The sequence below is a fragment of the Chenopodium album genome, chromosome 11 (assembly GCF_948465745.1).
Source record: "Chenopodium album chromosome 11, dcCheAlbu1.1, whole genome shotgun sequence".
In the NCBI taxonomy this organism is placed as follows: Eukaryota; Viridiplantae; Streptophyta; class Magnoliopsida; order Caryophyllales; family Amaranthaceae; genus Chenopodium; species Chenopodium album.
In genome coordinates this window covers 54,926,309-54,997,548 of record NC_137844.1, presented here as the reverse complement: position 1 = coordinate 54,997,548, position 71,240 = coordinate 54,926,309, and the positions used below count along the sequence as shown (strand labels likewise).

Genomic DNA, 71,240 nt, shown 5'->3' with positions numbered 1-71,240 from the left:
GAGGGAAACGTGACTATGTGAGTTGAAGCTTATCCTATGCCCAAAGTGTTGGAAGTTTTGTGGGCCTGATAGGTACAACCCAAAGATGGGCCAGATGGCAATTTCTATGACACAGACCACAATTGAGGGTACTAGAGGCATCTTATGATTGAGGTGGAAAATGTCACTTTGGTCTTTGGCATCTTTAAGATGGTAAATTGTTACCAAGTTTTCCCTATGTTTCAAATTACACTTTGTATACTCTTGTAGTCTTGTTCTCGAATTAGTTTTTACACTTTTCTTGTTCGTATATATACATTAAAGTTGATAAATTAGGTGTGTATGTAGAGTTTAATTCAGCCTATATCAAGTGGAATTTAGGCTTGTGTGACTTTAAATTTTGTTGGGTGGTTCGTTATCTACAATATTTATATGCACCCTTCTCATAAAAACTCAAATGTACGTGTTTAGGCGAAAAATGTGACTTAAGTACGTTGGGAACATTAATTTTTATCATGAGTATTGGGAACATTTTTTTTTTTTTTTTTTGATGTTTGGAGAGCCGCAAAAAGGTGAAAATAGATCCCAAAATCTCCTGAAATCGGAGGGAATGCTCTAGCCACTTTAGCTATCCTTTATGGAACATTGAGTAGCATATTAACACAATTCAAGGGTTAAGTTCTTTATCACGAATAATTGTGCATGCATGTTTCACGATTTGTATTTTCTAAGACAATTTCCAATCAATAATGTCCCCTGTTTAACCAGTGCATGTCATATCAATAATGTCCCCTGTTTAACCAGTGCATGTCATACCAATTAACCACAATTATACATCAACAAAAGACAGATAACAAATTCCAATCAAAAATCATGCAGTAAATTCCAATCAAAAATCATGCACCAAAATTGCGACAAAAATAGGCAGAAATAACAAGACACATGTATAATAGGTAAATTAAAAAAATAATTATACGATCAAATGACAAATTAAAGATGACATTACCTGCGATAATATCGGCCCCACCACTAATATACTTGGAAATACTATGCACAACCACGTCCGCACCAAGCCTAGCGGGAGATATCACAACCGGCGCAAAAGTATTATCCACCACCACAATCAACCCTTTTTCGTGTGCAATCCTACACACCTCAGGTATATCCGCCACCGTCAGAGTCGGGTTCGATACCGACTCGAAATAAACCACTTTAGTCTTTCCCTCCACGATCGCCGCCTTAATGGCGGCATGATCACATATATCAACAAACGTAGTATTAATCCCGCTTGTACGCGGGAGAAAATGCGTTAACAAAGCGTGAGTACCACCATATAGTGTTTGAGACGCTACGATATGGCCGCCAGCGCCTACGAGCTGGAGGAGGACGGAGGAGATAGCAGATATGCCGCTAGCCGTGCAATAAGCGGCCTCCGTCCCCTCCAAGGCGGCCATAAGGCGTCCGAGGTTAAGGACAGTTGGGTTAAAATGACGACTATATATGAAATAGTCACGGTCAGGTCCTAATTCACCGGAAAATAACCGCCTCATGGTTTCTGGCTCCATAACCGTGAAGGTTGCGGATGCCTCTATTGACATATTTACCCCTCCGTGTTCTCCGAACTCGTGGCGTGCGCTTGCTAGCGCAGCCACGGGATCTTCCTTATTGGCCGCGATTGCGGCCTTCTTGGTTATGATCATAGAGTTGTATCCGTAATCTTCATTGTCGCTTGAACGTTTTTTGTTACTATGATTTAAGATTGATGTGTTGTTAATTGAAGTGGTTGGGGGAACTCCGGTTGCCATTGAGTTGTTAAAAATTCAAGGGTGTGTTTTTTTTGGGTTGTTTTGTGTTTGTGTTTGTGTTTGTGTTTGCAAATGTAATGAAGTTTGAGTGTTTATATATATAGAGGAGTACAAGATATCAAATGGGAATTATATTGAAATTGGGTTAGGAAAGTTATTGATGTGTTACCATACTTACGTCAGTCATTAGAAAGAAATTTTATCTCTTGTACTTTAATTCCAAGCTAATGACTAAATTTAAACACGTTATTTGGTTGGGATAAATATGAATATAATAATGATGATCGTTTTTTCTATGCATAATTTAGACTACCATACCATAGTAATCTATGAAAGGGATTGTAATAGTGATTGTTATTGTGTCCAAATACATTAGGTACTTAGACGTGAATTGTTATTTTTTTTCCCTTACACGATTTTATCTCTTTGCAATTTGCCCATTTAACCATTTTTACTTCCTTGAAAAGAGGAAAAAATATACTTGTGCATTTTATAGGACTAGCTAACCCATTCAATTCATTGTTGGTGCCCCATTGTACTTTTATTTTAATCAATGCGAATACATCTAATTACAGAGAATTAATTACTCTACTTTTTTGTACCGTAAAATTCTTCCTACTCTTCGTAACAAAATCGAAGGAAAGGGAAAGAAAGTGAGATCTTTGGGTTTGCTAGAAGAGAAGAGAGTGTGCATTAAAATTTTACTCTGTAATTTATTTTTAATTTTTTACCGAACTAAGAAACTTTTTACCTTATTGATGAAATCTAAAAAAATAATTAATTACTCCGTATTACAATATCATTACATCAGATCATGAGAATAATATAATATTCCCTCCGTTTCAATTTGTTAGTCTCATATACTATTTTGGACGTTTCAAAAACATATAAAAAAAAAATAAAAATAAATAAAAATAAATAAAAATAAATAAAAATTAATTGAATGTATTCCACTTTTAACTTAGTGTTTATTTCCTATTTTATACATATTAAATTCTGATTGGTTAAATTAATTGATTGTGAATTGATGACATGACTATAAGTAAAGAAAGTACTCCCTTGATTGATTTATGCAATTATGGCTAATGCTTTCCTAAAAAAAATAAAAAAAAAATTAAATAAGACAAAACTATTTATGAATTATTTTTTACTTTAATGTTAGATTCCAAATATTCTCCTTTTCTTATTTTAAGCGATTGATTTCATGTGAGACTATCATATTGAAACGTAAGGAGTATGTGATATTAGAATGTAGGAGATTACTATAATACAGAGTATCACATATGATATTATTCTCATGTTATTATTTTGATATTAGGATTTAGGATATTATTATAAGGAAATAAATTTAAGATAAATAAAGACTACTGTGAGATTTTTACCAAGACAAGAAGTAAGAGTTTGAAATCTATTTATGTGGGTAATATTAGGAAAGTCCCTAAAGATAATAGGTGCAACCAATATAATATCTAGACGTACTATTTCATAAAAGAATTTCCTATATTGAAAAGAAATATCGATCGCACAATTCTAATAATCAACTTTCGGTATTGGTAAAACATTTTAAAAAGCAATCCAAGATTCAATTTTGTTCATAATCATATGTAAAGCATTAACTGATTATATTATAACTTTTTTTGTTTTTCTTTGACAGAATTGATTAAACTTTTACATATAAGTGAGTGGTCAAAACATAGTGATTTTCCTATTTTAGTGGATGCAATGACGCAAAAGTTATATTAATAATAGACATAATTATCCAATGATCAACCTTGTGCAGTTGCTTAGGATAAGGTATATGCCACGTGGTCTAGTGTTGGAGTTTTGGAAGTAATTGTTGATAATTGATAGATGGATGATCCGACTAGATGATATAGAAAGGTAAATCGTAATCGATCAATTGTAGCATGCATATCATATATAGTTGGAGCCCAATATAAGGACTAATATTACAAGTCAAGGTAGATTTGGATCTTTGGTTTACATATGGCTTTGTAATGTTCAATTCTCTTCAATTATTTCTGAAAATGACCTAAATTTTGATGATCCTTTTAAAAATGACCAGTGTGGACTTGAACTGCTTTATAACTACTATCGGTTTAGTAGTTTTTTTCTATTATCGTGTTTTTGGAAAGTCTTATACTTGCATATATAATTGCATGTATCTACTAATTTTATTGCAGAAAGTTTAAAGTTTAAACTTTTGATTAAATTGGTTTTTTAACCTAGCATCGGAGTCAACGTGACACAAAATCACGAGTTTAAATCTCATCCACCTTTACTTTCAAGTGGAATATTTCGCGTTTGGTATGAAAGGGGGTCATTTCTTGTCTAATTTTCACCTTACAATCCAAGCTAATTTTTGGCCCATTTGCTCACTAAGTTTAAGTACATGGATGGAAAAAATAACATTAAATCAACAATTCTACCATGCATATACAAGTTATGGTCGATTTTACATAGAAAGTTGCCTGCTCAAATTACCTTGGTTGAGGTTACCAAATTATGAAGGTTTCTCTAATATATCAACCTATCAACTAGTTTAAGTAACTGGTATATGTCTGTGTTTATGCATGTGCACGTGAAATAAAAAAATGCTAAGTGGACGGTGGAGAATTGATGATTTGTGGGAGCTCCATACTTTGATATTGAATGCTCACTTTTGTCTATTACTCCCCTCTCTCTCTCTCTCTTTATTTTTACCCCCGTTGTCATTTTCTAGAGTGTTGTTTGATTTACATACAAAATTATGGAAATTGAAAGTTTTTAAGAATTGCAAAATAAGTAAGTTGTTCGGTTGAATAAAATTTAGTGAAATGGAGGAAGTAGACTTAGGAATTTCCAGTTCCCACAATATGTAGGAATTTACTTACCTAGCCCCCCCCCCCCCCTCCGGTAAGTTGAAATTTCTATGAGAATTAACTTCTCTCATTACCAACCAAACAATTTTAAAAAATTCTCATGAATTTTATTATGGAATTTAATTCCCATATATTAGAAGTTCATGGGAATTTTCACTTCCTAAGTTAACCAAACAACCCCTAGATCAAACTTTATAAACTTTGACTATAAATTACCGATAATCTATAAGAGATAATATAGTCATGAGTGATCTTGTTATATTCGCCTCATTGCATTTATTAATGTATCACGCTTTTATAATTTTTACATGTATGAAAATGAAGATATGAGCATTCTAAGACGCATCTTGAAGACCGTAAAAAGTTAAATGGAGCAAAAAAAAAGGGGGGGGGGGGGGGACAGAGGGAGTACTCTATAGTATTGAGTAGTAATACTACACTACTCATCATTCGAGTTAAAGACCATTACAAAGAGGAATAACCAGGAACGTTAGAACGTATATATATTATCTACAAATAAATTTTGTTAGGCTTTGTTTACTTCACCTTATTTTTACTTATTTCAGAAAAAATAAGTTCAGATCAGATCATCGTTTTATGTGCAATTTTTTATCGCTAAATATCTTTAATTTTGTAATAAAAAAAATCTAAAAATCACATATTAATAAAATACACATTATTACGAATCTAACCAGACCCCACTTGATATATTTATTCTGTATAGATTATCGTATATTTAAGGTCAAAGTTTGGCCAAATCTGACATTCAGATCATATCAGATCAGACCAGATCAGATCAGACCAGAGCAAATCAAATCAGATAAGCAAATATAAGACGTACTAAACAAGGCCTTAGTTAATACTTATGATCAATAGAACAAATTTTGCCAAGGAAAAAATATTCGCTTAGATATGCTCTCTCAACTCTCAAGTATCTACATCTCGAAAAAGTTATCCATTTAAATTTTTTGTTTTCTTCATTCTTCAAGAAGTATCAACTTTAACATACCCGCATCCGTTAAATGTTATGTGCAAGTTTGGGGTATTATTTGTGAGATATAAAGTATTTTCAAGTTGCACATAACATTTAACGGAGATAGTATACAGCAACTTATAAAAATTCTTCATTTTAATTTACTCTATATACATTCATGGTTATTAACGAGTTGAATGAACTAACATATATAAGGGATGTATAATTTGGAGTGTCGTAATGAAGTTGTATTATACATTTCTAGATAGACAATATGTAACAAATTAGAGCTAAGCCACACGTATGTAAAGTGTTCTTGTTAGTTCATGACGAAATACAACTCAAACATTATTCCAATTGAGTGGGAACTAGGGAATTTGTTATAGTCCCTTTCCTACATCACTAGACAAAATGAGATAGTACTTGCACTTATCAAATTCAATACAATGTACACATTTGTTTCATTGATTTTGCATGCTAAAGATTCAATCATCCATGAAAGTAGGGACGACTTTCATAACATATCTAGTAATAGACTTATAGTGACTAGTGATGAAGATCTTATCGCATAAAAAATACATATAATACACATGCATTTAGGCGATTGGTTTTGTTGTGGGCTCTAGTGTATAATTAAGGCACACGACAAACTCAAATGGAGTGATTATTAGGTCCTATCTTAGTCTTATACTTTGTATTTATTACTTGATAAGATTGTTATAAGAATTAGCCGATAAGTGGGTGGCTAATGCTATATTTACATTTTAAATTATCATTGGAAGAACTATAAGTTATAACAAATTAACAATGGCCATCATCATTCCACAAATTTTAAGGGGGCTAAAAGTACGATTTAAAACTTTTAATTGGTAGTGCTTGTTTTGATATGGCGTGTAGCTAGATTGTATTTGTTGAGCTGACATAAAATATATATAATTAAAAATATTTATAATAGTATATGAAGAATTAGGATATTTTAGAGTCCAAATTCTAAATAAGAAGAATAAAAACGATAATTTAATTTTTTAAGGTAAGATGACCCTCATTAGACTTTAATCTTCACAATTCTTTTGGTTCAGTTATGTTTTATTGGTGAGATATTTAAAAGTAGGGGGATAAAGTAAGAGAATCTCTACCTCCAAATGAAAATATTCTCGCTTAGCAGTAGTTGAACTCTATGCTTTTAGGAAATATCAAGTGAGTTGACACTTTATTGATAATTATATTGTATTTTGTGATAGCGTCGACAAATCAAAACTTGTTACTAATTTACTATGTAATTAAGAACTTAATTTTAAAAGGAGGAAGAATAGTATAACGGTGTTTAAAGATAAGCTAGCCAGTTAGGATCGTTAGGGGATTTATCATAAGTCCTTGTCATCGATGATAAAGAGGAATTCGGCCCATTCTCTCTATTTCTCCCTACTTCCTATGAACTGCATCCAAACCAGATTTTTGTTTTTTCTTCTTTGCACAATGCACACAAAGAACACAACTACGCACGTGACTTAGTTCTTCCCAAAAGAACATATAATAAAAATTAATAATAATAAAATTCCTTTTAAAGGTGAGTTTGGTTCTTTATTTTTTAATTAAGAAATGCATATATTTTTAAGTAAATAATTATGGAAGAATAGGGTACTTGCAACTATTTCATACGTAGCACTTAAAAATATATGTGTCAAAAATATATGCATATATTTTCAGTTAAGAAGTTTTTACTTTAAAATTTATCATAATAATAATAACAAAGTCATGAAAGACCGGCCAAATACTTTATAACTCCAATTGTTCAAAATATATATATTACACCTTGATAGTTTGATGATTAACCTTATGCAATTCATGAAACTCTGTCTTTTAGGCGAAAATTTGTGCATTCCCACATGTCGATATTTGTGTCAATATCATCATAATGTCATATACAAGTAATACCAATCTCTAAAAAAAAAAATGTACAAGTAATATTAAAAGAAATTAACAAAATGCCCCCTTTCACCATGATTACCTTTCAAAATATATTATATGCTTTGTATATAGAGTTCTATTAAGATTAATAGCTATACATGTACTCTTTTGTAATTTGTACGGACCTCCAAAAACAATATTGAGTAGCAATTTGTATTATGTTTCACATAAATGGTATTGCAATATGACGTTGTCGTAGAAGTCTCAAACACAGAGATATACAAGAGATTGTTATATACATCTGGTGCATCATACTTCCATGAGTATTTTGTTCTCATTTTGATGACTGTTTTTCAATTATTCATCAAATGAAGAGTAAAACTAATTTTGGATTAGTTGGATGTACGGTAACCTGAATGTATATAACAAATTTTTTAGACACACATACTGACATACATAAAAATAAAAAAAAAATTAAAAAAAAGATGAAACAATTCAATCTTAAAGTTAAAACATAACTAAAAAAGAATGAAGAGCGAGAGCGGAAGGCGAGAGAACAAGCTTTCGAAAGAAGAAGAGGAGCTGGTTCACAGATCCAATAAAAAAGTCAAACGGACACCGGAGAATTCCCCACTGCCACATCTCAATCCAAATCAGTTCGATCAGGATGTGGAGATGGCCTCTTATGTTGCTGAAACGATGGAAATGGTTCTGAATTCGAAACCTAGGGGGTCATACAGCAGTATGACTAAGGGATTTGGACACTTGCAGGAATTGCAACCTATAGAGCAAGAAGTAGAAGACGAGGATATCGTCTCGGATGATGATGTGCCATTGGATTGTGATTCAGATGATGAGGCGTGCCCTAATTTCTTATTAACAAAGGAGGAGAAACTTCGCCTAAGGAAACCATGGCAGAATGCTTTGATAATCAAGTTATTTGATAAGAAGCTTAGCTATGAAGTACTTGTAAAGAGGCTTCGTGTAAAGTGGTGCCTTAAAGGGGATATCTCTCTAGCTGATGTAGGGTTTGCCTTATGTTGTTCGTTTCACGAACATGGAGGATTATAGGTTCGTCCTAACTCAGGGACCATGGATTATTGGGGACAGTTATCTAACTATTCGTAACTGGGTACCTAATTTTGTTGCGGATGAAGCCCTAATCAAATTCTTGACTGCGCGGGTTAGAATTCCACAGTTATCAGTGGAGTACTTTAATAAGGCATTTTTGCATAAAATAGGATCCAAAATTAGGAGAGTCATTAGTATTGATTGAAATACTGAGACTATGAGCCGAGGTCAGTATGTTCGTTTCAGCATTGAGGTGGATTTGTCAAAACCATTACTATCGAAATTTCGACTTAATGGTAGGGTATGGAGAATCCAGTATGAAGGACTGAAACTAATATGTTTTAACTGTGGGAAACTGGGTCATAAGGATGTTGATTGCGACATGGAAATTGTTCCGGATGATGCTGGTGGGAGAATTTGGCAGAAAAAAGTGCGTAAAGATCAGCAACAGGCCATGGCTAGGGCAAGACCAGAGGAACAAGATCAATTTGGAAGTTGGATACTGGTTCAAAGAAATATTCGTAAAAGTAATCCAAAAAAGAAGAAGGTTAATCCTAAGGTTCAGGAACAAGATAAGTCCAGGGAGAACAAAAGTGATGGGCCAAAACAGAAGACTGGAGCCTAAGCCTCAACCAAAGGGAATGTTGGCCATCAACAGGGATCATTAAGTCAAGCTAATAAGGGTCCTCGAGCCAATGGGTCAAGATTCGATGTGCTAAACTCTAAACAGGAGCCAAGTGGACATGACATGGCTATTGAACCAAATAGAACTATAAATAAGGAAAAGATTGGGGAAGATGTTGTTTCTTCTAATAGCAAGGATCTGTTAAGGGATGCCATAAATTTGGGGGTAGATGAAAATATGGTGGACAAGACTTATCGTGTGGATGATGAATCTCTGAATGAGATGGATATTGATGGAAATAATCTTGCGACGCTAGATTTGGGATTATCTTTGAAGGCAAATTTGGTGAATATTCCAGCTGGAAAATAGAGGAATAATGTTAATTTGGGCAAAGGAAATATTTATCCTAAGGAGAATATTGGAAATAAAGAAAATTTGGATCCTCTGAGCAATCGAAGTGGGAAACAAGGAAAAATTGACTCTTTCGAATATTCTCATAATATCCCTCAACAAAATATCTCGCAATTATACTATGTTACGTCTAGGACTCCTACTGCTTTACGAAACTTGAATGACATTGAAGGATCAGAGAGTAGTAGTGGAAACCATGGCAAACCACTTGATACCAATCACGTTGGAAACCCGAATCCCACCGACTTACTCAACGTTCGACTACCAGACAGAAGGACCGATATTGACTGTAGTCCATCCGAGTGCGAACAGAGCCCTACTGGAAGTGGGCACATATCTGCCACCGGAGCACAACCCACCGGAGCACAACCCACCGGAGATGATGACTACCATAGACATCCCAATCCGGACGAAGGGTCCTATGAGAGCGCTGATGGAAGCGTTCATGGGACTTTTGCCTAATATTCCCGAAAGGGTTTATGACTGTTACCCTATTTTTCCAGAGTTTATTATGTCGATAAAAATCATGACATGGAATGTTCAGGGAGCGGGGAACAAATTAGCTGCAATTCGCAAGCTAATTAGGATTAGCGATCTAACTATTTTAGCCTTGGTCAAAACTCACTTGAGTAGCGAGCAAGCCCAGAAGATTTGTGATAGAATTGGCTTTTCTGGTCAAACTAGAGTGGAAGCATAAAGATTCAGTGGGGGTATTTGGTTGTTTTGGAGAGAGGAATAAGTCTCTGTAACTGTGCTATATGAAAGTACCCAACATGTAACTGTCGAAATTGACAAACGAGGAGAAGATCCTTGGTTTTTCTCGGCTATTTATGCCAGTCCTGACTGAGTAATCGTAAAGAGTTGTGGAGACAGTTGGAGATCATTAAGAGGTCGATTCATGGACCCTGGCTTTTGGCTGGGAATTTTAATGATACATCATCAATGTTTGAAAGAAGTGGAGTTGGAGGATCGGAGATGCAGAAGCGATGTAGAGAATTCAGTGATTGGATTGATCACAACAATCTAATCGATCTTGGCTGCTCCCTACGCATACATGGAGTAGGGGTCTATCTCTTACCACTTTTAAATTGGCTTGATTGGACAGGGGTTTGGTGAATGAAGAGTGGAGACTTAGATTTGATGAAGGTGCGGTGCGTAATTTACCAAAAATTACTTCCGATCACTGCCCGATACTCATAAGCACGAATGGGTTTGCTCCCCTTCCTATAGCTGCTAAACCGTTTAGGTTCCAAGCCATTTGGCTTCATCATGATAAATTAAATGAGTTTGTCACTTCCAATTGGTCAAACGAAGAATGTTTGCAAACTTTTCTGCCAAAATTTGCTACTAAATTGAATATGTGGAACAAGAATATTTTCCACAATATATTTAGGAAGAAGGCTGAACTTTTTGCGCGCCTAGAAGGCATCCAAAGGTCGCTCGCAGCAGGGGGTCCTCGATACCTTATAAAGCTTGAGGAGAAATTGAAAGCTGAGATGACTTGAGTGTTAGATGAAGAAGAGACCTAGTGGTTTCAAAAATCAAGAGCCGACGCTATTTGTGATGATGACAGAAACACCAAGTATTTTCATTTGTCCACTATAATTCGACGCAAAAAGAATAGAATTGAAATGCTTAAAGACTGGAATGGCGAGTGGGTGACAGAAGCTACTCAAGTCAAGCAACTTGTTCTAAACTACTAGAAAGGTCTTTTCACGGAGGATGGAAATAATGTGTTTGGGGCTGACCTCCTGCTAAATTATTTTCCAACCATTGACATCTTGGATTGGGAAACACTAACTAGACCGTTTACGACTTGTGAAATACAGCACGCTTTAAAGAGCATGGACCCGTACAAGGCGCCTGGCCCTGACGGGTTCCAGCCCTTATTTTATCAGCAATAATGGGAGGTAGTCAGCCTGAGAGTGATTGATTTGTGTATGAATATCTTAGAGGGCCGTTGTTTCCCTGAAGGTATTAATGATGTGTTCCTAGTGTTGATCCCCAAGATGGAGGTGCCGCAGCAAGCCAATCATTTCAGACCTATAGGCTTATGCAATATAACATACAAAATAATGACCAAGGTCATAGTGAATAGGTTGAAACCTCTTCTTCCTAATCTTATTTCTCCAACTCAATGTAGCTTTGTGCCGAAACGATAAATTACGGATAATATTATTATTGTCCAAGAAATGTTACATACGATGAGGAGAAAACAAGGCAAGGTGGGTTACATGGCGGTGAAGATTTATTTTGAGAAGGCATATGATAGATTGCGATGGTCGTTCATTAGGGACTCTTTGTTGGAGCTTCGCTTGCCGCAGAATATAGTTGATCTAATTATGATGTGCATCAACTCGGCCAAGTTGAGTATCGTTTGGAATGGTGAACCAATGGAAAAATTTTCTCCATCCCGAGGAATACGTCAAGGAGATCCTTTATCTTCTTCCATATATGTCATATGCATGGAACGGTTGGCGCATCTCATTGATAAAGAAGTCTCTATGAGCATGTAGAAACCAGTCAAAGCAAGTCGAGGTGGTCCTTCTATCACAAATCTTGTCTTTTGCAGATGACTTGATTCTTTTTTGTGAAGCAAGTGTAGATCAAGAAAATTTGATGCAAAGTTGCTTAAATAAATTTTGTGAGGCCTCGGGGAGTAAGGTCAGCATTGATAAATCAAGAATTTACTTCTCACCAAACACTTGCGAAGATGTTCAGGATGCGATTTGCAATTCATTGGGAATGGAAAAAACTGAGGATTTAGGAACTTATCTTGGAGTTCCTACAATCAATGGAAGAGTTACTAAAGCCCAGTATTAATTCCTGATTGATAAAAAATTGGGCAAGTGGAAGACTAAGACCCTCTCTTTGGCTGGTAGGGCTACCTTAGCACAAAGCTCTATTGCGTCGATCCCCTACTACACCATGCAATCTGCAAGGATTCCCAAGAGTGTGTGTGATGAAGTGGATAAAAAGACGCGCAAATTCATTTGGGGTAGCACAGACAAGAAATGGAAAATTCACTTGGTGGGGTGGGATAAAATTGCAAGGCAAAAAGATGAAGGTGGATTGGGATTTAGATCCATGCTACAAGCCAACGCTGCTTTCCTATCGAAGCTAGGATGGAGGGTTTTAACTGAACCCAACACACTTTGGGCAAGAGTATTACGCCACAAGTTTTGTGATGGTCGATGCGACATAGATATGTTTAAACCAAAAGCAGATTCTTCGAATGCATGGAAAGGTATTGTTGAGAAAATTGATGTGCTAAAAAAAGGAGTCTCGATGGCAGTGGGAAATGGGTGTGCTACCTCGTTTTGGCACAACAACTAGGTGAATGCGAGACCTCTAATGTCGATGACTATGCTCGATCCACCTATAGATACTCATGATGCAAAGGTTAGTGACATGTGGGATGACCATCGAGGATGGAAATTTGAACTTTTTGCTGACTATTTACCCCCCGAAGTTCTTAAATAAATCCATGCATATGAATTGGTGGAGGATGAAGAGTCGGTTGATAGTGTCTTTTGGAATGGATCGCCATCTGGAGGTTACTCTATGAAGTCTGCCGTGAAGATAATTCGTGGAGTAGATGAGAGTGTGAATGATGATAAGGCTACCTGGAAAGCGATATGGCAACTTCAAGCCCCACAAAGAATCCGGTTTTTCTTCTGGTTGGCTATTCAAGAGCGATTGATGACAAATGCCACGAGATTCTTAAGACACCTAACCACTGACTCTAGGTGTTTACTTTGTGGTGCCGTGGAAGACAACATTGAGCATATTATTTGGATTTGCCCAATAGCTACAATAGTGTGGAAAAAATTGGCTGGTGATCTCCTTGAAAGATAATAGTTGATTCCTTTCAAAGAGTGGCTATTACAGAATTTATGCCATGGAAATGGAGATTATGCCGAGGGATGGGCCTTGATTTTTGTGGTTACATGTTGGTGGTTATGGCGTTGGAGGAACGAGAGATATTTTTCTACAGCGGTGAAAATTCCAATTGACCAAGCTAGCTTTATTCTAGCCAGGTTATGAGATATCCGAAGGGCATATGATAGGCATGAGAAGAAAGCTGCGGGAAAAAGGAAGAGGGAGGAGGTGTTTGTGCGATGGGAAGCTCCTCCTTGTGGCTGGGTATGTCTTCACAAAGATGGAGCTTCCAAGGGTAACCCCAGACCTGCTGGAGGGGGTGGCGTTATTCGAGGCAGTGGAGGACAAATTCATGAAGTTTTTGCTATAAATTGTGGAAAGTGTACTTGTACAAGGGCTGAATTATTAGCAGTGCTTCGTGGATTGGCTATTGCATGGAATGGAGGACATAGGCAGGTTTATGTTCGAGTGGACTCTGAGGTTGTTGTTCGATTGTTGAGTGAGGATACTCCACTCAACTCCCCCTATATTCATATTATCCGCAAATGTAAGTCCCTTATGGCTAGAGAGGGATGGACCATTGTGCTCAAACACTGTTATTGAGAAGCGAATAAGGTGGCCGATTGGTTGGCAAACTTTGGTGTGACTCTAGAGCAGAAGATGATCTTATTCGAGGCGATCCTGGTGGATCTTCGTGCTGTTTTATTGGAGGATTTGCGTAGGGTGGCGACTCCTCATAGGATGCCGAGTTGAAGTGCGTGCTGTTAGCTAGTAGTTTTTGTAGTTTTGCTTCTCTTGTTTCTTTTATTTTTTTTGGTTGTTTTTCTCTTCTGGTATGGGGCTTGTCCCTCGGCTTCAAAAAAAAAAAAAAAAAAAAAAAAAAAAAAAAAAAAGTTAAAACATATACTAGTAGATAATTATCAATAAAATAATTAAATTGTAATATGAAACAATTGTTGACTTTCTCAAATAAAATAATTTTTCAACTATAAAACTCCGTACCATTTTAATTGAAAAAAAAAACAATAAATTATTTTCTAAAGCATTTGGCCAATTACCCTCGTTTATAATACTACGTGTACAATTCTTTGTTTAATGTTTATGACTCTGTAATTGTTTACTTCACATGAAATCTAACAACCAACATGAACTTTTAATTTCTTTACGTCATATTCATTGCTTATAACAATTTATGTTTAGTAGTATTATAAACGAGGGTAATTGGCCAAATGAGTTTTGTTTAATTTAGTAGTATCCTATGTATATAAGTTAATAAAATTTCATATAGGATACAACCATATAGATGGGACATTTCACATTTTCAAACAAATGCACTTAGGGCATGTTCGCTTCAGCTTAATTTCAATTCAGTTCAACTCAGCTCAGTTCAGTAAATGTGAACAGGCTCTTAATACAGTAATTAATTTTGTAATTCTTTTTTTTTTTTTTTTTTTTTTTTTTTTTTTTTTTTTTTTTCTTGTTCTTGTAATCATATGTAGTTATGTACTAGTACCAGACCTACCAGTACCACTAATCGTCGATATGTCCTTAATTTATTTTCAATATGATTCTCTGTAAATGTGAATTTATTTTTAATGTCCTTTTCCCCTAATACAAGTTGTCCAATAATTTACTCCCCTCTACTCTTTGAATCTTTTTCACTAGTATTAGTCGTCTACAAATTTAATATAAATTTAAACATTAGGCTTTTATTAAAGGGGTAGCATTAAAAATGCAAGAGTTGAATCCTAACATTTTCTGATTATAAACACAGTAGTCTTGCTTTGTGTGATAATTATATCTAGGGCGTGTATGACATCTAAATATTAGTGAATACTCCGCATTACGAAATGATTATTTGACTTTTGACTTTACATCAATTACATGTACACACAATACTAAACAAGCTACTTAATTTATAAGAAGAATGTACACACTTCGCAATCTAAACATGCTCATCAATTACATGTACACACAATACTAAACAAGCTACTTAATTACATGTTATTTTATGTTTTAATTTTGAAGGGTTGACCATATAATTGTGTGTATAGCAAATAATAATTAGGGTTGACCATATAATTTGAATTAGCTACGTGATAAGGTTAAGGATCTGTTCACTTCAACTTAATTTCAGTTCAGTTCAGCTCCAATCAGTTCAGTTCAGTTCAGTTTAGCTTCTAATTTCCTTCTCTCATAAAATATTCATTTCAGCTCTATTCAGTTCAATTCAGCTCCAATCAGTTCAGTGAATGTGAACAGACCCTAAGTAAGAAATATTTCATCAAATCATAGAAAAACAAATGCAAGCATGTGATACAAGTTTTTGGTTTTATTTATTAAATTGTGATACTAAGCAGAAGATGATCGATATGATTAACATAAAATATTATACGTACTTCGTATGTACCCTTCAAAATTAAAACATAAAATAACATGTTGGCTTTTTGTAGTATATAGTATAAGGAATGGTTGACCTTGTCTGGTAATTAGCAATTAAGATGTGTATGGTTTTATTAATTAAGTTCTTAACTTTTACTAGTCCAAACTCGATCCCCAAGTCATTGCAAGTAACTTGAAATAATTTTTTTAATATTTCAATTACATATTAAATTAATATATGTACTTTCAGAATAAAATTACTTAGTAAACCAATAAATTTGATTTAATTTGTATATAAATTAACTTTAGAAAAAATTTTAAACTACTAATTGAACATTGTGTTCCAAAGGCATCATATAGTTCCATTACATATAATATCTTTTTACTGTAATTTTTAAGTTACCCATTTATTAAAGTTTTAAATATGATCGAAGTAGCTTTTATAAACACTTGATGTGGGTAAATGAGAAAAACAAATTAAGAAATTTTGCTATCACAATTGTTACTCAAAAACAAATTAAGTATTTGGTTTTTTTTTTTTTTTTTCTAAATTGGTAAGGGGAACACTCACCTTGAGAGAGGGAATAAGGGAAATCCTCCCAAGGTAAGTTTGATGAGAATCGAACCCATTTCTCTCACCTGAAAATCTGGAATTCAAGAGACTTGGCCAACTGAGCCAAGCCTCCTTCTCATCAACTTTGGAAATTTAATGTTTACCAAACTCTCAAATGAGCTTTTTTCATAATGGTCAAACCTCTAAGCCTAATAAGGTAAAAGTTATCCAAAAAGCTATTTTCCAAACTATTTTCCATACCTGTCCACGATCCATCAAAATGAAGGAACAAACAATTGCTTGTTTTAATTGGCATTGGCCAAGTGCATTGCAGAATTGCAAAATTGTATCCATATTTCAATCTGTCTATCTCTACTTGTAAAGTCTAGTTTGGAAGGATGATCAAAACCAATTACAAGCAATGTTTCTCAATTCTCATCATAACATGCAGCACAATAACATGGTGGCCTATTTAAATGAAATGGTCGCATCATCATTTTAATCTTCAAGACCTCAATAGTCATATTGTACGTGATACATACTTCAATACATTTCAGGAAAAAAAAAGAAAAAAAAAAAAAAAAATCTTAGTCATATTGTGATACAAACTTCAATACATTTCAGGGGGGAAAAAAAATCTAACATTTGGTGATTGCAAATTTGCAACTAAGCAAAGAATACTCTATCATTGCTGGATTTTTATCAGCCAATAAATCATGCCTCAAGCTTCCTAAGAGGAAGTCTAGAGAAGGAATCAAACTACGAACAAGAATCAAACTACGAACAGAATCTTTGGTACACTGAATTTTACAAAAGAAAAAAAAAAAAAAAAAAATTTGCAATTTATTACTAATTTTCAGTTTACATCTCTTCTTGCTTTAATAGCCTTACATAGTTACATGGCTGAATTTTACAAAAGAAAAAAATAAAAAGTTTGCAACATCTAAGTAGATAGATTAACTGTTAACCAAGGTTAGAATTAGTAAGCTGCTAAGCTTAAAGAGTTGGTTTTGACAACCGAAAATAACAAAAAGATAAGAAACCACCAAAAAACACGAAAATAGCTGAAGTCATAACCAAGATCAAACCAAATTGGTTAAATCTATTAGTCTTTTTAGCAGGAGGATTAAGTGTGCACGTAGTGTTGAACATCTTCATGCATTCTTCTTTACTGTTATAGCTGCAATCGAATTCTAGAAAACACCAGCAAGTTCTTCCAGTACGGCATGACCGGCATACATACTTTGGATTCAACCATACTTCTCCACAAAACCTCGGCGGTTGATCACCACCGTTGCTGTCATTTACAGCCGAATTTGCCGGTCCACCTAATACAAGAACAATTAAGCTTTAAAAAACTTACTAGAATTACAGAAATTTAATGAAAACAAAAGGGCATATAATTTGTTAAAGAGGACTTACAATTTGCCAAGATCATTAGAATGATGACGGTAGACATAAGGGTGATTGATGCCATTTTATGTTACTCTGTTTTGAAACTGAAATTAGAAGGATAAAAGTGGAGGATCAGAGCTGAAAGAGTGATAGTGAAGAAGATAATGGAATTAATTTACTCTGTATAAATAAATCAATCAGGAAGAGAATCTAATTATTTTTGGTAAAAGCAATTGCAAAACTTAGCTTAACCCATTTTTTCCATTTTTATCAAAGTTTTGGAAACATTCTCTTAAATGGAGGGAAATTTTGGGCAATTTATACTTTCTGATGTACTGTTCTGTTCTTTACAGCTCATTATTCATACAATGAGCCCAATTTATACTTTCAAAAAAATATACATATATAAGAGAGAAAAAGAAATTACAGAAAGCAGGAATGATTTGCCAAATTGGTAATAAAAAATAAATAAATTACTAAAATAGTGTTCACTTGAAAAATTACAGAAAGCAGTGGCTAGGAAAGTATTAGCAATTTAGCATGCTTTTAATTGTGTGTGCATTTGTTCACCTATATACAGTACAGCACAATCAGAGAGTAACCAATTTTAATGAAATGGTTACATCATCATTTTAATTTTCATTACCTTCCCAAACTAAACAGAATAATCATATTGTAATGCAAACTTCAATACATTTCCAAAATAATCTAACACTTGGGTCATTTGCAATTAAGCAAGGAAGGATTACACAATGGTTGCTGGAATCGTATCAGCCAATAAATCATGCCTCGAGCTTCCTAAAAGGAAGTCTAGTGAAGGAATCAAACTATCTACAGAATCTTTGGTACATCAGAAAGAATTGAGCAATTTGATTTTACAGAAGCTATGTATTGCAAAATGCTAACAATCTACACAGAAACAGCAATCATTTAATCGCCAGCTATACCTCGGCTGCTACCAAACCACCCTCAGTACACATTGGTGCCTCATTCATTTGGCTAGGTGACGATGAGATTTCGGACAATCTCCTATCAAGATGTTGCAAAAAGTCTATCACACATGGATCCGTCCATGGTGCTCCAAATGGAGCTTCATTACCAGCAACCCACCCCAAATGACCACCATTCGGTGTAACAATCAACAAACAGTTCTGATTTTCCTGATAAAGGAAAACAAAGTTAGATAAAGGACAGTTTGATCACCATTGTACATACAAACATCCACCTTTCAGAGCTAAATAGTCACATGCTCTAGAAAAAAGCAAACAGCAAACTCATTTCCCGCGCAGATCAGACCACCAGATCAGTGAAATCAACAATATTAGCTCAATATTATGCTCAATACTGGATTATATCAAGGGGCTGCAAAAAATAATAAGTAGCAAATAGCAAATTTCATAATCTTAGCCGTCAATTCACATCCCACTATCCCAGCACAATAGCACATAGTAGATCTGCTACTAGGTAGTATGAATATACTTGTATTTCATAGAAAGCAAAGAGACCACACCCAGCTATCCCAACTTTTTTTTTTTTTTTTTTTTTTTTTGTGAAAAGAACCCAGCTATCCCAACTAACTGTATGGAACATTCAAAAACTAATAAAGTACGTAGTATGAATTTCATGGCAACTCTTAAGATGCAGTATATAACCATTACACAAGGATCCAAAATTAACACCCAAAATATAAGCAATCAAAGACAAGCAATTCATCAACTCTCAGTATAGGAGATGAGAATATGTGCAAAAACACACCAACCTGTATAGTTTTTTTTTTTTTTTCAAAAAAAAGGAGTAAAATAATTAACAAAATCAGCAAAATAACACAAACCTCGATGTCTTTGCGAGGAATACCCCTGGCTGGAGCAATGGGATCATTTGCAGCCTGCAAAACATGCAAATTATGAAAGTTCATATTGTTTATTGACTCCTGTAAGTAGTAATCCACTAATCTATGCAGTCCTAATCTCAATTTCCACACTCAGGCTTCATATTCTTGACATAGAATATATACAGTATACAGACATAGAATATATACAGCATACGCCTTGTATCTCCCTCATCACTAATTCAAGTACTTTCCACTCTTCTTTATTGTAACATACTGTACTTGCAATTGCAGCAAAGCTGCAAAGGCTATATTTACATTCAGTTTTTTTATACCCATTATTGTCGGCTTGTTTAAGTGCTTGTAAGAATGAGGCCCTACACTTTTCTGTCATTCTCATACACAGATGCATACATGTCAACAAAACACTACCTGAATACATAACAACGGTGTACAGACATCCTTAATTGAATCTGCACTGCTTGAATGCAAGTAGTAGTCATCAGCTGACTTGAACCCAAAAGATACTGCAAGATATTAGATAGGGCAATCAAATTAGAGATGAATAACGAATTGCATTAAGAAAATTTTTCTTCTACAGATGAGAATCATACTGACCTCGAGTCAGCCCTTCATCAAACTCCCTTACAGTCTTTGCATTTGCAACCATTGGAATGTTATACTCTCCACCAATGTCTTCAAAAAGAGCTGCATGCCTGAGAAGCAAGCAAACTGGTCTTATAAAAGATAATTCTGAAAAAAAAAAAAAAAAAAAAAAAAAAAAAAAAAAAAAAAAAAAAAAAAAAAACTAACAAAAGTTGCTCAACATCATCGAACATCTCAAATAGTATAAGTAACAATTATTCTCGGGAGAAGAGAGTATATATATAACAATAAAGAGACAGCTAAAAGTCGCAGGTTGTCATTACTTCTTGAATATTCTTCTAAGGCTATTTGCTAATGCTTTGTCGTAAATATTATTAAAGCCTTTGTGGAAGTCCTCATCCGCAATTGGTAGATTGAAAGGGTTACACAGGCTCACAGCTCCAGCAAGGGTGCATTTATGAGATTCCTACAAAAGGATAAACACAGTAATTAGAGAGAACTGAGAATATTTAAAACAAATAAACAGTATTGCTGAAAAACACAGAATGGTAAGCAGCAATCTTCAGGAGCCTTTGCAAATGAACATGAGCTCCAGTCAAAACCGATTCACAACAAACACACATAATACTCATTTAAAAACTTACAGTTGATAGAGAAAAGTAAAGAATGTAAAAGAGATACACCTATTATTCTCATCAGCATGGAAAATTGACAACTTTTGATAACAGATCAGCATGACTAATAAGGTCAGTTTTGCCAAGGGTTGGTCTGAATCTTTCTATTGTATGTTTACACTACTATATAAGAGAAACATTTTCAAGTAGAATCTAGTATAAACAATCTCAATGCATATTTCCCATATATTTCATGTTCATAAATTTTATTAATACCCAAATAGAGATATATAATAGTAAGTAAATGGAAATAAGAAGTTTAATGTTGATGTGGTTTGAATCTTTTTAGTTTGGTGTATCTAATTCTAACAAGATTAATTCATAAGTTTCTAAAATAAGGTGAAGAAAATATGGTCTTCCTCCATTCAATACTACAAAAGAAGGGGGGAGGGGGAGAAAGATAAGAGAGGCCTGCTAGCGAAATCCAATAATGTTGCAATTACTGTGAAATTTCCTTAAAAGACAGGTGTTGAAGCTATTACTGTATACAATTGAGAAACTATCTGCCAGTCCTACATATTGATGAATTTGACTAATCTAGGTTATGACTACAATTTCCTTAACCTCACCAAGGAACTACATTTTATGTTAGATGCCATTGTACGCATCATCTTGAGGACATACATGTCTGAAAGTGTAAAGAAATGAAGTAAAACAATGCACAAATAACATAATAACACTTATTGAAGGAGCTAATAGAGTAACTAATCATGTCAGCGATCTAAAAGCATATAATGAAATCGAACATACCTGACCCAAGTAACGCACAAGTATATTAGCTCCAAGAGACCAGCCGACAGCATATAACTTGGCTTCCGGATATCTACCACTGACGTGTGCAATCACTTCAGTAAGATCCCCAGTGAATGATGCTGAATAAAACTGCCCATATCAACACTTATATCCTTTCAAAGTCTACAGTATCAATCTTTTTCTTTCTCTCTCTATAGTTCCTTCTGTTTTTGGAAAGGGGGAGAGGAAATTGAACATGATGAGTAGGAAGAAATTACCTGAGGAGTAGTAACGGGGCTATTACCACAACCACGGCTGTTAAAGACAACCACTCGCCAACCCAGCTTCCTGGCCCTAATCAACATGTGTCTGACATAAGTATCATCACTTCCTCCTGTAAGACCTGGCTGCACAATATGTTCATTATTCATTAATCTCTATTACCATGCTTCATCATTCTCAACACTCTTCTCCAACCTACTTAAGCAATAGTCCTTGACACGGCGTTCCATTAATGGGTATAAAAGTTGTTTGAAAAAAGAAATCAAACAGTTGGAACAAGAGTGGGATCAAACAGTTTCACTCAATTTATCAGTAAGATCACTTCCTTTGCCAGTTTACACATTTTCATTAATATCTTTTATTAATGCTCTCCTTCAATTTTTGTCAGCTAGAAATTTCTACTACACCTTGCTTGTTACACTTACACATTATGAACTTATGATCCCCTTATGATGAAAGATATTCTCATCAGATGCACATCAAAGTCAGAAACCAGCAACCAGAATTCTAGTAATTATGTAGCAGAGTCTGTTTTGGTTGTACACTATAGCTTACATTCTGTATAAGCAAGTACTTTTAATGTTTCCATATGACAATTACTAATGACTTATGTCCGGAAAAGGTTGTCATGTGCTAGAAAATTAAGTACTCCGTACTAAGGTTGAGTATTGATAATTTAAAAGTAAACTGATTCATAAATATGCGACTTTCAGTAACATTGTGTCATATCCTAATGGGTTGGAACAATGCGACAATTAACTCATATACGTGCATTAGTTTTCCTTCTTTATGTGCAAGAAACACCGTAGTTCTTACTTACCCTTCTCATTTGGTCAGTTTGCTGACTTTGCTCTCATTCTCTCAACCAATGTAAGAGCAATCTACATACAGAGAAAAATAGAAATTCCTAGCTAACAAAGAGGTCATTAATTAAGGAGTAAGAAACACTCTTTTAGATGTTTTCACCCACTTAGCAAAGATGGCATTTGAAATTTGGGCACATAAACTTCCATTTTCAACACAATTCATTATTCTAGAAAATCACATTTGAAAGTAACTAAGACCAAATTTGAAATTCCACCTTAGTTCCAAGACCCAACTACCTTATTAATTTATCATACAGTCGGGTGTACTACATATGTCCTGTAAATTACATTACTAAACTCAATTTTTTAATTTCTACGACAATTGGTACACACGGGTGTATAATATAAAACTGGACAACCTCCAATTTCCCTTAAACTTATATCAAATACTACGTAATTTACTAGTAATAGAATTAACTAATTAGACTAAATTAAATCAAATTAAAGATTAGAATTATAAATTAAAAGTTGGAAATCAACTTACTAGCAAAATGAGAATAGGAGAGAGAGGAGGAAGCTTATTATGATCACCGGCAACCCAATCAAGAGCAACAGCACCATCATCTTTAGTCCTTAAACACTCACGCCGGAACTTAACATCCGGTAACGACCGGTAAAACGCTGCAAAAATAGTCTCCACGTGTCGGTTTGACCCGATTAACGGAAACGGGTTATAAGGGTGCTCCAGATTCTTCTTCAAAGCGGGTAAATACTTGTCACGACCTCCTCCGATGACTTCGAGAGATGGGTGGACTTGAACTGTTTGTGGGGCCCCATTTTCTGACATTTGGGTTGAAGATGACACGTCAGATTGAGTGACGTGGAGGCGGAGGTAACGGTGGGTTGTGGTGGTGGTGAAGGTGGAAGGAAAGTGTCGGAAACGGAAGAGTGAATGAGCGTCTAGACGGGCCATGGACACGGGTGGTTGGTTTTGTGGGGAGTAGTTAAAGTATAATGTAGTCAAAGTATCAAACTAATTTTAAAAATAATTGACGAATAAGCGGGCTTGGTTTGTCCACGTCATGCATTGGTTCGTTTTTTCTACTACCTCCAAATACTAGTTACAACTTTGGGTGTTATTTGTGAAATATAAAATATTCTAAAATTGTAATTAATGTTTAATAGAGGTAGTAATTATTATTTTACAAAATATCATTTTCATGACATATTTCAAAATTTTGTAAATTTATAATCAAATATCAATCTCTTTGATTATTTTGAAGATGAAAATGAACTTCATATCTAACAAAACTTCACATAATCATGGTTTTTTGTACTGACCCCGTTTTTGTACACTTGCTCCACTTTTTTTATTTCCGATTGTTTTTAAATACTTACTCTATTTCCTTATTTGAAAACCTTTAACAATATTTAATTTCTTTCTATCAACTAGTAGACCCAACATCAATCATATTTATTAATTTTATATTCTCTCTTATCCAATTCTCTCAGTTACCTTTACTTTTTATAATTTTTTATTCTTTCACCTACCCCAATACCTCTATATTTTATTAGTTTTTTCAATTTTTTTTAAAACTCCGTACATGAAAAAATGGAACAAGTATTAAAAAAAACGAAGGGAGTGAGTCACAAGAAAATACTACGGACTACAAATGACTAAATGAGAATAGGATCAAAATTAAAACGTGTTGATTGATATGAAAGGTATGCTAAGCTTTAATAAAGGAGCGGCAAGGTGACAATGCTAACTCTCTTTTGAGGAAAGGTGACAATGCTAACTAGTTGGTGATGGAGACTATAAAATTGATTTTGGGCATGTTCAGATTTACTGAACTAAACTGAATTGATTGGAGCTGAACTGAAGTGAAGTGAAGTGAAATGAACTGAATTGAATTGTTTATGAGAGAAGGAAATTAGGAACTAAATTGAACTAATATGATTGGAGCTTAACTGAACTGAAATTATAACAGACCCTTTGTCTATCAAATTAATATATTTTCTTTTTTTTAAAAAAAAATAGTGAAACGCTTTGACTTTTTGCATTATTTACTTAATTTACTTTGACTAATGTTGATGATTGGCTATAAGATAAAATATACTTTATAATCGTTTTGTGAGTACAAATTAGAATTGTCTCAATTAATAGTTATTAATATTCAATTATTATAATAATAATAAATAAATAAATAAATAAATAATCGTCTCAATAATGCTCCATTGGTATTGCTATTTTGGGAAGCATTGGGTACATACTCTTATCCCATTATGGCATTATCTAGCCATCAAGTCCCACCGGCCAACCCATATATTTCCCCACTTGAATAGCCAACTTAATTAATGTTTTTTATTCTTTGCAACACCCCTATCAAATGTGCTTGGTTGGTAATTGGTACTCCGTACTCCGCTGTTCAATTCAAAGTCTTTGCTTAATGACTAAATCTTCTCTTGGTGCAACATATTAAGGAAAATATAATTTGTAATTGGCATGACATACAAGTATATACTTATATTGGTGAAGAACATGATTTCTATCATAATGTAGAGATTGGAACAACAAAAATAAGATAATTAATGACATACAAGTATAATTTATACTCGATCCTCGGCTTCCATTAAAGTTCAAATAGTCATTTTATTTTTGAAAAAATAAAGGCTTCATTCAACCTTCAATTTTCAAGAACTCAATACCATATTACATACATAAAACATAGAAAATGATAGTCGTAACATAAATTAACTAAAAACGGGAGATAAAATTCGAGCATATAGTCGAATTTTATCGAAACAAATAAAGGAAACCAATCACTTGTTGTTCTGATCAGATTTCTTATTCTCCAAGTACTTAACCTTCTCTTCAGGATCCATAAAAGCAGTAATAGGAAAAGACTTGCCAATACCAACAGCAGTCTTGAAGTGAATCTTACCGGAACAAGGATCATCAACACTCATCTCAGTTATAGTAATCCACATTAACAATTGCTTACTCTTAACCCCTGTCATCTTCTTCATCTTTCCTTTCTCTACATACGACGTTACTTCCGTAGCGTAGCTAGTTAGTGTCTTGCTCTCTTCGAAGTAATGTTCGGAGGGAGCCTTTTGCTTCATCCACACGAACCCGGTTTCGCGTACTCTTCCACACTCTACAAGATCCTTTAAGGGCATTACACCCTTAGGGAACCCCATCTCTTGTAGGAGCTCATGGGATTGCTTTTGGCACTCTTCTGCACCGTACACGATCTCGGCCCCGGCTCGCTCGTCTTTCACTTGTAGGGTAGTGCTTGCCATTTTTGGGTATGTATGTGTGTTTTTGAGGGATGGAAGAAGGATGATGTGTGGAAGAAGAGAAGAGGGAGGAGGGGTATATATTTCTACTAATATTGCATCAAGGTGAGATATTTAGTTGGGTAGGGGGAGGTTGAACAAATTAAAATGTGTCGACTCATTAAATTAAATGGTAGCTCACCTAATATTCAAATTTTTAGACGTAAATTCAAGTTACATGTCTAGATTAATTAGCTTGATTTGCTTCCCAAAGGGAGTATATTTTCTCCGTTAATACTATCTCCGTCCCATAATACTTGACATAGTTATTGTATTCGTCCATTTCAAAATATTTGGCATACACGTTACTACATATAAAATGGGACCATTAATAAAAAATATTTTTCTATACTCTCTTTGGGACCACAAAACTCCAAAACCCAATTAAATCCTATATTTGCCCTCTCCTCCCTACCCTACCTCCCATACTTTTTGTTTTCTTACAATATAAAAATATAAAATACAATTCTTTATATAATAAATAAATGTTTTAAATGGACCTACTTGCAATTTTCTTAAAGTACGTGTTCACTTCAACGTTCCAATTATGGGACGGAGGGAGTAATCTCTATATTTTAAAATGTTTGTCTCAATTGGTATTTACACGGTTGTCAATGCAATATTGTAATTAAAATATCACGAATACAAATGGGATAAACAGAAGAAAATTAAGGGTCTGTTCACTTCAGCTTAATTTCAGTTCAGTTTAATTCAGTTCGGCTCCAATCAGTTCAGTTCACTTCAGCTCCTAATTTCCTTCTCTCATAAAATATTCATTTCATTTCAGCTTCAATCAGTTCAGTTCAACTCAGTTCAGTACATGTGAACAAGCCCTAAGATTTTACATTAAACATGGGCACATGGCTATGCTTTGAAGTATTGAAAATCCATTAAATTACAGAGTATTTAGATTTCATTTCTCAAGATTTCAAATGAGACAAATAAAAAAAAACGAAGGGAGTATCTTATTTTAATTAATTAATAATATCTTTAAATTTTAATTAATGACAGGTATTTAAAGTTGGTAATCTTGGTATATCACTATATTGTAAATATTACACATAATTATTTAATTTCCTTTAAAGATAGGGGTTTGTTATTGTTGTTAAATATAATTTGAATTGTTGTACACATGTTAAAACCAAAGCGTGTAATTCTTCAACAATTATGAAACTGAAAAAAGAATTTTTGATTAGTTTAATAGCTTATGATCAGGATTACGCATTACGATATGGATATGATTGTGAAAGAATTGAAAACTCAAGTATGGAGTGATATTAATACCGACTCTCGATTGACAGCTTAAGTAGTATGGAGGGAAACTAGATTTGTGCCCATGCAATGCACCGTAATAATAATCTTTTTTCATATAATTAATTTGTGATATAATATAAAAATGAGGCAACTCATGTGAAATAAACAAATGCAATGCATATAAGAGAAATTAAATAGTATGACAAAGATTTTTAACAGGTTGTAGGTCAAATGGATTGATGATGGAATATCCATGTTAAAGACGGGATTGTTTCCGGAATTTCAAAAGTTGAGATTGTTTATGGAAGACACGCTAACGGTAAGATTATTAGTTTTCTTTTTTCCAAAAAAATATTATTGTTGATTAGTTTATATCTATATATATATATATATATATATATATATATATATATATATATATATATATATATATATATATATATATATATATATATATATATATATTTAAAAATAATATACATTATGTTACGTTGTTTTTTTTTATTTATTTTTTTTTTTGAAGGGAGTAATGCATGTTATTAAGAAACTATACAATGTAAATGTTGTATGTCTTTTTATTAATAAATTAATTTAGTTATGAAAAAAAAAAACCTATACAATATACTTTCACAAAATAAGCTGAGTAGAATAAATCTTTTTTTACAAAAACTTAAACTTGACATCAAATACTTTATTAGTGGAAAATTTTTTAATGATAGTTTGACATATGTCCAAAACGATCGATGTAAGCATGACCTGTTTTAGTAAAAATTAATAACTTTATTTTTCATAGAAATATTTAACAGAAAATTAACTCAATTATATTGGTTCATAAGATTTCAAATCAACACCAATATAAATATTTTTTTTTCATTGAACCCCGCTATATATATATATATATATATATATATATATAATGGTAATTTAAATGATAATATTATATTTTTGGCTATGTTATTTTAACTCTCCACCACATTTCAACCTTCTAAATTATAGCTTATTCTCCCTTATTTAAAAGGTCTCAAAATTCTTGTAAAATATATATATATATATATATATATATATATATATATATATATATATATATATATATATATTAATGGTCTCAAAATTTTGTGTAACTATTTTAAGTAATTAGAACACGAAATATTAAGAAATACAATCATTATAAAGATAATATATAAGATTAGAATATTATTATAGTTGTATTATATAAATATTTCTAAAATAAAAATTGTTTGCTAAAAAGGGAAGAAGAGTTTTGGAGGGAAAAAATAACACCAGGGTGTGACACGTGTTATTCCTGGTGTCTGTTTTAGTATTATGTTATTATTGATGATTAATTGATTAATAGCAACTTGCGATTGAGATGTCCCAACAAACTAATAATTTGTTGGGCCTTTACTGTAAATCTGGACTATGAGAAGATGTCATGAATTTGGGCTGGACATAAATTGGGCTACATTCAGCTAGTAATCCAGAACTAAATTCATGAATCATGAATTTCATGATGGCTTTTAGATGTTCAGTAGATCAGGATCTTGAAGTTGGAGACTTGAAGTTCCAACATGTTGAAGCGTACTTCAATGACTTGTATCGATACCTTGAAGGTTTACGCACTAATCAAGATCTTTACAGCAATAGAGCTTGATATAAAGTTTTTCACGCGATTATAAAGTTATAGATATAAGAAAAAGTATTAAGATGCGTCTCATTAAAAAGATATAGATGAAATGAATCTCAAAATTTTGGCATATGGTTTAATGATCATCATTTATATACAAGTGATTGCTAATATGATATCTAGCCGTCTTGAAAAATCATGAAGTTAAGCTTCCTTCTTTATTAAATTTAGTTTTTATGTTTTGTGCACAAGTTTCTACAAAGTTCCATCCATAACTTTACTTGTGATGATAGTTGTGCTATCCATGGGACTTAAGTTGGCTAATGTGAATTAACATCCCAAAAGGGTTGTACCTACTTTTTAAGACAATAATTGTATCAAAACATATCTTCATTGTCTTTGTTACTTGTTAATAGCCTATAAACTCTATAACCTCTCTAGTCACAAGGATGTTATTGAATCGAAACATTAGGTGAATAGGTCAAATTTTGAACTTGGATCATGACTTCTGTTTGGTTAACAAATGAACCAAATTTAAACAAATTGTAAGTATAATTGAAAAAATTAGATCACATTGTGAAAATTATACTTCTTCCTGCCATCCTTGAGTAAAAATCCCCTTTTATCTTAAATTAAAGTCTTTTATCTAAATATAAATTACCAACAAAGTTTTGGCTCACTTGGTAAGGTTCTCATCTCAAATCATAGCGATTTTGAGTTCAAATTCTATAAAGTGAGGGTACTTGGAGTAGGGATCCCCTTTACCATCTCTTCTACTCCCAAGTGTCTATGCCGCAAATATTGGACCAAAAAAAACCGTGAGTGTTGAGGTCTGGTCAGGATCCTCCTTACCAATAAATAAATAAAAAATCTTAATATAAATCTTTCTTTTACTTATTTGTCATTCCTAATTCTTGTTAATTTGAAATCTTTTTAGCGAAAATACATTACAGAAGGGCTAAAAGAAAAACGACTATGATAAAAAGAGGTCAAGTCAAAAGTCCGAAGCATCATCTCAACTCTATTCTCTACTGAGTATTCGGTTAGATTTTTGTTTAACTTTCAATTCAACTAGCTCACCCTCGAGGCCTCGAGTCAATGTACTATTCAAATGTTGAACACAAAGGGGGAAAAATGGGCCTGAAAAAATGGGCTAAAGAAAAGACATAGAAGGAGGATTTAAGCAAAAAGACGGCACAAAGCGAAAGTAATAAAAGGGCATCCTTGTACAGTTGTACTACTACTACCGTAGAATATAGGGCTTCGGCGATCAAAAACAAAAAAATTGAAGTCAAATATGGATGGAGTTGTTGGGCCCCTTTATCACTCATCATCTTTCATCATTAGATTTCCTTATCAATCACAAATTTTTACGTATGCTCATTTTGAATTAAAAAATTAAAAATAAAGCTTAAAAAAGAAAGAAAGGGGAACTTGATCCACTTGGTGTTTTGGAAATTGGAACTACGCGTGATAAAAGTGAAGTGTGTGAAAGGGATGAATTCCCCGATATATGCGCTAATTGCCGGAACTTATTTTCCTTCTAATCACTACCATGCTTCTATTCCGCCCTTTTTTTCTTTTAATGATAACTTGTACTCCGTAGTCCGTATACGGACTTTACATTTACTGTATATGCGAGGGATCGTTTATTCGTTTTGTCTTGTTGCGTATTTTGTAATTGTACTTTAAATATAAAGATGGGCAACGGGTCGTGTCATGCCGCCGCGGACCGTGCCTGGCCGTGCCGCGGTGGTGGGCGTGCCCGGCTCCGCGGTGGGCCGTGTCGTGCTATGCCTAAATTTGGCACACCCCATCCCAAAGCACGGCACAGTCCACATGCCTGGCGGGCCGTGCCGTGCCAGGCCGCGAGCCAGACCGTGTCATTTTTTTTTTTATGAAAAATGTAAATAAAAAACGATATATATATATATTTTAGTACAACTTAATTTTATATAAATAATGTTATTAATTTATGTTTATGTTAATATATTTTGTTTTGAACAACTTTATTTTAATTAAGGTTATATAAATTATTTATCTAATTATGTTTAAGTTTATATAAATAATTCTATTAATTTAGCAAAAAAACAACAATACATATAATAAAAAAAAATATGAGTGCCGTGCCGGGCCGGGCCGTGCCACGTACCGTGCCCTCGTGCCACGTGCTGTGCCGGCGTGCCGACCCACGGGTCGACCACCATGCCGCCCGCCGTGCCTCGTGTCGTGCCTGTGCCGATTCCCAGATTTTTGTTCACGGCACGACCCACGGCCCACAGGTGGGCCGCCGTGCCGGGCCCGTGCCCATCTTTAACTTTAATTCTTTCTAAATACTTGTAATTTATGTGTTTCAATGTGTGTAATACTTACTATTATGACATGGTCTCATTCTAATTTAATTCATTATCTTCTCTACTTGCTCCACTTGAGCTAACACTAATCCATTTCTTCGATAAACAATTAAATTTAGCCCCCAAGATAAAGTTTGGTTCACTTGGTAAGAGGCTTCTTTGATATTAGATTTAAATTCTAAATCCTAAATTTTAAAATTTCCCTCCTTCCAAGTATTTAACTCATATATTTCAAAATAATAAATAAATAAATAAAGTTGAAAAGGTGATAAAAATTTACAAAAGATATAATGTTATAATTAGGTTTTCTACCCCTTTTTAAGTTTTTGAGCAGAGCAGAACAAATTCCAACAGAGCAAAGCAGGTGTCAGCAGAGTAGCTTATTTACACTCAGCAGAGCATACCGCAACTTAAAACAACACGGCCTTAGTTTGAAAGAGTTGGAAAAAGAATATGTAACCGCTAATTTAGGATGGGTGATTTGAAATATTATAATTAAGTTGGATATATGAATGATATAAAAATATGTCTCGAAGACTTGTGAAAAAGAATTTTTGGAGTGAAAAGGAAGAATAATGAAATTGGTTTATTAAAATTCAACGACAATAAATTTAGTTAACAAAAAAAAAAAAAGTTGTATTTTAAGTAAAAATTAAGTGAAGGGAACATAGTTTTAAGTTTTAACAAGAGACATGATATTTAAAATAACTAATATTGTTAATCACCAATTTGCAAATTGAAAAAATTGATACGGAATATTACAAAGCCAAATAAATTTAATGAGATTGCAAATAATTACTCCCTCTGTCCCAAATTACTCGCAACGTTTTGACTTTTTACACTATTCATATATCTGACTTTGACCATATTTTTTAGTTATTATATGAAAGTCAAAGTAATCATGTAAGATGTTGTTGGATCTATTTTAATGTATTATTTCTTAATAAAAACTTTTTATAATTTTTACAAATATATAATAAGAGATATGGGTGGTCAAACATATGTAGCGGCAAGCGTATCCAGTCAAAATGTTGCAAGTAAATTAGGACAGAGGGAGTATATTTTACCTAAAATAAATATTACAGTATAATAAATAGTGTTAAAAAATACTTATACAAGATATTTCGGTCTTTTTTTAATACAATTTTAAAACACGTAAGATTTACATACAAATACACTTATCGTGTGTTTATACACAGGCATTCAAATACTCAAATACAGTCGTGTTATACAAGACATATCGGTCTTATCCTACGCTTCTCCAAGCGGGCAAACCGCATATAAATATGTAGTAACGCCGTTACGGTAGTAACTAACAGGGGAGGAAATAGAGAGAGAAAAAAAAATTAAAAAAATAGTGGTTTAGAGAGAGAAAGAAATAGCAGTATAATTGAAATAAAGAGAGAAAGCGAAGAAAGAGAGAAAGTGAGTAAAGGGTAGTTGGGGTACTTTGGAAGGAACAAGAAGAAGAACAACAACAAGAAGGTTGGGTTTTTTCAGTTGGTGATGGTGGTGATTCAATCCCACTATGCTAATTTCAACAACAATTTGACAATTTTACCCTTCTCCATCTCACATGCTGTTACTCCTCCTTCTTCTTCCTTTATTCAACCCTTCAACTTTTCCGGCGACAACGGCGGCGGCGCAAGTGTTACAGTTTGGTATCATGTTGGCTTAGCTTCCTCCTGTGACGGCCACGGCTTGCAACGCCGTGGCCGCCTCCATTTTCACTCTTGAATTGATCATCGATTATTTGGAGATAAACCAGATTTGGAAGTTAATCAGAGAGTATAATTATTCAATTAGGAGTTTGATTAGTAGTAATTAAGATTAAGATATGATTTCGGAACAAAAACATTTGTTGAGATCTCTCCGGCGAAGTCATACTTCTACGCCGTCGTCTTCGTCGTCGTCTTCGCCGTCGCCTTCTTCTTCTTCTTGGATTCACTTGAGATCGGTGCTTTTCGTAGTTACTAATTCTTCATCATCTTCCTCTTCCCCAGTTTCTAGTGATCGGTGAGTTTGTTTTTTCTTTACTTTACTGATTTGAGATCGAGATCTGGAATTTTGTTACTTAATTGCTTTGCTTTACAGTTGAATTGCTTACTTCAATTTTTTGTTGTTTTTAATTCATTTCGTGTTGACCCGTTTAATTTCTGGAAATGAGCTTAGTATTATTAGATATAAGTTTCAATTACGCTGCCAAATTTTGACCATTTTAATTCCCACCTATGTGTATTTTCTATTTATAGATTTTTATTATTTTCATAAATATTCACGAAATTAAAGATTTCTCGGGTTTTATTGTGTAGTATTTGAGTGGGAATGTGGGATGATTGGCAAAATTTGTTAATGTGCTTTGATATTTAACCTAGTATAATCAAGTGTGATTAAGATCTAATCTTTCGTTGTTGACCCGTTCTGTGGATGAGAATATCTACACAAGACTAATTCAAAGATGTTGGAAGTTGGAACTATCACTCTTAGAAGGTCAAATAATGTTTGACAAACAAACTTCACCAAATTTATCATTGTGTATCTCAAGCTTTAAGATTTTCCTATGAAAGACTTCTGCTTTGGGTTTAGTATGGAAATGTATATGGAGCGTTAATCATTCTGACTGTACCCTCACCGTGCCAATGCCTTCAATGCCACCACCAATCCACCATGGCACCACCTCACCTTACAAAATTACCGCTGTTGAATCGTACATGTTTGGGATTGAACACTGATGTATCTTATTTGGACAAATCAACAATTCTTCTTAGGTTCTAAGTACTAGAAAACATAATTTAAATGTTCGTCCTCCTTTTGGATGTGGATAAATATAGTTGCAAATCATTTTATTCTAGGGTAAGATATGCTGATACATGAGTGATTGTTTCTTCTGTAATGTTTGTGTTCTGAAGCTAAGTTCAAACCTTTATTGATTCTTTTGTGTCTTTTGTATGTTCAGGTTAAGTCTTAAATCTCCTTGGTCTAGGCGGAGGAGAAAACGTGCTCTTCTATCCAAGCAATGGAAACATCTATTTGGACCAGATGGTAAATTGACCAATGGTGGAGTGAAGCTTTTGAAGAGAGTGAGAAGCGGAGTAAGTCATTTGCCTAGTCAGTGGATGAAGTTGTAGTGCTAATTTCAGCTCCATTTTTGAAATGCATTGTGATATATATATATTTTTTTTCCCACAATGCTCATGTTTCTTATCATTGTTGCAGGGTGTAGATCCCAATATCAGAGCAGAAGTTTGGCCCTTTCTTCTTGGAGTGTAAGTATAGATAGGCTAGAAGTCAATTGTTTAGTCTTCACTTTTTGTATTAACCTCAGGATTGCTTCCTTTTACCTGATTTGATTTCATAACTAATTACTGTATCTGATTTATGTCCCCACAAGGCAAAAAAAGCTGTATCAATGTCTATGTTAATTATGTCTCTACCAACAAGCACTTTACTGTGTCTCCAAGCAACTCTTACCCTTGTGCTGCTCATGATTATTTCTATAGATTCCCGCATGTTCATATTGTCATGTAATCCTATTGTTCCCTGATATCTGAGTCTGCTGGTTAAAGCTCGCTAATTTTGACTGTTAATCAGTCAAATCAAATATGTATTTTGGTTATGGTATGAAAACAATAGTGCTAGGTTAATGTCAAAAATAAATTTCTTAAGATTTAACTTACTACTGTAGTGAGTGTAATAATTAAATTTGGCAAGTAATTTTGATACCAAAGAAGTAATATGTCAGTTTTTTTTCTTCTGTATTTTTAGAAATTATTTCGCAATAATTGTGCTATTTAAAATCTTTTGTTGTACAAGTGGTGCTCAAGGCTACAGTTTAGCTATAGTTTCTATGCGTTAGGTGGATTCACTAATAAGTTACTTTTTTTTGCTGTATCTTAATTACACCATACCTTGACCTATATGCCTCTACGAAGACTCCTTAAGTGCACAACTGTAAAGAGACTCCCTTAATTAAATTTCAGCGACTGCAAAGAGGCTGTTCTTTTGATTCCATTGACTTGGCATAGCTATCTAATTTTTTTTCTTTGAAGTTGGTTGTAGAGATTTGGTGCTATGCTATGTGTTTCAAATTTGTGGCTTTAATTTTTTTATGCTGGTTTTTCTTTGAAGTTTTAGTAACACTGAGTTCCTTTTTATTGGAGCAGTTATGACTTGAACAGCACGAAGGAGGAAAGAGACTCTGCTAGAAACCAGAAAAGGTACTTTGCATCCTTTGTATTTGTGATATTCTCCTTTATCTTCACATTGCTCATGGATTCATTGCTTGATGTATATTGCCTCTGATCAGGAAAGAATATGAAAACTTGCGAAAACAATGTCGTCGAATTCTAAGACGCAGTGCTGCAAGCTTCAAGGGGAATGATACTGGTGGAAATAGCAATGGTGGTAGTGGTGGTTTTTTTAGCCAAGTTTCGGACACTCCTGATTCAGATGACCTAAGCAGTGCAAGATCTTCAAATGGCGGGGATAACCCTTCAGACTCAGATGGACCTATCTGGGATCCTGAGATTTTACCCTCTGTCACTTCATTTGAAGAAGCTGAAAAGATTGTGTTGACCTGTGAAGAGGGTTCTGGCGCCAGTTCGGAAACATCTGATTCTGAGTCGTCTGAAGTTGACAGTGTACCTTTTCTTAGCGCTGAAGAATTTGAAGGAAACGATCTGAATGAAAATACAATTTCCTCTCCTTCAAAAACCGGGGGTGGGTTGAATTTTTGCTCTTCTGAAGATTTTGCCACATGGCAGAGGATTATCCGTGTTGATGCTCTTCGAGCAAATCCTGAATGGATTGTATACAGCCCCTCTCAGGCTGCAGTCTCAGAAGCCAAGGCTGTACAACAAGCTGAGAAAGTTGGCTTGAAGGAATACGATCACTTAGAACCATGCATGATATACCATGCTACTCGTCTCGTTTCTATACTCGAAGCTTACGCACTTTATGATCCCGAGACTGGCTACTGCCAAGGGATGAGTGATCTTCTCTCTCCAATCATATCAGTCATAGAGGAGGATCATGAGGCGTTTTGGTGCTTTGTTGGTTTCATGAAAAAAGCAAGGCACAACTTCCGGCTTGATGAGGTAGGGATTAGAAGGCAGCTGGGTCTTATATCCAAGATCATCAAGTGTAAAGACTCACATCTTTATAGACATTTAGAGAAGCTTCAAGCAGAAGACTGTTTCTTTTTGTACAGAATGGTAGTGGTCCTCTTTCGGAGAGAATTGACTTTTGAGCAGACACTTTGTCTCTGGGAGGTTATGTGGGCTGATCAGACTGCAATCAGGGCCGGGATCAGCAAGTCAGCATGGGGGAAAATGCGGCTGAGAGCCCCTCCCACTGACGATCTACTTCTCTACGCTGTAGCAGCATGTGTGCTGCAGAGAAGGAAACTAATATTAGAGAAATACGACAGCATGGATGAAATAATAAGGGAATGTAATAACATGGCCGGGAATTTGGATGTCTGGAAGCTGTTGGATGATGCTCATGACTTGGTGGTGACTTTGCATGACAAAATATAACTACACCCTAATTTGGGTTTGGGACACTGTTTTTGTTTCTTTTTTATTTTTTCTTTTCCTGATTTATTTGTTGTATTTTACTATTTTGGTTAGGGGATCTCCCCTTAACCAATGTAGACTTATGTATCCACTAGATGATGCTTTGGAAAGAAAAGCACTTCATAACTGATACACCTCTGTATGCTACCCTAAGTATGGAATATGTCAATGTTATACTGCCCGCGCTCAACTGAGCGATGGAGGCGGAATTCCAAAATCCATGAAACTGGTAAGCTTTGTAGTCTTTCCACATTCTTTGACCCATTGGTTTTACTTTTACCTGTTTCTGTGGACGAACTAGCACCTAACCGTCTACAACATTTCTAAAATTCGGTCCGAAATCCTTAAAATGCATTCACTTACAAGTAAAAGAGTATGGACTCCATTTATATCTAATCATCTACTTAGTAGTCTATAATCTCTATTGCATAATATTTTTAGGATGATCATTTTTGAACTCTTACCAAAACTATATATAGTATTATATTTTGAACTAGTAATACCATGATGCTTCATGCTAATAAGCTGAGGGAAGGTCAAACAATATAAATTAAATAAAAAATACTTGGGAAGATAATTTTTGTTGCTTGATAAACAGATAAGGATAGAGTATTTGTTTTTATGAATAAAAATGACGGACTGCCTACCCTTTTTTTTTTTTTTTTTTTTTTTTTTTTTTTTTTTTTTTTTTTTTTTTTTACTGCTCAAAGAGTCAAAGTTATAGAAAAATCTTGTCCCAAACAAATTGAAAAGGACGTGAATAAACAATTGAATTATGTCTCATTGCAACATAGGGGTAGTTGTCGAAGAATCTCATCACATTCACCACATAATCAAAATCTGTCATGTTGTCATGTGTTTATAGCTAAAGATCTTTGCATATTTTTGTACAATTAACTAATGCACTAATTTTCTGTGGTGAGAAAAAAAAGTATCATACGGAGTAACTTTGTGTAATTTTCTTTATATTTCGTATTAAACCAATAATTTCAATGTGATTATAGAGTAGCATCTTTCTTATTCGATCATACAATACGATATATTCGTTAAACTATGAGCTTCCTACATGATTTGATATGCTCATCAACTACTTCTATCATCACCACCTATTCCCTTATCCCAATTCCAAATATGGTGAATCACATTGCAAGTGGATTAATGTTAGAATTCTCTTGACCTTGAGTCACTTTCCCATCAATGATCAACTAATGAAGAGTTGACCTCCCTGAGTCTTGACTAGTTGTGAAGGTGGTGATGGGGCCTGTTGGCTTGATGGAGTTCAGTGGTGGTGGCCTGCTGGGGGTGGAGGTCAGGGTTAAATAGTCATTTTCCTGGTGGAAATTGGTTTTATTTTGTAAACCGAGAAAATTAGCTATGGATAACAAATGTTTGTATTCACTTCCCTCAAAAAAAAAATAAAAATAAAAGGTTTATATTGTATAATTGTATGAGTAATTTATTTTATTTGGTCCAAATTTATGTTGTTAAGTATTTTGAACTTATTTTACGTTGTTTAAACTTTTTTATACTTGTATTATTTTGTCATCTTATCTTATTTGAAATTGTTTTTTCTAAACTTATTTTGTTAAAATTATTTGGCTCGAATCTTTATGATTCTCTTCTTTAATAACTATATATACGAAGAGAGAGGAATACGAACACTCGATAGTTTCCTAAATAAAAAACTAACAAACCCTAAATATGGGCACGACTATGTCGTGTATGCCTACATGTCATATCAGCATACCTTATACTCAAGCGAGTCGTGCTTAAAATAGGTCAAGAAATAGTCATGATGGATTGATGGGCCACTTGTGCCAATCTTTCATAATTGTAGTGTCTCTGCCTAACTAATTTGTAATGTCATGCCAATAGACTTCAATATAGACTAAAGGTAAGTGAGCCAGTTGGTTGGGCTCATGTCAGGTTTGTATTTAACTTTAAAAATGATGTTCATGCACGACCTATGACCCATCAATGTGTCTCTCATGTCATAATAGTCTTGTGAATGATTAGTGACGTAACAATTTATTTTCACGTCGTGCCTAACCAGCTGGTTGAGCCCTCGTGCTGTGGTGCAACCTGGCCAATTGGCCATGCCCATCTTTTAACTAAGATCCATCTTTAAGTTTTTTTTTGTGTTTGAAGCACATATTCTTGCAATGTTAGTTTTGTGAGTGCAAAAGCCAAGAAAACAGTCTACTCCAGATCTCGTTCCTTTTCCTACACCTTGTAAAATTCTAATACAAATCAAACACATCACCATATTTAAACTTCACCATTACCTCTCTTCTCCTTCCATCTTTCTCTCTCTTCCCATTCATCTTCTCCATCACCAAACTCCATCAAATCTCGAAGCTTTCAACAATGGCGGTACCTTCAGAAGAATCCCCCGAACACCATCCCACGGCATTAGAACCTGCTACAGATCCGCAGGAGAATGGCGCCATTGAGCAATCAAACGACACCATTCAGCAATCAAACGACGCCGTTGAAGCCATACTTGAGCCTGTTGCTTCCGACAAGGATCCGAAACACGAGGTGCCCGAACCCGAGTCTCTTCCTTCCGGATCAAACGACGAATCATCGGGTCAACCCGAATTGAAGAAGGATGAAGGTAGTCGAACCTTTACGATGAGAGAATTGTTGAGTGGTTTGAAGGGAGATCAAGGAACTTCTAACAATTCTACTCCTGTTGCTGCTGATTCTGCCTCTCCTCTTAGGTTTTCTTCTTTCTTTTTCTATGATTTTTCAGTGTTATGCTGGTTTAATTTCGATTATATTATATGGTTTCGGAACGTAATTCATAGTGGAATTGTAATTGATTTGCTGGGAATATTGGGAATTTGTCTTAGTTTTGGATTATTCATCAGTTAATTTGGAAACTGTAATCTTGCTAGGGTATCTTAGAATTCAGCTTATTGATCATATCCCTGATATCTGCATTGTATCAGAAGTTGAATTTAGGATATTTATGTCCTTCGGTTCTGAAATAATTGGTTGCAATTAACTTTGGTGGTCGAACCTTGTTAACTTTTATCATTGGTGTTACCTATTTGGGAAGTGGATGATTATTTTTTTGAGAAACTATATATGTTTAGATGAATATGGAGTAGTAAGAGTGTGTCCTTTTGAGAATTTAAAGGTCGAAGATAACAACTTCAGAGTTTAGACCTTGATAAAAGGCAGGTGTAGCATATTATTGTAGGATGTTGGAAGTGTTCTGCCTCAAGGATTTTTTGAGCAAGGTATTTTTGCGGGGCAGTTGATGACATCTTCGATTAGGGAATGTGCTCATGTCCTACAGTGAGCCCAACCTTTCATGGTGGGGTGTGTTGTGGGGGTGGGGGTTGCTTTGCTTGGTTGACTGTTTGGTTTGGTGCCACGGTTACCAAAACTGTCAATGGAGACAAAATGTTGGTGTTCCACAGACGTTTGTGATGGGATTGGGCCTTATGGAGTGACTTCCATCGTTTGCTGCTTAACGGATATGGGGGATTAATTTAACGTTTGATGTTTCTTTTACATGTAGCAAAGAATTCTGCGTGCAAGGTTATAAAAAAGAAAGGATTATTTTCTTGTATTGATTGCTGACTAGGAAGCACATTTGCATACCATGAAGGATGCAACTTTTAAAATTTGCACCATATATTAGGCCTAATATTGTCAGTTGAAAGACCTGTAGTTACCAGTTTACTGCCTTTTTGTTTCTTTTTTATCACCTAATGAAGTAATTTATTACAATAAACACTGTTTCAAAACTCATCTGGCCCCGTATCTTCTTTCCCCTTCTTCCTATTCATGCACACTATGTTAAACAAATAATTCCTAAACCCTAAAGGCCTTTGCATGAGTTAGATTAATAGACATATTGTGGCTACGTACTCATTCTATAAGATTAAGCATACAAAATATCAATAGCTATGGAGCTGAGAATTTCAAAAATTTGTTTTCATCAGTGAAGATAGTTCGTACCAGAACCATGCTGCTATGGAACTTATCAACAGTGTAACGGGTGTTGATGAGGAAGGTCGATCTCGCCAAAAGATTCTTACTTATGCTGCCAGGAGGTAAGCTATGCTCTTCTTGTAGATTACTTAGAGCTACTATTGATGTGATGAATATATTTTTATCTCTTGTACCATGCAAAGGCCTTTTATGCGGTGATGTAGACAGGTTTAGGGCGAATTTGAACCTTCTCTCATCTCTATAATTTGTACTTCTGAGCATGAAAAAAAAATTGCGGATGTGATCGCGGTAACTGTTGTGTTGCCGCGGGAACGGCTTGTAATGGATGAAAAAAACAGATTGCGGCAAATGCAAATTCACATTAATGTGTTTAAGTGGTGTTTATAGTTTTTAAGTTAAATAAGTATACTTTGAACATAACATCACCATATTTATTAAAATAAAAGCAGGTAACATATTTTGTGAACAAAAATTTACTAAATAGCATGTTTTATGGACTATATAATCAATTACTAAAACATTTAACGGATGTAACGGGTTAAAAACGTTCTTATGCGGCGAGTCACCATTACGGAACGGATGACGCGGGGTGAAAGATGTGATTTTTGTTGCGGTGTTATATAACGGGGTTTTGTGGAACAGCAAATCCAAAATCCGTTACATAACGGCTCTTATATAACAGAACGGCTGAGTTTTAATTCCATGCTCCCGAGTGGTATAGTAATCTTATTCTGACTACACTGCAGGTATGCTAGTGCAATAGAGAAAAATTCAGGAGATTACGATGCCCTTTACAATTGGGCTTTGGTACTTCAGGTTGTAATTTGATCCTTAAATCACTCTCTCTTCTCTTGGTTTCTGCTTCATTGTTTTCTTTTTGAGCATTTCAATTCATGATAGTGAGTTACTATATATCTTGAGTTGTATTTGTTTCCCCTTTATAATATTTGATTGACAAGGAGTCAAAGGCTATGCTACCATGAGTTGAATATGCAAGCATATTGTCTTTTAAGTCAAGAGTGGGATGCATTAGATCTGAGTTACTTTTCTGATGATCTCTGTGAATTTGTGTTCAGGAAAGTGCAGATAATGTTGATCCTGACTCTGCCTCACCTTCTAAAGATGCACTGCTCGAGGAGGCTTGCAAAAAGTACGAGGAAGCTACTCGTCTTTGTCCCACCCTTCATGATGTATGTTTGCATATTCTATTAAGTGATATTTAGCTGTGATTACTAGGTCACTAGGTTTTGATTCCACCTTTTCAAACTTAACGTGCTCTGCACTGGGGGTGGTGGTGTTGGACTGGTGATAATGTGGTATTATGTATCCTTTCACCCTAATTTTGGATCTGGTAGTGGCTTGTGCTATGCAGCTTCTGTACCAATCATATAAGTAAGAGACATGGTCTCTCAGAACTATTTTAGAGCAACGTATTGTTAGTTGACTGATTCAAAATAGTAATGGCTAATCATAAGGAGTAGTTGTTATGTTTACTTAGTCATTATTAAAGCATAGGATGCTTAACTAATTAAGAGTACGTTATTAGTAGTGGGGGTATGTAGCCTATTTTTATGTTAGCTGATCATGGATGGGATTATCTCTAGGTCTTAGGCTTAGTTTGTTATTTTAATTTCTATAAATTGTAACTTTGCATTGAGTAGAATATAATCAGATTGATAACATATTTATCTCTTCTCATCTCTCTTTATAGTTTCTACACGTATTACCATGCTGATTAATCTATCAATATGTCATGCAGGCATACTATAATTGGGCCATTGCTATCTCTGATCGAGCAAGAATGCGTGGTCGTACAAAGGAGGCTGAAGACTTGTGGAAGCAGGTGCAATAGCTTTCTATCTTTAAAATAGTTGCTTTGTCATCTGTATATGTGAATGCCTGTTGTACAGTCTGCTTCCTCTATACACTGATTGACTTACTTTGTCATCTGTATATGTGAATGTCTTTTGTTGCTTTGTCATCTGTATATGTGAATGTCTGTTCTATCTAATACTATTATTTGGCCATGGTTGATGTAATCTTGATCGTCTGATGGTTAAGAAAACAACACCCTGCCTGTCATGGCATTTGGCTTTCATTAATCTCCAATTTTTGAAGATGCAATTAAGTTGAACTCTAGCTCTATACACTGATAGACTTGTTATGGATATTTAATTCAACTCTGTTACTGGTGGACTAAGAAATATGCAGATTTGCTCTGTACAATTAATTAGTATTATAATCTGCATTCCACCCTACCACAACATCCTGATACTCTTACTCTGTACATATTTAAGTGGTTTTCCTGAAGATTTACACACCCTTGCAAAAATTTTCTTCTGTCTATTTTTTGCAACTTCGAAATCCTTTTTCTCTCTTGAGCTAGTTTAGGATTAAGTTCAAACACTTAATTTTTGGAGAAAGGTCTGGACTCTGTAGTGCTTATTTCTGGTCATGTTATCATGTTTAAATTCTTCTTGTGTTTTGTGATTGTCCTTTAGCCCATCAATGTGTCATACTGTTTCCAGAGGCCGTCTCAGCCATAAATTTCTGAAGCGGTGGGGGGCTTCTTCTTTGCATCACTGATTAATTTAGTAACCTGCTGACCTCATTGTCTGCTTTTCAGGCCACAGAGTACTATGGAAAAGCCGTCCAGTTGAATTGGAATAGTCCCCAGGTAAATTGCCTTTTTGTTTTGGTTTATATTCAGCGAAGAAAAGTATTTTTTTTTTTTTTTTTTTTTTTTTTTTTTTTTTTTTTTTTTTTTTTGCTGTGTGTAACATTGAATTATTTGTTTTTAGGATATCTTCTATTTATTATCGGAACTCATTAGTGTGATAATTTCATTCTCCCTTTTCAGGCACTTAACAACTGGGGACTAGCATTGCAGGTAATGTATTTCATCTATCTATATGAGCAGTGAGAAGTAACTAAAGGATAATATTATGCCGTAGAATGGTATTGGCAATATGATGCTCACAGACCTTGGTATTTACTACTCGTTATTTTTGTGATACAGGAGCTCAGTGCAATAGTTCCTGCTAAGGAAAAACATAACATTGTAAAGACAGCAATTAGTAAGGTGCAAACATACTGCTTGGATGAACCCAAGATAGCCTAGTGATTTTAGTTATGTGATTTATGAATATTACTGAATCTTTGTCACTATATTGATTCCCTGTTTTACACCTAATGCAGTTCCGGGCAGCAATTCAATTGCAGTTTGACTTTCATAGGGCTATTTACAACCTTGGCACTGTTTTGGTTTGTCCTCGATAAATCTTTTTTGATTTAGCAACTTTTGCATGTCTAATGCTGCTTTCATCTCTCTTATTATTATCTCAATATTTCTTTGCATAAAAAAGGAAGACGGTCAGTGTCTTTGCATAAAAAAGGAACACGGTCAGTGAGCCTACTGTATGAATGGGCAAGTTATGTATGATCTTATGATTTTGCAGTATGGTTTAGCTGAGGACTTGCTAAGAATAGGGGGATCAGTCAGCCATAATGATGTTTCACCTAATGATTTGTATAGTCAGTGTGCTGTCTATATTGCAGCTGCTCATGCATTGAAGCCAAATTACTCGGTAAGCCCTCTGCAATTTTGATTTGTTCTTTTTTTCACTTTCTTAAAGGGTTCTCATTATTTATCACCTTGAGAGGTTCCTGTTCTTTATGATGGCTTATGGATGCATATACCTTATTTTTCCTAGATTTGCTTTAGCAGGATTTCTGAGTACGTTATTGTCTGTTGTACCTATTGGGCTCTTGCCCTGCATCTTTTTCATCCTGGTGTATTATATAATCAGGATGCTAAATTATATTTTATGTTTATGGAGAAATGTTAGAAACAATTATTTCGCACAATTGCTGTGCTAAGCTAGCATAGTAGCATGTATCCCTGTTGCAACCAGTGACACTATAATTATTTACTCTTTGGCATAATTCGTTGTTGAATTGTAACTGTGACAGTTTTTTTCACTTCTGTTTGTAGGTTTACCGCAGTGCACTGAGGCTTGTTCGTTCTATGGTAAGAGGTTTTGTTTTGCGTAAACATAATTGAAAATGTTTGGGATTCTAGTTACATTCACCATTTAAGTTGACTGTGAGAGTTATCAGAGTTCCTACTCCATTTTGTTGAAATTCCATTCACTTTCCATGCTACACTGACTCTCTGTCCTCCCCTCAATAGATATTCCCTATATTTGAATCAAGTTACCAAATACTCTATGTTTAGGGAAATCCCCAGAGTATTTCTCTTGGATGTGAAGAGTAACAAAATAGGGAAAAGCAGAGATGTTTCTTGAAAATCGCAACCGTTTAGGGACAATTGGGTTATGGCTTGTTGATAGATTTATTTTCACTTCTTTCTTTTATGAGATATGTAGTATATCAAGGAAGGGGAGTTGTTTTAGACAGATTTAATAAAAATGCATTTCTATGCAGTAACGTAAGATTGGCTGTGATAAAAAGGAGTGTGAGAGCTGAAGCTAATGACCTGAGAATTTGAGATACGTGTTAGGGATAAGTCGAATTGATGGGCTACTCACCTGTTTGTTTTACTCCCTGATATTAACACTAGCTTCACTTTTTTCTGTGTGTTTAATCTTCTGTCATAATATGATCCAAACCTATTTTCTTTTTTTACAGCTTCCTTTGCCCTATCTTAAAGTGGGATATCTGACAGCACCTCCACCAGGCAATCCAATTGCCCCCCACAGTGATTGGAAGCGGACTCAATTTGTCCTTAACCATGAGGGCCTTTATCAGGTAATTTAAATGTCTCTTGGTTGAGGGAAGTAAAGTGAATGTTTGCCTTGCCATTTCTGGAATTTAGACTGGCAATAATGCTGAATTAGTAGCTCATAATAAAAATAAGGTTCCATGCTTTCTGCTTGAACATATCTGATGTCTCAGTCACATTGTGTTTAGAGCATTATATAGCCAAATGCTGTCTGTTTTGTAAAACTTGTTTATATTTGACGTTGGGATTTCCCGAAACAGAATGCCCATTAGTCTCTAAATATTTCTTAAGTTTTTTCTTTTGCTGTAAACATACATATCTAAAGTTGATTGTTGTTCCCTGAGAATTTTTTTCATTATGTGAGGAGATATATGACATACTCTTCGGCACTTCACCCCAGGCTATGGGATTATGGTGTGGGTTATGAAGATATGTTGAGAGTTTTAACCATTGTGCCATTTTATGGTTTGCTGAGAGTAATAGTTCTCACTGAACCATCATTTTGTTATGCAGCTTGTACCTGAACCGAAGACATCACGACAAAGTCTTTCTGGCAAGCCAGGAGATGCAGCAAATTCTAAAAATAAAGCTGTCAAAGTTGACATTCCTGATATTGTTTCAGTGTCAGCATGTGCTGATCTTACTTTGCCACCCGGAGCTGGACTCTCTATTGACACTGTACATGGACCTGTTTACTTGGTTAGAAACTTCCTTCATCTTTTATATTTGATATTTCCATGCATCTCTCAGTTCTTTTGCCCTCTCCACGAGTCGAGTTGCTCATTTAACTATGATCATAACACGGTACTGACTACTATTTTGTCATTGGACATCTTAGGTAGCTGACTCATGGGAATCTTTGGATGGTTGGCTGGATGCAATTCGTTTAGTATACACAATTTTTGCTCGAGGTAAGAGTGATGTTTTGGCTGGTGTAATCACTGGATGATTAATTTATGTTAAATGTATCAATTGTATTATCAGGATGCTTTATTTTCCCCTTTAATTGGGTTGTGTAGCATAGCTTTGTTTGGTCACACAAACTAATGTATATTATGAAGAATTTCCAGGGGAAATCAATTTTACTTGTGTAGCAATTGGCACTTAGAATTTCGCCAAATATATGTCTCTCGTGTAGCCTGTGATGGGCAGAATTTTCATTTGATTTTCTAGTTTATAAAGGAATTTTTTTGGTGCTCACTTTTGAGTTGTGGCATATTCTTCTAGTTTGTTTGTGTTTTTATTTATTTATTTATTTTTTTAATTTTAATTTTTTTTTTTCATGGTATCATCCCCAAATTAATTTCAATGTGCTTTGGTGAAATGGAATGTCTTAGAATTCTGAGTTGAGACACAACAAATATAACATTAGTGTAAAAATCAGAATTATCTAATGTTTGGAGTTGATTCACTCCATTGTTACAAACTAAATGTCTATATGTATAAATAAATTTTTAAAAAGCCTACAAATATTCATCTAGGAGGCCGAGGAAGCCAAAAACTTCATACATATTGGAGCTTTAACTTTGGCTAAAGCCAGAAGAGCAGCGGGGAGGCTCCAAATCCCTTCCCCACAAATGAAACCTGATGCAACAACTGGAATCATAAACTTAGCCTTCTTTGGGTTAAGTTTTTGCCATGTAAAGACTATCAAACTTCCCACACACATATCAATTGCAAAATATCCCCCCACCAAAAATGGCACTGCCATAACCATTGGAAGTGGCATCAATTTTCCAATCCTGGATGGTAGTAGGTCTCGCAGCAGGTTTAGTCCTACTGCTATTGCAAAAAACCTGTAGCAGAGCTGCAAACAATGTTGAGGAAGTGCCGAGAATCCCTGAACCCCCAAAATTGCCATGTTCCTGTAAATTAGGGCATAAGGTGCTTTGTATTCTCCGGTAGGATTTCCCACATCGAATGCTTGGTAGAACAAGAAGAAGCTTAGAGAAGCTGCAATGCATCCAATTGCGGTGCCCACCGCTTGGCTGATGAGCATTGAGCGAGGGGATGATAGGGTCATGTGGCCTGTTTTGAAATCTTGCATTAGAGTGCAAGAAACAAAGGCAACTGACTTGATGACACCACAGCCTACAAGCCCTGCTACCAATCCATTGTCTTTCCCAGCAAGGGCAGCCAGGATGAAAATGGCAACTTTCCCATAATTGTATGCCATGTTCTGATCAGTTAAACCAGCTCCATATGCATTGGCAAAAGATATAATTGGAGAGAGAATATATGCTACAATGACATAATACCATTTAATCTGGGGAAACATAAAAGGAATCACGATGGTGGAGACGATGGAGAGGGGGATGTATCCAGCGCCTGAAATCCACATTGGAATCCTTTCCCTTACAAAAAGTTCATTTTGTTTATGGAGATCAGGATTTGTGTTCTGATTATTATCATCTGCAACAAAAACAAATCTTCTGTGCATTAAAACGGGGGGGGGGGGGGGGTTTAACAGATTGGTACAGATGATTTTCTACTTTTAACACAAAATTAAGGGACTTGTATTAAAGAAGTGTGAACTTCTTAAAATAAAATTTACCTTTATTGGGGGTCTGGTTTTTTGTTCTATCATGAATGTTTTTGATGATGATATAAATTACTTTGAGGAAGATATATAACCCATCGCCAAAAATGAGGGCAATGGAAATGAATACCTGCAGAAATTATCCTGTTAGAGATCAGTTATGGAATAGTCTAGAACCTCTTGATGTTTCCCTACTAAATATTCAGGAAAATAATCAGTTGGAATTGAGGATTCATATGCTAAAAGGTGTATGATGTTTGAGGTTACTTAGTTTTTAGGGCGGAGCCGTGGCAGAGAAAGTTACCTTGTAGCCACTGAGTCCCTGCATGCTGTAACCTGGTAAATCTGCAGGGAACCAATTTCCTTCAAGTTTACTGATGAGTGGCCACATAATGCCCCATGAGATCACGGCTCCCAGAAGCAAAGACAAATTAACAAGATGAGAACAAATCATCCCTGTGCCAATATAAGTCAAGCTGAAGTCGAAGTAAAATCTGCAGTAATATGTGCAGAAAGTAAATCAGGCAAGTCAAAGCAGGAATGTGGTTGTATTGTGAGTAGGATTTCTAGTTTGAGGAGGGAAGAAAGAAATTACGATTGTTTCCAAGCTTGAAGGCCAAAAGTCGGGAACTGGCTGAATCCACAGTTCCCTGCATTCCCAGTGAAAAACCACTGGAAAAAACCCCAGAGGAAACTGAATGAAAAGTACTTCATGAATCCTCGCACCTGCTTCCTGGGAACAATGTGCAAAGTTTTGATACAGTCTAGGCTATAGAATTGATTTGAACTAATAAAATGTTCGGATACTTTTAGATTGATTTCTTTGTTCAGCGAAATTTATACTAATAGATCCTGCTTCATGAGCGTAATCTTGGGTATAACAGAGTTGTAACCTTGAACAACTTTAACTTCTGTATTCATAATTAGGCGTGTCAATGGGTGAAGAGGACTTCAAAATATTTAAAATAATATTTTCTCCAATATGCTCATGAGGTTTCACAATCTGATGAAATCTGGGACAATGCTTTGTACATTGAAGGATGATATATCATGCATAGGGGGTGGACTCTGAAGTCCATCCACATTGCATTCTTTTTTAAGTCTGAAGCTTGTTAAGTTACAAAATAAGTATTATCTGGCCAAGATGAAGAGATTTTGCCGGAGAGAAGGGTTTCACTATATGTGGATGGCTTCTACTTCTCCGGGAGGGGTAAGGGCAAATTGTTAAGGTTCGGTCCCCTTGTGATCCCCCCTCTGCATCTTATAGAGGTTATGCCCATAATCTTACGGAGTAGTTAATAACCGAGATTTACCACCCCCTTCCACCTTGTTGAGGGTCACCACTTGACCATTTTGCCTTACCTACGCTTTGCCTCATGTTTATTTAGATAAGCACAAGTACATTGGTACTTCTTGTGCCAACTAATAAATACAAGCAGTGACAACTGACAAGAACTTTCTTGTTTTTTTATTTTTGGCGGTTTGATGTATCAATCATGAAAGTGATTGAGCTACTTCAGACTTTCAAAACATTTTTATGAACACCTAACAATTTCACCAAAATAACACCTTCAATTTTGCCAAACATAAAGAGATGGTGGATGATATACCTTGACAGTTTATCTCCCTTTGAATGAAATCCATTTATTAGAACAGCAGTTGCCAAGCCACTTGGGAAGGGCAATTTGTAGTCAACTATCAATATCTTCAGGACATCAAGATTGAACATCAGAGAAGGGATCATTTTCGCCACGCTATTTAGTCAAGTAACTAAGTGTGAAAGAAAGAAAATTTACCTTCCGAAGTGGGATCAACACAAACAGTCCAACAAAACAGACAAGCAGGTTATAACCAATCACCCAACCGAGTTTTAGCTCCATATAACTTCCTGGGTGATTCCCTGGTGTGTTTACTCCGGCAAGCTCGTATGTTTTCTTGTTCAGTGCCAACAGATAAGCTCCATATCCACCTGCAAAACAATCAAATGTTGAACAAAGAATAACTAATGAGCTAAGTGACTCTGTTGTTGAGAACAAAAATGACAGCATTACATTTTCAGACCTGAAATGGATATGCTGTAGCAGGCAACAGCACAAGTCTGAATCATGGTATTTTCCTGTCTAGTGAAAGGCACAGACGAAAACGAGGTCTTCTGAAGGATCTTAGTCCATGATTGTATAAAAATGAACGCGAGAAGGGCAACCGAGACATTCAGGTTAGGACTCAGACCAGTAGTGAGGCTTATCCTCATTATAATGATGCAATAGAGAACACCTATGATTGTACTTGCAACCAAACCTCGTATTGTAATCTGTTTATTCCATGGTGGGATTTTCTTCCTCGAGTCGAATTCGGATTCCTCATGTTGATCCTCCTCCACCTCCAACCGCTGTATCTCGCCTTCTGCCCTCCTCTCATCCCCCATGTTTTCTGAGTGATGTTGGTCAGATCAGAAAATATGAGTGATAAAAGAGTGGGAGTTTTTGGACTTTGTTTTGTGCAATAATTCTCCCCTACTAATATGGAGTATATGTATAACAACTTTGTTACAAAAGGACTATGATGTGAGATTTGGTGACTTTTCAACTCTATAAAATTGTAAAATTGGGAAAATATCAGAAAATTATGATAGGATCAAAATTCAAATCCACATGTCAAGTATTGTTGTATAGTTGACTCAACAGTGTGCTGTATCAGCGGTTGATAATTCTGCAACTTGCTACGGAGTATTCCGCAGCTGCTATGTACATGATTCCGGCTTCTTACCTCATGGTGCACACTTTGAGGAATGAATAGATGGTGTATATCGGTATACGGATACTCTGTATTTATCAAAATAATTTATGCATGATACCTAATTCATCTTTATTTCCTGTGTTTAAATTATTTTGATGGGGTTGTTCCGCGTTCGTTTACCAAGATAAGAATTAATACTCCTTTCATTTTTAAATACTTACTCTATTTCTCCATACACGGAATTTTAGAAGAAATTGAAAAAAGTAATAAATATGGAGGTTATGGAATAGGTGGAAGAATAAAAAGTAAAAGTTGTTGAGAGAGTTGGAGGATAAAGAATATGAAATTAATGAAATATAAAAAATAGAAGTTGTTGAGAGAAATGAATTAAATATTGTAACAATTTTCCAAATAAAGAAATGAAGTAAGTATTAAAAACTGATCGAATAAGAAAAGTGGAGTAAGTATTTAAAAACGAAAGGAGTATTAGGCATATGGAGAAAACTCAATCTCTTAATAAAATAGATCGTTTTTATATTTTGTGTGGTTAATTTTTTTAAGTTTGTCTTCTCAAGTATTTTTTTTGCTTTTTATACATTTGTACAGCATCTTTAATGATTGGATAAAATTGTACTACTACGTATAGTACTTCCTCCATTCTAATAATATTACGCAACAAGGATGATGAAATCACGCATGTCAAAGCACATTTTATAAGTTAAATGTCTATAATTATATAAGAGTAAAATTAATAAAAAGTTGATATTATGTAAGTATTTTATGAGACAAATCTAACAGGATCAAATAAATATATTTTACTTAATATATCAATTATAATACGTGGTCAAACAAGCATGATAAATATAGTGTATAAGTGCAGATGTTGCAATATTTGTGGAATGGAGTAAGTATATGATTGTTGAGATTTTTGGTGAGATTTTACTTTATATGCGTACACTATTGTTACAGATCAGATCATCAGAGTAGTCAATAGTACTACAAAGAGTGATAGTAGGAGATATGCATGGGATTAGGGATGGCAACGGGTCGGACTTGGAGTGGATTATGCTAAATCCGACTCCGATCCGACAAGAAGTCGGATGTTAAATCCGACATCCGACTCCGACTCCGACATCCGACTCCGAAATCCGACTCCGACTCCGACTCCGACTTCAATATCCGACCTCCGACTCCGATCCGATCCGACTCCGAGTTTCTTTTACATTATTTAATATACTTTGAGATGTTGGGCTATTTGGGCCTTGACAACCCACACCCAATGCCACCATGACCCACACAAAAATCTACTATCTATTGGAGTCGGAGTCGGATAATCCGTCAAAGTCGGACATTTGTCGGAGTCGGATTTTTTTCTCGGATTTTTTTTAGGATCCGACTCCGACCCTCCTCCGACTCGGAGTCGGATTATTTTAACGGAGTCGAACTCGGATTACTTTTTTCTCGGACTCGGAGCGGATTTTTTTACCTCGGATCGGGGCAGAGTAGGGTCGGATACGGACTGGATTGCCATCCCTACATGGGATATACATTGATAAGATTACACAACTTTTCATATTGTATTTTATGTCAGATTTAAACATGGATTATAAAGGTCCATATATATATCACCCTAACTATTATGGTCAGGACGGTAGTCGTCCCGCCCTTCCCTGTTATACTCCTCGTCAAAAATTAATCTATGGACAAAGGGATGAATAGTTTACTAAGGAGTATATTTTTTCCTAAATTATCATGAAGGATAAATCCGTTGAATTTAAACATATCCTTTAGCTAGCATAAAGAAATCATCAATGCATTTTGTGCTGCATCTAAAATTCTGAATAGAAAATGTATACATTATTGTGAGTGTTAAAAAGGAAAAAAAAAACAAAATTGTGTGTGTTCCTAGTACAGAATGTTCTATTTCTTGGAAGACAAAAATGTCATGCAAATTGGAGGATTAATATTGGCTAAAGCAAGAAATGAAGCAGGAAGAGACCAGAGTCCTTCACCACAGATCAAACCAGAAGCCACAGCCGGAACCATCAGATCAGCCTGCTTTGAATTAATCCGATGCCACACATACACCACTAAGCTCCCTACACACATGTCGATGGCAAAGTATCCACCTACTAGAAATGGCACTGCCATTACCATAGGAAGTGGCATCCATCTTCCAATCTTTGTAGGACATAGATCTCTAATTAAGTCAGCAAATATTGCAAACGCGAAAAAACCACAGCAAAGCTGCAGACAATGCTGTGGTAAAGCAGAGAAGCCTTCAACCCCTAAGATTGCCATGTTCCTATATATCAAAGCATAAGGAGCTTTATATTCGCCGTTGGGGTTTCCCACATCAAATGCTTTGTAAAATAGAAAGAAACTAGGAGGGGTGACAATACATCCAATGACTGTCCCAATGGCTTGACTGATAAGCATTGATCGCGGTGATGATAATGTCAGATGGCCTGTCTTAATGTCCTGCATCAATGTACAAGAAACTAGGCCCATTGATTTGATGACCCCTGCACCTACAAGTCCTGCCACTACACCATATTTTTTCCCTGCTAAGCTAGCTAACACAAATAGGGCTACTTTACCGTAGTTGTAGGCCATGTTCATGTCTGTTAGTCCAGCTCCATAGGCATTGCAGAAGGCCAAAGCGGGTGCAAGAATGTAGGCTACGATAACATAATACCATTTTATTTCAGGGAACAACATTGGGAGGGCAATGACAGTTATAGTGGAGAAGAAGAGGTAGCCACTGGCTGCTACCCACATTGGTATGCTTTCCCTGATAAACACCTCGTTCTGCCTTTCGATGTTAGGAGCTTTGCTTTGACCAATTGTTTCTGCAACAAATAAAAAACAATGCACTTTCATTTCAATCAGATGGAGTATAATCTATAAAGACATGTCAGGAATTTACAACAGAAAAGCGGAAAAGTCACCTGCATTCAGGACGGCCTTTTGTCTCATTCTACCACGAACATTTATGAGGATGATAAGCAGCACTTTGAAGAAGTTATAGAACCCGTCTCCAAATATGAGAGCAATGGAAATAAAGACCTGTCAAAAACATGTTTCTTTGAAGAGTAAGGTACAACACGATGACAAGAGTAAAGAGAAGATGTTCAGGTGGAGAAATGACAGCTTAATAACCTTGTAGCCATTCAAACCCTGCATGCTTTCATCTGATACGCTTTCAGGGAACCAATTTCCTTTTTGCTTGTTAATGAGAGGCCACATCAGTCCCCACGAAAGAATAGCTCCAAACAGCAAAGACAAGCTAACAAGATGAGAACAAATCATCCCAGTTCCCACATAAGTCATGCTAAAATCAAAGTAAAATCTGCACAAATTTGCAACATAATCAACATTTTTATCCTAGTAGTTAGTATATGATTATTGAGCTGTAAGATATGATGCAGGAAGGTTACGTTTGCTTCCAAGCTTTCAGTCCGAAGGTAGGGAATTGAATGAACCCACAGTTCTCTTTAGCAGTATAAAACCATTGGAAAAAACCCCAAAAGAAGCTCAGCGAAAAGTACTTCAAAAATCCGCGTACCTGTTTCCTGAACAAAATTAGAACCTATCCTGTGAGTATTTTCCCTTAGGAATCAAGCACAGCTCAATATATTTCTACAATTCCGCTAGACTACAGAAAGAATAACTGCTAAGATTATTAAAGCATAAAGCAACTTGCCGCTTGAGTTATGAGTTATGTGCATACTTTGCCATTTTATCTCCTCTTGTATGGAATCCATTGATGAGCACAGCAGTTGCCATACCACTTGGAAATACCAAATTGTAATCGATTATAAGTATCTGCAGATACGAAGTTTAGCTTTCATAAGCACGCGTTGTCAGATACAAATTATACAATATATAAAGCTAACAACTTCTATGGAAGCACCAAAACAAATGAACCTTTTTCTTACCTTCCTTAGGGGGATCAACACAAAGAGACCTACGAAACAGACGAGGAAAAGATAAGCTGTCATCCAGCCAACTTTTAGTTCCTTGTAACTTTCTGGAGAATTCCCTTCCATGTTAACTCCAGCTAGCTCATAGGTCTTCTTGTTCAATCCCAAAAGGTAAGACCCGAATCCACCTGTTCAGCAAAGCATGGGGGAAAGCACAACAGAATGATCATATATCTGAATTCGAGTTACAGCAATAAACATAGATAATAGATAGGCAGAAAGTGGGGGGTTTCTGAACCTCCAATGGCTATGCTATAGCAAGCAACTGCACAAGTCTGAATCATGGTGTTTTCCTGCTTAGTGAAGGGTACAGGAGAAAACCCGAATTTCTTAAGGACTTTGTTCCAACTCCTAACAAAAACAAAGGCCAGAAGAGCAGCAGAGACATTGAGATTTGGACTAAGACCAGTAGTAAGGTTGAGCTTCATTGCAATGATGCTATAAATCGCGCCAATGATTGCACTTGTCACTACTCCTCTCACTGTAATCTGCTTATTCCATGGTTGCAGTCTTGTTAGTGTTACTGCATCATCTGATAATCCACCTTCAATCTCCTCTTCCCTCGTGATCTCTCTCTCTTCTTTCTCCTCTCCCATTTGATGTATCATTTTCCTCTCAACAGTACACAATTCACTGAAGAAACAAAAAACACACTTCAAATACAACACTACTTAAAACTACTACTAATATACAATACAGCAGTACATATATCAAACTTCAGAGCATGTCATAAATTCCCTGAAGGTAAATAAAGTATGTAAACAATTCTTACATACCTTAACAGAATTAGGATGACAAATTAGGCACGTCCTAAGTAATCAATCATTAATTTCCTCTTCGTCGATCAAATCTACCCACTAATGCAGCTAAGGAAGGTAAGATCACTAAAGAATACCAACCTTCCCACTTTACAAAGTATTTAAGTTCTTGAATCAGCAAGCTAAGACTAAGCAAACATGAATAATGTTCCTTTTGTCTGTCCTAAAATACAATAACTTTATGTGAATCTATTGCTCTTTGACGATTATATCAACTTATAGATAATTTTTAGATTAGTTGGTATAAGATTTCATTATAATTATAGCAATATTCTTGGTTTTAGAAGAGAGTTGCCTAGGAAACTCATGTATAGACTTGACGTTGGAATTATATGCTTAATAGGGATATTTTGTCGTGTGGTTACAAAGGAGTGTGGCCAGCACGAGATAAGGCTGGATGAGAATAATCGAACAAATGTAGCACACTCATACTCATCAACTTACACAATTTTTAGTCAAATTCTTCAAATCAAACTATATACTAGAGGTCATCACATCTCTACAGATACTGTGGAATAATATTATAGGGTCGCAATTGTCCATCCCACGAGTCATGACTTATGGAGTATACGCCTCTTTAAAATATCACTGTGTGGATACGTATTAAGATTTAACCATCTTAAGTTAAGGTTTGTTTAATTTCTTGATTTTGAATATCAAACTTTTTACCTTCCTAAATTACCCTTAATGGTTATTCATTACGGAGTAGTAGTGAAAGATCTTCGTCTAATATCATGAAGAATCAATAATAATTAGGCTCATCTTCAACTAAAAGCACAGGATCAATTCTAGTAATAATCATGTAATGTAACAAAAGATGACAGTGATGTCTCAAAGATAAGCATACACACTATAACTAAGTTACATGTCATGTATCTTTTGTGGTTGTCAATAATTTTTAAATTAATCAAGATTCTGAATTATACATTTTCACATGTACTAGACCTTTTTGTTACTTCAAATGAACACTCTTCCACTATCAATGGCTTGGACAAACTCTTGGTGTTTTTTTCTCTTTTAAATTTTTTTTTTTACAATGCTTACATTTTCTTGGCTTTTTTTTTTTTTTTTTTTAAAATTTTGGGACACATTCTTGGCCTTTTTATATAGGCCATTAGACGTTATTCGTATTTATTGCTAGATATCAATCATATATTCATATATATGGACCAAATTTAAAAGTTACATTGTATTCCATATTCTTTTGGCAACTTTGCAATCAACACATCAATTCTCAAAGAAAAAATTTCAATGTTGTCTTGATTGTAGATAATTCTTGATTGTTGATAAGACAAGTACTCATTCTAGATGATTTTTGTATCCTTTACATATTTTCTAAATTTTCTTTAGTTTGATTTTTAGGAGTGCTCCATTATTGATTAAGATTTTCCTACACTTGGAAGACCATAGTTACCTTTACTTTGTCTTATAGAAATATATTGTTGGTTTTCAAGAGCGTTAACATGGACCAATCTAATTGCAGCAATTGGATAGGAAAGGCCAATTGCTCCGATTGGATCCAACGGCAATGGAGGCCCACCCTTCTTTATTTACACTACGAATCCCTACCTTATAAAAAGTTTAAAATGTCTCTTATGAATAGTGTGATGCTAATTATGAATTATACCCTTCAAATTGCGTATTTACATACACAACCTTATTAAGGTGTACAAGTTTTTTTAATGAATAGTGTTTAGACAATTATACCATCTAAAATATTATAGAATTTGTTAAATACACCCGGGTGTACCGTACACCCGAGTAATTTGCTCATTAATTTTTGCTCATTGAATAAATGAGCAATTTTTTTATTTGCTCATTTATAAAATGAGCAAAATTTAATGAGTAAATAACCTGGGTGTACGGTATATCCGGGTGTACAGAACAGGCTCTCAAAATATTAATACTACTTATTTGCTCTCATTAATCTTAGTTGTCTTGGATATTTATACCCTAAATATAGTTGTTACATATCTTCTCTTATTAATTTTCAAACAAGTGATTTAAAAATCAAACCGAAAAAACTTCTAGATATGACTAGTTATAACATAGGTACCCTAATAAATTATAAAGTTGTAAGACAATTAAACAACTTGTAACAGAGTAGATGACGTCCCTATATTAAAAATCTTATTAATTTCAATTGACATGGACGTGTTAATGTGTTAATAATCTCTTTATTTCTTGAAGTGTAGATACATAAATTACATCAATGTCAAGTTAATTTAATTGAGGTTTGTCAAGGGGATATATTAGGTACTACCAATTCAAGTTGGTTGGGTTATGCCAATATAGAGGCGAAAGATTCGGCCGATTATAAGCTTTAAAAAGTGATTTTTTTTACTAAACATTTGAAACCTAAGTACCATTATAGAGAGCTATGATCTGAAAAATTGTCACGGGATTATAAGTGAACTTGCATAAAATAATTTTTCGTTTAGGAAAAACAATTAATTTGGCAAATGACCCTGTCAAAAAAATAAAAAAATAAAAAAATAAATAAAAATAAAAAATTGGCAGATGACAGGAAATAATGACATCCAACTATACAAGTTGTTTCAAAAAAAAAAAAAAAAAAACCTTATACAAGTTGTATTATTGTTTAGCCAATTGGATAATTATATTGTCAATAATACATTATGGAATAAAAATGGATTAATGGATAAATTTATGGGCAATGCTATATGCAACCCTAAATAAGCATTTAATATACTTTCTTTTTTAGTATTAAGTTGGGAATTTATTAACAATTTACGAGTAAATCGATGTAATAAATGTTCTTTTTTTTTTTTTGATGCAAAGCCGGGGGCAGAAATTAGATTAAAAGTTTAGCAAAAGATACAAGAGTTAGGGAGGTTTATCCTCCAATAATACATCACTAATTGCAACAGGAGGATCATACAAAATACCCAAAGATACATTCTGATCAGGGGATGTTCTACAGCAAAATGTTTATTTATTGTCCATTCTTTCCATTTTTAGCTTCTTATATGCAACCCTAAATTTATTACTCATCTTTCATTATTAGGAAAGATATGATATATTATTTGATTACAAGATATATTTTCTTATAGTTTATCTTAGGAAAAGATAATTAGTTTCCTAAGTTAGATAAGTTTTGGTTTCCTTGTTGCTCAAGGAGAGATCTTGTATAAATATGGATGTTGGGTGGAATATTATGATCAAGAAATACAATTCTAATTCTTCTATATTTTCTAAACATTATCATGGTATCGGAGCTAAGGTTGCTTCAATAAACAAATCTTGAAATTTTTTTTTTTAATTCACCATGGGTAATTCATCCCCACCAACCAACCGTGTGAATGGAAAGTGGATCGTGGATACCGGTTGCTCCCACCATGTAACCGGCGATCTTTCTTGCTTGGTTGACGTTCATGATGTCCCGTCTTGCAATGTTGGTCTTCCGGATGGCCAAAGTGTTGTGGCCATGAAAGAAGGAGTTGTAAAATTGACGGACAAAATCACTCTTTATAATGTTCTTTTTGTCCCAAAATTAAATTGTAACTTGATTTCGGTTTCACAATTATGCTCTACAAACAATTGTGAAGTCATAACTAACTCTATCACTTGTACTATACAGGACCAACGCACGAGGGAGGTGATTGGCACGGGTGATCTAAGGGATGGACTATACTATTTTCGAGAGGAGGCATCCATAGCGGCCGTTTCTATTGAAGACTCATCCAACTTGAAGCTTTGGCATAAAAGATTGGGGCACCCTTCCGAGAAAGTTGTAAAACTCCTACCTTTTCTCAGTAATTCTAGAGGTCATTTAAATAAAGATTGTGAAGTGTGTCATCGTTCTAAACACACTAGAGACAAATTTCCTTTAAGTGATAATAAAGCTTCTCGGATTTTTGAAATAGTTCATTGTGATTTATGGGGGCCATACGACGAACCCTCTTCTTGTGGTGCTCACTATTTTTTGACTTTGGTGGATGATTATTCTCGTGCCGTTTGGATATATTTATTGATTGATAAAACTGGGGTGTTTAAGATGTTTATGTCTTTTATAGCCATGATTGATAGACAATTTTCTCAGAAAATAAAAATAGTACGAAGTGATAATGGTACCGAATTTTTTTCTTTGAAAAATTATTTTTTGGCTCAAGGCATTATTTTTCAGACCTCTTGTGTGGGTACTCCTCAACAAAACGGGAGGGTTGAGAGAAAACATCAACATATCCTTAATGTTGCTCGTGCCCTTCGATTTCAGGGGGGGTTACCAATTTATTTTTGGGGAGAGTGTGCTCTTGCTGCGGCTCATCTGATAAATAGGACACCTTCAATACTTCTTAATAATAAAACCCCTTATGAGTTGTTATTTGGCACCCCACCTTCGTTTAGTGAGTTACGTGTGTTTGGGTCCTTGTGTTTTGCTCATAATCAAAAGGCAAAAGGTGATAAATTTGCAAGTCGTAGTCGTAAATGTGTCTTTGTTGGTTATCCTTTTGGGAAGAAAGGATGGTATTTATATGACTTAGATAAAAAGGTTTTTTTTACCTCACGGGATGTTCGATTTTTTGAGGATGTGTATCCCTACTTGGATGTTGAGAGTACGAACATTGATATTTCGACACCAAATTTTGAGTCAAGTATTGATATGGGAGGTGACTTGGTTTTCCCATATAACCCCGAGGAGAGTTGCACCACTCTCGAGGCTCCCACTCAGCAGCAGCCGGCTGTGGTCAGTGCGCCATCACCACAGTCGGCCGAGGCTCTTGCACAAGAGCAGCCGCATATGGCAGCCACGGACCCCGATGCTATGGGTCGTGGGCATCGTCAGAAATTTGCAAATAGCAAATACAAGGATTTTGTCACTCATACTCGGATTTCTCAAAATAGTCCATCTTCTTCACCTACTCCAAGCATCCCACCTCCCTCAGGTATGCCGTATCCTATAGCACATTATGTTAGTTGTGATAAGTTTTCTGCAAAACATCGAAATTTTGTTGCAGCAATAACAGCAGGTAGAGAGCCTCGTTCCTTCAAAGAGGCAATGCAGGATGAAGATTGGAAATTAGCAATGAGTGAAGAAATGCGTGCTCTTGAAAATAATGGTACTTGGACCTTGGAGAAATTGCCCCCCGGGAAGAAAGCCCTTGGTAGCCAATGGTTGTACAAAATTAAGTACAAATCTGATGGAAGCATTGAGCGACTCAAAGCTCGCTTGGTGTGTATGGTAATCATCAAACCGAAGGCATTAATTATGATGAAACTTTTGCCCCGGTAGTCAAGATGACAACTGTTCGTGCTTTTCTTGCTATAGCCGCCTCGAAAAATTGGGAACTACATCAAATGGATGTTCACAATGCGTTCCTTCATGGTGATTTACACGAGGAAGTTTATATGAAACTCCCTCTGGGTTTTACTGCGGATGACCCTGATCTTGTTTGTCGTCTTCGAAAATCCTTATATGGTCTTAAACAGGCGCCTAGGTGTTGGTTTGCCAAGCTCACAACTGCTTTGAAGAAATATGGTTTTGTACAATCATACCCGGACTACTCTCTTTTTACTTACACTAATGGGTCCATTCAACTAAACGTACTTGTTTATGTTGATGATTTAATTGTGGCCGGAAATAATTCGAATGCTATACAATTATTCAAAAATTATTTGGGCTCTTGTTTTCACATGAAAGACTTGGGTGTGCTCAAGTATTTTCTCGGCATTGAAGTGGCTAGGAGTTCTAAGGGGCTATTTTTGTGTCAACGTAAGTACGCTCTTGACATTATTTCGGAGACAGGACTCTTGGGGTCGAAACCTGCTAACACCCCAATGGAACAAAACCATCGTTTGGCACGTGCCACCGGGCCACTGCTCACGGACCCAGCAGCATATAGGAGGCTAGTTGGACGCTTGGTTTATTTGGGTGTTACACGCCCAGACCTCACATACTCGGTGCACGTTTTGTCACAATTCATGAAAGCACCGAAGCAAGAACACTGGGAGGCTGCCCTTAGAGTTGTTCGTTACCTCAAATGTACCCCGAATCAAGGCATTTTACTAAGGTCGGATAGTGAACTTGCTTTGCAAGGGTGGTGTGACTCCGATTGGGCAGCATGCCATCTCACTCGGAGGTCCCTGTCGGGGTGGCTTGTCTTCTTAGGCCACTCTCCAATTGCTTGGAAAACAAAGAAGCAAGACACGGGGACATAATCACCCTCTTCGTCAATTAAAACCATACCCAAACTCATCAAACTATTGTGTTTTCGAAAGTTCAAATCATCAAAAAGTCTTGATACACGTACTTTAATTTTTCAATCATTTTTGGAAGAGTTAATTTCTCGAATCGACGAAATAGACATTTTTTTAAACCATAATATGAACTCCCAATTTGTTTTGTATGAGGTATTGTGTGATTCTTTGGTTTTTGTATTGCTTGTTTATTATTCATCAATAGGTTGAGTATTTATACAAAACCTAATCTCATAAGATAGGAAACAATATTCCTAAAAGATATACCATATATCCTAATGATATATTCTCAAAATAATATCTTAACATAAATATCCTAAATATATTATTCTCTTAAATGATATATACGGAAAATATATCACACATATATTTTCCGATATCTCTAACACCCTCCCGCAATCGTAACGGCAGTAACATGAACGTTGCGATTGGAAATTCTTCACTTTGTTGAAGCCGAGATGCACACTCTTGTGATGTCGCCTTCAATTTTTGTCTCTTCTTTTCAACGATGAGAACGTTCATCTTTTCGAACTCATCAGTCATCAATCAAACAGGAACGTCATTCTTTTCGAACCTGCAAATATAACAATTTTTGGTTTTTCCAAAGCAAAACCGAGCTCCAATCAAATATTGGTTTGTCAGAGTAAACCACACTCAAATTTCTTATTGGTCTTTCAGAGTAAACCACACTCAAATCCAAAGAAGCAAAATTATGCTCGAATCAACTCACAAACCTTGTCTCGCGGCACAAGGAGAACCAAATATATCTTGTCTCACGACACAAGAGAGCCGTTTTTTTTTCATCTTTGAGAGTCAAAGACACACCAACAACTTTATTTTGATCTCAATGCTTAGAAAAGCCACGCATGATGTAATGTATACATCAAGTCATCAACTCAAACTCTGCACCAACACTAACTTGCACAGCGGAATAAACTAAAAAAATCCCACCGGTGGGTTTAATTAAACCCACCGGTAGGGGGGAAATTTTTTATGAACGGTCCCAAGATTTAACCTGCTCTTGATACCATGACAAATTAGGGAAAAGAGAGAATAGAATGATTTTTGTATTGCTTGCTTGTTTATTTTGATACCGCCGAGGCTGAATATCGGTCTATGTATGCTATTACGTGTGAAATGAAGTGGTTGAAGGGCTTACTTCTTAGCTTGGGCATTCAACATCCCCGTGCTATACCAATTTATTGTGATAGTCAAGCGGCTATTCATATTGCTCAAAATCCCGTGTTTCACGAACGCACAAAACATATTGAAGTGGATTGCCACTTTGTTAGAGATGCTATTCAAGAGGGCCTCATTACTACTACTCATGTGCGTACAAATGAGCAATTGGCCAACATATTTACTAAGGCCTTGGGTAGATCACAATTTGAGTATCTCTTAAGCAAGTTGGGCATCTTAGATTCAAGTGCTCCAACTTGAGGGGGGGTATTAGGAAAGATATGATATATTATTTGATTACAAGATATATTTTCTTATAGTTTATCTTAGGAAAAGATAATTAGTTTCCTAAGTTAGATAAGTTTTGGTTTCCTTGTTGCTCAAGGAGAGATCTTGTATAAATATGGATGTTGGGTGGAATATTATGATCAAGAAATACAATTCTAATTCTTCTATATTTTCTAAACATTATCATTCATGCTACATAAATTTCAAAATTTTATAAAATTCTTTTAATTCTTATTTTGTCCGCGTCCCACATTATACGTTGTCAAATACTCCCGATTTTAAGGATTAAATTGTTGATTGAAAAAAACTCACTCCCCTTGTTTTTACTTGTTTTTCATTTTGAGCCATTTTAAAACAATCAACCCAATTCTACCCTATTTGTAATGTTTATGTATGGGACTATTAGTCCATACACTATACACACCCTTATTTTGGGACGACAAATCGACAATAAAAAGGAGATAAACCCACTTACAAAGCATATGATGAGGTTCTATCTTAAATTCAATTAGTTCTAGAAAGAGTACCCGATTGAACTATAAAGTGAAAGTTTTTTACTTTTATTTTTCAATTTCAATGTAAGACGCATAACATTCATACAATTGTAACAAAAATAGTCTCTCAAACAAAGTGAGGAGTGAAGTATTATTCTTACAAGTTGCAACCTCACAAGCTAAAGGTTTAAGTTGGTAAAGAATTTGTATGCATAGAACATTAGAACTTATGCTACTGCTGGATTCTTTGAATTTATAGTCTAGGGAAAAAGAAAGGTATAGCATTTCACGGCTTCTCTGCATTATTTTGTAAAGTATTTTTTGATTGATGATTAGATGGTTATTCAACCAGTAAAAAAGGGAATTCGAATACTATCACTTCCAACTTTGTGAACAACCAATGCAACTAGCATGGGTTCCACTATAATGGTGATATACATATAGCATTCTCCTTTGAATTGGGAAGGTTTGGGTGTACTTATGTTTATTCTCAATTTATTAGTTCAAATTATTAGGGAGATAATAGATTTGGATAATACTTTGTACGAAGTATGTGGTAGAGTTTTGGAAAGGAGGCTTATGAAAAATTATAAAATACAAAGTAGCTAGATAGGATTTTTTTTTTTTTTTTTTTTTTTCCCCCTTTGAGGAAAGTAGATAGGCTTATTAAATATACAAGCACAAAAATACAACTCATTCTAACCATGCTTGGATCCCATAAATTCACACAATAAGTACAGATCGGATCAAAAGCACACATAAGCCGATAAAAGCTAATGTGGTCATGGGGCCGAGAAAGAAGTAGGGTTTTTGGAGTATCCTTTAACTATAAACCATTTCATGTTGAATCAAAAGATGAAATTGCAAATGAATCTTATGTTATATTTTGATCGATTTACACTTTACCTATACCATATACTCACTTTTTATGTCTTTTCGAGTTCAACCCTTGTTGCACATGGTTTATGATAGGCAAGTTTTTGAATAAGAATTTCTATATACGATAAGGCTTAAAGTCTAGATCTCCTTTAAACGACGTCAAATTATTTACCACATGTCCGTCCACCTGAGTCAAGTGAAGAACGAAGAGAGCACTTAAAGTCTTTAAGACTTGAGGATCATTAACTTGTACTCTTGTAGTGTTATCACTTGGGGTCTCGGACACTCACTCGAGTCACTCCTAATGCTACTCCAAAGATGATACCTCGTCTCACCATCACCTCCCTCTCCCACCCTCAACCCTTGTTCATCCCCCTCTCTCCTCCCCCTAAACCCTCGCAAACCCCTGCACATTCTCTCTCCTCCGCCCCCACCGCCGACACCGGCCTCCAATTCCGCCGGAAACTCATCTACCTCGAATCCCTAAACGTCAATTCCCTCAAAGCCCTCCGCCAAAACCCCCAATTTCGTTCTTCTTCTCTTGAAACCCTAAAATCCGTCGAAAATTGCCTCCTTTCTTTCGGAATTCCTCGTTATTCTCTTGGCCGGATTCTTGACATGTATCCTCAACTTCTCACCTACGACCCCCATCTCCATCTTTACCCAATTTTCGATTTTCTCATTAATGAGCTTCAATTACCCTTTCCTGACGTCAGCAAAGCCATTATCCGTTGCCCTAGATTGCTTGTTTCTAGCGTTGATCTTCAATTGCGTCCCACTTTTTTGTTTTTGAAGAAATTAGGGTTTGTGGGTGACGATAAAATCGATTGTCATACCTCTGTTTTGTTGGTTTCCAGTGTTGAAAATACCCTGATTCCTAAAATGGAGTTTCTGGAAAGTTTAGGGTTTTTGGAATTTGAGGTGGTTAATATGGTGCTCAGGTCACCTGGGTTGCTTACTTATAGTATTGAGAATAATTTTAAGCCGAAAGTTGAGTACTTTGTGAAGGAAATGAAGAGGGATTTGAAGGAAATTAAGCAGTTTCCGCAGTATTTTTCGTTTAGTTTGGAAGGGAAGATAAAGCCGCGGCATCGGTTGTTAGTGGAGCATGGGTTTTCAATGCCGCTTAGGGATATGCTGAAGGTTAGTGATGGCGAATTCAATGTTCGGTTGCTAAGGATGAGATTGCAGCTTATTAAACAGTTGTAGTAAGTTGCATTCCCTTTTTGTACATTGTATTTAATAGAATCATAGTTAGATATATTGATTTATGTGTTGTATGGTTTTTTTTTGTATATTTTGCCTCAATTAGAAGTGTTTTCTTTGTAAAATTGTAGTAATTGATTGGAGCAATGGCAGCAATGCAATATTTGTGTATCAACATGCTTTGTATATTGTAATTGTCCTTACAAATTACATTTGGTGATGGTGATATACACGAATACCTAGGTGTATGATTCGGGTGAATAATGAATGTATGTTAATTAATCTTGCTTTTTTGTTTGACATCATGGATTAGTCTTATGTATAGTTTGAGACTTTGAGCATCCTAACTATTCTAAAGACACTCAAATCTTGAAGCAAGATCTATGTATCGTTATTTTTAATGCCTGAATAATATGTTGATTGCGTTTCATATGACATGTACTCAGTTTGATAAGCTTTAGGTTGTAAAGTCTTAGACAACTCTAATTGTAATGTGGTGATGAGCCATCTGCTCTCAATTCATCTGTCTTTCTCTTCCAATCTCACCAATTGTTCCATACCTCATCTAATCCTTAGCTATTTTCTAGCTTTACATCCATGTCATAGTGTCCACAAGCTTAAGCTTGAATTATAGGTCTATTAAATGTTTCTTGCTGAAAACCAGCACGATGGCCATGTTTAATTGTTGTAGTATTCAGTTCAAGTAATAAACAAAGAGGGAATGAATTTCAATCTTTCATTACCCTAACAAGATTGATCCTGCTTAGGGAGCTTTATGACGTTCCTCTTTCAACTTGATCTCTGTCTACCCTTCTTCATGGTGGGTTGCATCCTTGAAGAAGACTGCTGTTGGAGATTCACATTATCCTCTAGAAAGTCATAGTATGTTTAGTAATGCTGGTTTTCAAGATTTGTTTCCTATGCACTATGCTGGATTTTCCTTATCACCTAGTTGGCATTGTTGGAGAACCACTTCTTAAGTTACCCTCCTCAGTTCCTTTCGATTCAACTGGGTGTAATTTATGTGGATTGTATTGTAATTTATTCTGGAGAGTATTGTTATGAAGTAACTGTATTAGATGCTGAACTAATACTTTGGTCATTGGGAATAAACTTAGTTGGAGTGATCTTGTAGAAAACCCCCATGTGTTGTAATGAGGACTCATTAATTTGGGTATCAAATTAAATGTCAATATGAAATTTCTTAGTCATGTCTCTTAGACTCAATTCCTTTGTTTAATACTTAAATATAGGTCATTTTTAAGCATTTTGGTGATGCCTGAGTTGTAACCTGATTAGGGTTACCGTAGAGTAAATTCATCCATATACTCTACAGGGGGTATGAAACGTAAATAGATGTTATCCTCGATGGCTTAATATTAGTGTTCTATTTAATGATCCTAGTTGTGCTTAAACTGAAGAAAACTTGTGTGTCAGACATTCTATCCGTGGTATGAACTACAGATTACTCTAAATTGTGGATCATAGTTGTACTCTGAAAACTATTTGTAGGTCCTGATTGAGTGATTGGGTATAATTGTTTTTGGAACTCAAATGTGAGTATAAGGCATTCATCTTTGGCTGGTCCTCTAATTATAAATTTCCAGTTTTTTCAAAGTTGTAAGATTCACAGTGCAAGGCCTGCAAGGCTGGTTAAGTTATTACTCTGTATTTTCAAAGTTTATCATTCAGTTATACTACGTAGTATTTTTAAGTCTTGTAAACTTGTAATGGTTGTTGGCGGCCCAAAGATGAACATAAATGGAACGCTGAAGACATGAACTTCTGTCCAGAAAGGCCGAAGACATGTACTGTAGTGGTATTGGGGCTTAAGTGTCTCGACAGTGTAAAGTTGCAAACTTGACTGTTTGTACGAGCCTTTCTCCAGTGTTTGAAAAACTGGCTACTGTCTAGAAATGATGAATTGTTGATGGAAATCCCTATCCTACCATGGTACTATGGTAGCATTTTTGTACCTGTTTTCTATTGAGTTCACCTTAAAAAAAAAAAAAAAATTAGTAAAAATAAGTCTTGTTCACTAAAAATAAGTTCAGTTCAGTAAAATTAATTTCAATTTGGTAAAAATCAGTTTCTCTAAGAAATATACAAATAATAGAGAATTGATAAAAATAATTTCAGTTCAGCAAAATTAATTTCAGTTTAGTAAAAATAATTAAAGTTTGACAAAAATAATTTAAGTTCAATAAAAATAATTTTAGTTCAGCAAAAATAAGGTAAAGTGAATTGGGCCTTACTCTGTATTGAGGAATTCTGTTGTATTGACAGAGTTTTTTTTTTTTTTTTCAACTTGTATCGGTTATTCGGTTGAATTGTATATTTGTGTGGGCATATTTTTTAATAACATGGGAATTTTTTTTTTAAATGAAATATATATGGTTGGAAAACGGCTTTTTAGATGTCAAAATGGGTAAAACTTAACTGATTTATGTACTAGCATTATCTCAATGGCTATTTTTGTTTTGTTTGTTTGTTTGTTTGTTTTTTTTTTTTTAATTTTTTAATTCATTTGTTTACTCCTTGTTTTATTTTAATATGCTCATAAATTAAATTAATACCGCAAACAAATTGATTCGATCAAATACTTTTGTAAATACTCAATACAAACAGTTGACTTTTTAAAAAATAGGCAAATTTGTAAAAAAAAAAAAAAACATTTTAAAAGCACCATTTTGCGGAAAAAAAAATCCTTTTAAAAGTTTGTTGGTTAAAGAAAACCATCACATTCATTTTTTTTTTTGCGAGAGGAAATTTATTCCCCTAATTACCCTCTAATTAACTTAATTAAACTCTAAATTCTTCTAATTAACCTCTAATCCACCAAATTACTAAATAATTAGATTTAATTAATATATATAAAAAAAAAAAAACCACCACCCCCTCCTTCCTTCTCCCTTCCTCCCTCCCCTTACTCCTCCTTCCTCCTCCCATGGAATCAACCCCTCTCCCACTGGATCCGCTGTCCGGATCCCCCCACCTCCGGCGACCTCCTCCACCGTCAGACGACCCTCCCCTTCCCCCTAATCACATCCCAACAACCATCTCCTTGATTTTGAAAAACCCTAGAAAATTGATTTGAGGGTTTCTAATTTTGTGCATCTTTCTTGCAATTGATGCTTGTTTTGGCTTTGATTATGTATGTATGTGATGGTAGGGTGATTTAGAAACAAAATTGGAATTGATTTGGACTTGATGAGCATGTTTGAGTATATAAGATCCAAAAATTTGAAGGGAGGTGGTGGTCGCCAACGGGGATAAGGAGGAAAGAGATGGTCCACCGGCGGTGGAGGTAGGTCACCGGAGGTGGGGGGATCTGGGCAGCGGGTCCGGTGGATGAGGGGGTTGCTTCAAAGGGAAGGGGAAAGGGAGGAAGAAGGGGAAGTGTGGTTGATTGGTGGTTGGGGTGGTAGGTTTTTTTTTTTTTTTTTTTTTTATGTATAAATTAAATATAATTATTAAGTAATTGGGTGGGTTAGTGGTTTATTAGAAGAAATGGGAGGAAATTAGAGTCTAATTAAGTTAATTAGATGATAATTAAGGAAATAGGTTTTCTCTCGATAAAAAAAATGAATGTGGTGGTTTTTTTTAACCAAAAAGCTTTTAAAAAGTTTTTTTTCGCAAAATAATGCTTTTAAAAGGTTTATTTTGACAAATTTGCCAAAAAATAATACTTGTACTTCGTATGAAGTACGGAGCACAAACAAGTGAAGTAGTGACCCTTCACTTCTTCAGTGAAGGTCAATTAAGGTCATACGGAGTATTATTATTACTCATATAACTTGTGTAAACAAAAAACTGTACAGTTGAGCTTATAAGCAAATACAGTATAGACCATTTGTTTACTATTACTCGTAGTAGATAGATTTTGGCATAACTATCATCCTACTTTAAAGATGATCAACCTTTCTCACTACAGATTTAATTAAATTTAGCAATTTTTGTTGCGATTGACCACACCGTGTGGCCAGCTGAGCCACATCAAGTAACCCATGGTCGACAAATAACCTCTGACTGAGTAACCCCTATTCGGTCAACTACCCTGATGAATATTAAGTTTCAAAATTGTCAACACAAGCTCATGGAGCATGTGTCGATGGATACATAATACCCTTTGTCGCTCAAGAGAAATTTTGCACTGAGCCAAGTTCAATTTCTTCTAATTCTTGCAGTTGTTTTAGGATTTCAAATACAGTCTCATCATACAACTTCCTTTTACAATAGTTGAGGTGGTTGAATAAAAAATCTAAGTCAAGTTTAGAATATACTAGTATATTTTTGTGTAAATATCATCTCATTTATGTTAGGCTTTGCAACACAATTAATAAGGTCACAAACACACATACACACCACAATATCTTACCCTTTTCTTTAATATCCCTTTCAAACATTTAAAAAATTAAGTAGATTTTCAAGAGTATGTTTTCAACCCCTTTTCCCTTACTCTTTCAAACAAGTAGCTACCTTGTTAATTTAAACACATTAGTCTGAAATAAACCTGTGATACCTTTTTAATTAAACAAATTAGCCTGAAATAAATCAGTGATGACTCTGATGAGTAAGCAAACAACAATTACAAATATAAAATGGAAGGTTAAATTGAAATAAATAAAAGCATATATGACAATTTTAGTTATAAATGCAGAGTAATAATGCATGATGTTAAGTTGATTACATCCTTTAATGAGAAATTCAAAATATATGTATTCTCCTTGTAATCGAAATGACAACAGCGATTACGGGCAAATTATAAGTCAAACTATCATAGTTGTGCTTGATCTTTTATTATTGTGTGAATCTTGCCAATAGACATAATGACACACGTGAAGTTTTTAATCAGAACCCGTGATTATTGGTAATGACACACGTGAAGTTTTTAATCAGATCCCGTGATTATTGGTAAAGGTAGATTCCACACTATTGTAAAGAGTATTTTTTGTGAACCTTATCGATACTAAAAATAGCAATAATCATAACAGACTAAAATATTCCGTCATTAAAAATGCTCACAATTCTTGCAAAGTTCATGCTAGACATTCAAAATCACAACCTCTCAAAAGTCCAATAATATTTCTACTATAATGTTATTTAATATATACATCTCACTGATTCTCACTATTAGAAGATGTCAAACCATACATTATCAAAACATTGGAATCATTATAGTGGCGTGAAACACACACACCCTAAAGTCCTAAACACAAAATACAACAATACAGCATCATTACCTTTTCCCTTTTAAGCA

At 35.1% G+C, this 71,240-nt stretch overlaps 7 protein-coding genes and 1 pseudogene across 7 annotated transcripts in view; 3 read left to right on the top strand and 5 right to left on the bottom strand.

Moving 5' to 3' along the window:
- Positions 1 to 1,848, bottom strand: part of LOC145567807 (methionine gamma-lyase-like) — a 2,891-nt gene extending 1,043 nt beyond the window's left edge. Inside the window, exon 1 of the mRNA XM_081627188.1 lies at positions 986 to 1,848. Within this exon, the coding sequence (XP_081483314.1) occupies positions 986 to 1,784 (799 nt within the window). The 5' untranslated portion in view covers positions 1,785 to 1,848. The remainder of the gene's footprint in view (positions 1 to 985) is intronic.
- A 16,692-nt stretch (positions 1,849 to 18,540) lies between these two features.
- Positions 18,541 to 23,766, bottom strand: LOC145569266 (embryogenesis-associated protein EMB8-like). The gene is made up of 8 exons (XM_081628628.1): positions 23,318 to 23,766; positions 21,964 to 22,092; positions 21,704 to 21,835; positions 20,603 to 20,745; positions 20,292 to 20,389; positions 20,106 to 20,200; positions 19,677 to 19,730; positions 18,541 to 19,005 (listed from the first exon to the last, which is right to left on the bottom strand). The coding sequence occupies exons 1-8, from the start codon at positions 23,744 to 23,746 to the stop codon at positions 18,787 to 18,789; spliced, it is 1,299 nt and encodes a 432-aa protein (XP_081484754.1). The 5' UTR covers positions 23,747 to 23,766; the 3' UTR covers positions 18,541 to 18,786.
- Positions 23,767 to 25,406: 1,640 nt separating this feature from the next.
- On the bottom strand, positions 25,407 to 26,109 carry LOC145569265 (uncharacterized). The gene has a single exon (XM_081628627.1). The coding sequence runs from the start codon at positions 26,077 to 26,079 to the stop codon at positions 25,597 to 25,599; it is 483 nt and encodes a 160-aa protein (XP_081484753.1). The 5' UTR covers positions 26,080 to 26,109; the 3' UTR covers positions 25,407 to 25,596.
- A 6,562-nt stretch (positions 26,110 to 32,671) lies between these two features.
- Positions 32,672 to 37,175, top strand: LOC145567805 (rab GTPase-activating protein 22-like). The gene is made up of 5 exons (XM_081627187.1): positions 32,672 to 33,363; positions 34,304 to 34,439; positions 34,564 to 34,613; positions 35,511 to 35,564; positions 35,654 to 37,175. Exons 1-5 carry the CDS (start codon positions 33,185 to 33,187, stop codon positions 36,882 to 36,884), a joined length of 1,650 nt encoding a protein of 549 aa, XP_081483313.1. The 5' UTR covers positions 32,672 to 33,184; the 3' UTR covers positions 36,885 to 37,175.
- Positions 37,176 to 39,093: 1,918 nt separating this feature from the next.
- Positions 39,094 to 46,836, top strand: LOC145567804 (protein HLB1-like). Its single transcript, XM_081627186.1, has 14 exons — positions 39,094 to 39,646; positions 40,883 to 40,993; positions 41,639 to 41,708; positions 41,969 to 42,082; positions 42,652 to 42,735; positions 43,519 to 43,569; positions 43,753 to 43,782; positions 43,912 to 43,974; positions 44,091 to 44,156; positions 44,351 to 44,479; positions 44,887 to 44,922; positions 45,543 to 45,662; positions 46,150 to 46,335; positions 46,475 to 46,836. The coding sequence occupies exons 1-14, from the start codon at positions 39,291 to 39,293 to the stop codon at positions 46,583 to 46,585; spliced, it is 1,527 nt and encodes a 508-aa protein (XP_081483312.1). The 5' UTR covers positions 39,094 to 39,290; the 3' UTR covers positions 46,586 to 46,836.
- Positions 46,837 to 46,975: 139 nt separating this feature from the next.
- On the bottom strand, positions 46,976 to 50,748 carry LOC145567803 (metal-nicotianamine transporter YSL1-like). Its single transcript, XM_081627185.1, has 7 exons — positions 50,237 to 50,748; positions 49,972 to 50,144; positions 49,786 to 49,880; positions 48,771 to 48,908; positions 48,480 to 48,669; positions 48,191 to 48,305; positions 46,976 to 48,048 (listed from the first exon to the last, which is right to left on the bottom strand). The coding sequence occupies exons 1-7, from the start codon at positions 50,598 to 50,600 to the stop codon at positions 47,114 to 47,116; spliced, it is 2,010 nt and encodes a 669-aa protein (XP_081483311.1). The 5' UTR covers positions 50,601 to 50,748; the 3' UTR covers positions 46,976 to 47,113.
- Positions 50,749 to 52,746: 1,998 nt separating this feature from the next.
- LOC145567802 (metal-nicotianamine transporter YSL1-like) lies at positions 52,747 to 56,028 on the bottom strand. The gene is made up of 8 exons (XM_081627184.1): positions 55,674 to 56,028; positions 55,136 to 55,530; positions 54,853 to 55,025; positions 54,645 to 54,739; positions 54,352 to 54,486; positions 54,074 to 54,263; positions 53,863 to 53,980; positions 52,747 to 53,763 (listed from the first exon to the last, which is right to left on the bottom strand). The coding sequence occupies exons 2-8, from the start codon at positions 55,503 to 55,505 to the stop codon at positions 52,832 to 52,834; spliced, it is 2,013 nt and encodes a 670-aa protein (XP_081483310.1). The 5' UTR covers positions 55,506 to 55,530; positions 55,674 to 56,028; the 3' UTR covers positions 52,747 to 52,831.
- Positions 56,029 to 65,040: 9,012 nt separating this feature from the next.
- Positions 65,041 to 66,262, top strand: LOC145569264 (transcription termination factor MTEF1, chloroplastic pseudogene; annotated as a pseudogene).
- Positions 66,263 to 71,240: the final 4,978 nt, after the last annotated feature.

Excerpts from the sequence above, each read along its gene's own strand:
- LOC145567803 (XM_081627185.1), bottom strand. The coding sequence starts at position 50,600 with ATGGGGGATGAGAGGAGGGCAGAAGGCGAGATACAGCGGTTGGAGGTG. Across the intron at positions 48,909-49,785 it reads AAGGGAGATAAACTGTCAAG|GAAGCAGGTGCGAGGATTCA; the intron begins GTATATCATCCA and ends CATTGTTCCCAG. Across the intron at positions 48,306-48,479 it reads AGGGACTCAGTGGCTACAAG|GTATTCATTTCCATTGCCCT; the intron begins GTAACTTTCTCT and ends TAATTTCTGCAG.
- LOC145567804 (XM_081627186.1), top strand. The coding sequence starts at position 39,291 with ATGGCGGTACCTTCAGAAGAATCCCCCGAACACCATCCCACGGCATTA. Across the intron at positions 39,647-40,882 it reads GATTCTGCCTCTCCTCTTAG|TGAAGATAGTTCGTACCAGA; the intron begins GTTTTCTTCTTT and ends TGTTTTCATCAG. Across the intron at positions 46,336-46,474 it reads TACATGGACCTGTTTACTTG|GTAGCTGACTCATGGGAATC; the intron begins GTTAGAAACTTC and ends TGGACATCTTAG.
- LOC145567805 (XM_081627187.1), top strand. The coding sequence starts at position 33,185 with ATGATTTCGGAACAAAAACATTTGTTGAGATCTCTCCGGCGAAGTCAT. Across the intron at positions 33,364-34,303 it reads TCCCCAGTTTCTAGTGATCG|GTTAAGTCTTAAATCTCCTT; the intron begins GTGAGTTTGTTT and ends TTGTATGTTCAG. Across the intron at positions 34,440-34,563 it reads TGAAGAGAGTGAGAAGCGGA|GGTGTAGATCCCAATATCAG; the intron begins GTAAGTCATTTG and ends TCATTGTTGCAG.
- LOC145567802 (XM_081627184.1), bottom strand. The coding sequence starts at position 55,505 with ATGATACATCAAATGGGAGAGGAGAAAGAAGAGAGAGAGATCACGAGG. Across the intron at positions 54,740-54,852 it reads TGTTGATCCCCCTAAGGAAG|ATACTTATAATCGATTACAA; the intron begins GTAAGAAAAAGG and ends TCGTATCTGCAG. Across the intron at positions 53,981-54,073 it reads AGGGTTTGAATGGCTACAAG|GTCTTTATTTCCATTGCTCT; the intron begins GTTATTAAGCTG and ends TGTTTTTGACAG.
- LOC145569265 (XM_081628627.1), bottom strand. The coding sequence starts at position 26,079 with ATGGCAAGCACTACCCTACAAGTGAAAGACGAGCGAGCCGGGGCCGAG.
- LOC145569266 (XM_081628628.1), bottom strand. The coding sequence starts at position 23,746 with ATGGCCCGTCTAGACGCTCATTCACTCTTCCGTTTCCGACACTTTCCT. Across the intron at positions 21,836-21,963 it reads GCCCCGTTACTACTCCTCAG|TTTTATTCAGCATCATTCAC; the intron begins GTAATTTCTTCC and ends TGATATGGGCAG. Across the intron at positions 20,390-20,602 it reads CTTAGAAGAATATTCAAGAA|GCATGCAGCTCTTTTTGAAG; the intron begins GTAATGACAACC and ends CTTGCTTCTCAG.